The following is a 72089-nucleotide window of genomic DNA, read 5'->3' on the forward strand; positions in this document are numbered from 1 at the left end:
AATACATTTGAATCAGTTCTAATGAGGTGGATGAAACTGGAGCCAACTATGCAGAGTGAAGTAAGCCAGAAAGAAAAACACCAATACAGTATACTAACACATATATAAGGAATTTAGAAAGATGGTAATGATAACCCTGTATGTGAGACAGCAAAAGAGACACAGATGTATAGAACAGACTTTTGGACTCTGTGGGAGAGAGAGAGGGTGGGATGATTTGGGAGAATGGCATTGAAACATGTATACTATCATGTAAGAAACGAATCACTAGTCTAGGTTCGATGCAGGATACAGGATGCTTGGGGCTGGTGCACTGGGATGACCCAGAGAGATGGTATGGTGAGGGAGGTGGGAGGGGGGTTCAGGATTGGGAACTCATGTACACCCGTGGCGGATTCATGCTGATGTATGGCAAAACTAGTACAGTATTGTAAAGTAAAATAAAGTAAAATTTAAAAAATAAATTAATTTAAAAAAACATAATTGCTATTTTTACATTATTTTGAAATATTGCACATATCAAGAAAAATTTAAGTATAACATGGCAAACATTTGTGTACTCTCTATTTTCAGAAATAAAGCCTTACCGAGTACTGTTCAGCTCCACCATCTGTCCTTCTTTGACTGTATTTGTCTATACACACTCCCAAGAGTAACCACTATGTTGAATTTTATCATTATCTTGGCTTTTTAATATAAGTGCACTTATTGTTAAGCAATTATAGTTTAATTTTGCAAGCTTTTGAAAGCTAATTAAATTGTATTATCCCATATTCTTTCTTTTGCAACATATATTTTTTACTCCGTGTTGTTTTCTAACATTCCTTCGGGTTGACGAACTTGGCTGCTGTTTATTCACTAGTCACTGTATTGCTCTACAATATTTTACGAACATATTGCAGTTTACTTTTTCATTCTTTCTTCCACGAATATTTGGGTTGTTAGTTTTTTGTTGTTACCAAAAACATGTTTCTATGAACACTCTTGTACATAAGGCCATATTTACATGTTTAAGAGTTTCTCCAGAACAGTGGTTCTCACAGTGTGATCCTGTACCAGAAGCCTCAGTGTCACCTGCCATCTTGTTAGCAAGACAAATATTTGGATCCCATCACGAGTTACTGGGTCAGAAACTCTGGGCATGGGGACAGCAATCTGTGTTTTAATGAGCTCTCCAGGAGATTCTGATGCACAATTTTGAGATCCACTGCCCCAAAACTGGTCTTAGGAGGGTACATGCACCTTGGTTGAATAACATCAAACGTGTCTAAAGTGACTATATCCTTACACTCCCACCCATCAATAACTAAGTTTCTACTTTTTAACATCATTAACAACATTTTATAGTCTCAAAATTTTTAACTTTTTAGCCACTACAGTTGGTACAAAGTGGTATATCCTGTGATCGTAAGTCTTCTTTGAATCTAATAAGGTTGATGCTTTTTATTCATTTATTAGACATTCATATTTTCTTTCCCATAAAATATCTGTGCCTGTCTTATGCCCATTTTTCTGTTAGATTGCTTTTTTCTCTCATTGAGTTGTATACTCATCCTTGTTAAAATGTTTTGCAAATGTCTCTCCCAGTCTGTGGATTTTCTTTGCACTCTTAAATGGTAGTTTTGATAAGCAGAAGTTTTTCATTTCAATGTAGTCAGATTGATTCCATGTGGCTTGTGGGTTTTGTATCTTATTTAAGAAATGCTTCCCTACCATGAAATAATAAAGACTTTCTCTTTTTTTCTTCTAAAAAAACTTAATATTTTGCTTTCACATTTAGGTTTTGAACCCATACTGATGGTATTTTGTATGATGTAAAGTAGCAATCCATTTTTTCACATATGGATAGACAATTGTCCCAGTTGCCCTGAATGTATAACTTTTGATGAGGAAATTGACGTCTTTATAATACTGAGTCTTCCCATTCATGAGTTACAATATACTTCTCCATTTATTTAGTTCTTCTTTAATGTATGCCCATGAAATTTCATAATTTTTGGTAAATTTATTCCTAGATATTTTATAAGTTTAGTTGTTTTGTGAATAGTACATATATTTTTAAAATTGTGTTTTTCTAAATGTTGGCTGCTGGAGTAGGAAAACACAGTTGATTTTTATATGATGGTCTTTTAGCAGGCAACTTTGCTTAATTTCAGACTGGAAAAACCAGACTATCTTCATATATCTCTACTCTAGCAGTTATTGTAAGAAACTGGAGTAACATCTATATTCCCCTTAAGACCCGAGAGTATATTTCTTAGTCATATTGTCACTCATGTAGAAAAGCAAAGAAAGGTTACTCTAAGATCTACAATGTTTCAGACTTTCTTTTTTGGCAACTTGCTGGAGGCCACACTCTAGGGTGTTAAGATATGAACTAGAACAAAAAAATACTGAGTGGAGATGCTAGGCTAAGATGAACCACCAGTCATTACAGAAATAAGCAAAGCAGAGCTCAGACTAGAAAGCTCTGCCACTGTCTGTTTAGTCACTAAGTCATGTCTAACTCTCTTGCGACCCCATGGACGGTAGCCTGCCAGACTTCTCTGTCCATGGGATTTCCCAGGCAAGAATATGGCAGTGGGTTGCCATTTCCTTCTCCAATTGTCTGGTTTAAAAATATAAGCACTGTATAAGTATTACATATCTTTACATAAAAGATATATATATATATATATAGATAGATAGATAGATAGATAGATAATAGTAACACAAAGTAGGTAAACTTTCTGATATAAAATAGGGAAGGACAGGGGTTTTAGAACCTCAGATTTAAGAATGAATGATCGGAGGCTTCCCTGTTGGTCCAGTGGTTAAGAATCTGCCTTGCAATGCAAGGGACACAGGTGCAGTCCCTGGTCTGGGAAGACTTCATCTGCCGTGGGGCACCTAAGCCCGTGCACCGCAACTACCAAAGCCCGCGCACCTGGAGCCTAAGCTCCACAAGAGAAACCACGACGGTAAGAAGCCCGTGCATCGCAACAAAGAGTAGCCCCCGTCTGCTGCAGCTAGAGAAAGCTTGCATGCAGCAACAAAGACCCCCACACAGTCAAAAGTAAATAAATAAATCTAAAACAACCAACCAAACAGAAAAGAACTGATGGGAAAGGTAGAATCCAATACACAAAATCTCTTGTCTTTCATGTAAAGAAGTAACAAGCCTGTTGTTTTTAATCATACATTTATAGTTTTAGAAACTATAAATACTGTTATATTTGACCAATTGATTAAAAGATATATATGTTTATATTGCAGATTGTTTTAAAGTATCAAAAAAAGACAGTATTATAAATGTGATGAAAGGTATATGGAGAAGAACAACAAAGTAGAAAAAAAGGAGGAAATAATTATATGTTTATTATATGATTACAATGAATAGAATTACATAAATTCCCCATAGGATCCTATTGAATTACATAAAGTTTTTTTAACCAAAGCACTAAAAACATTGGAATAGAATGATGGCTGTTTTATATACAGAAATTCTGCTGAAGAAAACACTTTTATTTGGGAAAATGTTTCTGACGATTTTGCATTGTATGACAGGATGCAGAAAGATATGTTTAAATCAACGACAAAAAAGTTTCTAAATCTCATTTATTTCTTGTATCTATCGAATACTTATACAGTGCTTATCCTGGGCCAGCTATTATTCTAAGTGCTTTACAAAGCAGAACTCATTCTATTAGTCAGGATGCTGGCAGGAAACAGATGGCACACTCAAATTGGATAAATTGAAGTGAAGAGAATAAAAAGAATATTTACAAAGGTGTGAGTGGGATTTAAGAAAATGCAATAAAAGATTGCACAACTCTATGGCTGACAGCAGTAGGGAGCCTTTACCTCCCCTTGGCCTGCCTGAAGGGGTGAGGAAAGAGAGTAGTTATATGTACCCAGAAAGAGTGGGTTGCAGACAACCATGGCAACCTGGCAGAGAGGAACAAGGAGAATAAACATCTGGCCCTTGCTCTTCCTCTTGCCTCCAGCTCTCTCTCATCATTTTTTTTTAAGATTTTTATTTTTTTGGCCATGCTGCACTGCATGTGGGATCTTAGTTCCCTGACCAGGGATCAAATCTGCACCCCCTTGCACTGGAAGCTCAGAATCTTAACCACTAGACCACCAGGGAGTACCCCTGCCTCAAGCTCTCTTAACTGTCCCTCCCATCAGCCAAACAGGATAGAAAGCTGCAGGGTGAAGAGCTCATTGTTGCCACTTTTCTGGGCCAGCCTCTAGGGTCCAGAAGCAGAATGGACACAGCTTGGAGATGACTTTGGGGAGGAAAAGATCCTCAGAATATTTATAACAATCCTGGTTAGTAGATGACATTGGTGCATGAGTTTTTATAGCATGCACTAACACAGAGAGAGCTTAAATAACTTGCCCAAGATTGCACAGAGGCTAAGTGGGGGATCCAGGACTCTAACCCAGGCAGTTTGGCTCCACTGCACTAGGCCTATCTCTTGTATCATATTATTTCCCGATAAGCTTATATATCTTATTATACCCATGCTCTAGGATTTTTTTGTTTTGTTTTTCTTCTAATGCTGTCTGATATGCTGGGATTTATATGAAGTAAAAAAAGACCATTGTAAGAGTCATCCGACTTCTTTCTACCACCTGTTGAAGGGCTGGGAGGCATTTTTATGTTATTGTAGACACTTAACTACTGAGACTCCCATTATGATTCATAGATCATTTTGAAAATTGAGCAATTTTCATGATAGGCATACTTCCCAGGAGCTTCTTGGTATAGTTGGGAAGATTATAGCCAGAGGAAACACAGGAGGTGACAATTTGGTCTCATTTCTAAGTATTCAGTTGTAAACGTGGATTGTGGTCACATTAAATTCATATACTTGAAGTCTTTTAATTTTCCAACAGAATCATAGGAATCTGGCCGTTCTTAATATTCGAGGCATACATCCTTTCTAGTTTTTTTGTTAATATTTTAAAATATTGCAATAACAACCATGAGTTCAACATAAAATGTGTGTTCCAGCAATATATCTAAAAAAAAAGAAACAAAGCTTTCTTGTTGATTTCTGCCATTAGCTTAGTTTTCTCTTGAATAAACTACTTACTAGAAGATTCAGAGGTCTTCCCAGGTGGCACTAGTGGTAAAAGCACCCGCTTGCCATACAGGAGACATAAAAGACAGAGGTTCAACCGCTGGGTTGGGAAGATCCCCAGGAGCAGGAAATGACAGCACATTCTAGTACTCTTGCCTGGAGAATCCCATGGATAGAGGAGACTGGCAGGCTACAGTCCATGGAGTCGCAAAGAGTCAAACATGACTGAAGCAACTTCAGTTCAGTTCAGTTCAGTTGCTCAGTCGTGTCCAACTCTTTGTGACCCCCTGGACTGCAGCACAGCAGGCCTCTCTTCCATCACGAATTCCCGGAGTTTACTCAAACTCACGTCCATTGAGTCAGTGATGCCATCCAACCATCTCATCCTCTTTTGTCACCTTCTCCTCCTGCCTTCAAATCTTTCCCAGCATCAGGGTCTTTTCCAATGAGTCAGGTCTTCGCATCAGGTGGCGAAAGTATTGGAATTTCAGCTTCAGCATAAGTCCTTCTAATGAATATTCGGGACTGATTTCCTTTAGGATGGACTGGTTGGATCTCTTTGCAGTCCAATGGACTCTCAAGAGTCTTCTCCAACACCACAGTTCAAAAGCATCAGTTCCTCAGTGCTCAGCTTTCTTTATGGTCCAACTCTCACATCTGTACATGACTACTGGTAAAACCATAACTTTGACTACATAGATAGTTGTTGGCAAAGTAATGTCTCTGCTTTTTAATGTGCTGTCTAGGTTGGTCATAACTTTTCTTCCAAGGAGCAAGTATCTTTTAATTTCATGGCTGCAGTCACCATCTGCAGTGATTTTGGAGCCCCAAAAATAAAGTATGTCACTATTTCCACTGTTTCCCCATCTATTTCCCATGAAGTGATGGGACCAGATGCCATGATCTTCGTTTTCTGAATGTTGAGTTTTAAGCCAACTTTTGCCCTCTCCTCTTTCATAAAGAGGCTTTTTAGTTCTTCTTTGCTTTCTGCCATAAGTGTGGTGTCATCTGCATATCTGAGGTTATTGACATTTCCCCCGGCAATCTTGATTCCCGCTTGGGCTTCATCCAGCCCAGCATTTCTTATGATGTACTCTGCATATAAGTTAAATAACCAGGGTGACAATATACAGCCTTGATGTACTCCTTTCCCTATTTGGAACCAGTCTGTTTTTCCATGTCCAGTTCTAACTGTTGCTTCCTAACCTGCATACAGAGGGTCTGGTATTCCCATCTCTTTCAGAATTTTCCACAATTTATAGTGACCCACACAGTCAAAGGCTTTGGCATAGTCAATAAAGCAGAAATAGATGTTTTTCTGGAACTCTCTTGCTTTTCTGATGATCCAGCAGACGTTGGCAATTTGATCTCTGGTTCCTCTGTCTTTTCTAAATCCAGCTTGAACATCTGGAAGTTCACAGTTCACATACTATTGAAGCCTAGCTTGAAGAATTTTGAGCATTACTTTGCTAGCATGTGAGATGAGTGCAATTGTGCAGTAGTTTGAGCATTCTTTGGCACTGCCTTTCTTTGGGATTGGAATGAAAATTGACCTTTTCCAGTCCTGTGGACACTGCCGAATTTTCCACATTTGCTGGCATATTGAGTGCAGCACTTTCACAGCATCATCTTTCAGGATTGGAAATAGCTCAACTGGAATTCCATCACCTCCACTAGCTTTGCTCATAGTGGTGCTTCCTGAGGCCCACTTGACTTCACATTCCAGGATGTCTGGCTCTAGGTGAGTGATCACACCATCATGGTTATCTGGGTCATGAAGATCTTTTTCATACAGTTCTTCTGTGTATTCTTGCCACCTCTTCTTAACATCTTCTGCTTCTGTTAGGTCCAGACCATTTCTGTCCTTTATCGAGCCCATCTTTGCATGAAATGTTCCCTTGGTATCTCTAATTTTCTTGAAGAGAACTCTAGTCTTTCCCATTCTGTTGTTTTCCTCTATTTCTTTACATTGTTCGCTGAGGAAGGCTTTCTTATCTGTCCTTGTTAGTCTTTGAAACTCTGCATTCAAATGGGTATATCTTTCCTTTTCTCCCTTGTTTTCACTTCTTTTCTTTTCACAGCTATTTGTAAGGCCTCCTCAGACAACCATTTTGCCTTTTTGCATTTCTTTTCCTTTGTGATGGTCTTGATCACTGCCTCCTTGACAATGTCACAAACCTCCATAGTTCAGGCACTCTGTCTATCAGATTTAACCCCTTGAATCTATTTGTCACTTCTATTGTATACTCATAAGGGATTTGATTTATTTCATACCTGAATGGTCTAGTGGTTTTCCCTATTCTTCAATTTAAGTCTGAATTTGGCAATAAGTAGTTGATGATATGAGCCACAGTCAGTTCCCGGTCTTGTTTTTGCTGACTGTATAGAGCTTTTCCATCTTTGGCTGCAAAGAATATAATCAATTCAATTTCGGTATTGACCATCTGGTGATGTCCATGTGTAGAGTCTTCTCTTGTGTTGGTAGAAGAGGGTGTTTGCTATGACCAGTGCATTCTCTTAGCAAAACTCTATTAGCCTTTGCCCTGTTTCATTCTGTACTCCAAGGCCAAATTTGCCTGTACTCCAGGTATTTCTTGACTTCCTACTTCTGCATTCCAGTCCCTTATAGGGAAAAGGATATCTCTTTTGGGTGTTAGTTCTAGAAGGTCTTGTAGGTCTTCATAGAACCACTCAACTTCAGCTTCTTTAGCATTACTAGTCAGGGCATAGACTTGGATTACCGTGATATTGTATGGTTTGCCTTGGAAACATACAGAGGTCATTCTGTCATTTTTGAGATTGCATCCAAGTACTGCATTTCAGACTCTTTTGTTGACTATGATGGCTATTCCACTTCTTCTAAGGGATTCTTGCCCACAGTAGTAGATAAAATGGCAACTTAGCCTTCATGCAAACAAAACATTCAGAATTGGGTATGAGTTGGAGATTGCTAAATCCAATACTGTTTTCCTGGAGATTTTTATATCGTGAGTGCTTTTTCATTTTTTTTCTCCTGGAAACTTCCCCAGAACTTCCCACATCTCCCCTCTTGCCAACTTGTAGTATAGCTTCCCTTTCCATTTTGTTCTTAGTGTCTTCCTGTTCACCACAGACTACACCTCAGGCACATAACCCATCCCCTTCCTCCCTGAAGCATGCCTTAAAAAAAAAAAAAAGTGGTATTTGTTTTATTTATTTATTTTTGGTTGTGCTAGATCTTTGTTACTGCACACAGGCTTTCCTTAGTTATGGCAAGCAGCATGTAGAATCTTCCCAGACCAAGGATCAAACCCACATCCCCTTCATGGGCAGGTGGGTTCTTAGCCAGTGGATCACCAGGAAAGTCCAAGCATGCTTTTTTGTATCTTCTTGACTTTTCATTATCTCCTCTCTCGGCCTTGAATGTCCTTCTTTTATACTTGATAGCTTCTGCGTTTCATCTGGGAACCCAGATGCTATTTTCTGTGAGAAGCCTTTCCCACCTCCCCTAGAAAGAAATTTTCATTCCCTATTATGAACTTCTAGAATTTTTTAGAACATACCTCTTCTGCAGCTCTTACTATAATGTATTATTATTTGACTCTATGTCTTATGCCACTGAACTGAGACTTCTTGAAGGCCAGGACCTTAGCCTGCTAAGAGTTTTTGAAAAGTTGTTGAGTTAGCAACTGTTACTAAACCAACTAAGAAGAACTAGTTCTATGATTCTTAACCTTCATACAAGGACCAGAAACCTCTTCAAAGTCTATTTATACTTTCAGCCACCTGCAGGAAGAGAATCAAAGGATAACTTAGAAGCATGAAAAATCATAACCATCATGCTTTGCATTTCAATATTGGGGATGATGAGTTAAATGTAGTCTGATGTAACTCTTTCAGTTCAGTTCAGTTCAGTCACTCAGTCGTGTCCAACTCTTTGTGACCCCATGAATCGCAGCAGGCCAGGCCTCCCTGTCCATCACCATCTCCCGGAGTTCACTCAGACTCACGTCCATCGAGTCCGTGATGCCATCCAGCCATCTCATCCTGGGTCGTCCCCTTCTCCTCCTGTCCCCAATCTCTCCCAGCATCAGAGTCTTTTCCAATGAGTCAACTCTTCACATGAGGTGTCCAAAGTATTGGAGCTTCAGCTTTAGCATCATTCCTTCCAAAGAAATCCCAGGGCTGATCTTCAGAATGGACTGGTTGGATCTCCTTGCAGTCCAAGGGACTCTCAAGAGTCTTCTCCAACACCACGGTTCAAAGGCATCAATTCTTCAGCGCTCAGTCTTCTTCACAGTCCAACTCTCACATCCATACATGACCACTGGAAAAACCATACCCTTGACTAGGTGGACCTTAGTTGGCAAAGTAATGTCTCTGCTCTTGAATATACTATCTAGGTTGGTCATAACTTTTCTTCCAAGGAGCAAGCGTCTTTATATTTCATGGCTGCAGTCACCATCTGCAGTGATTTTGGAGCCCCCCAAAAATAAAGTCTGACACTGTTTGCACTGTTTCCCCATCTATTTCCCATGAAGTGATGGGACCAGATGCCATGATCTTCGTTTTCTGAATGTTGAGCTCTAAGCCAACTTTTTCACTCTCCTCTTTCACTTTCATCAAGAGGCTTTTTAGTTTCTCTTCACTTTCTGCCATAAGGGTGGTGTCATCTGCATATCTGAGGTTATTGATATTTCTCCTGGCAATCTTGATTCCAGCTTGTGTTTCTTCCAGTCCAGCGTTTCTCATGATGTACTCTGCATAGAAGTTAAATAAGCAGGGTGACAATATACATCCTTGACATACTCCTTTTCCTATTTGGAACCAGTCTGTTGTTGCATGTCCAGTTCTAACTGTTGCTTCCTGACCTGCATACAGATTTCTCAAGAAGCAGCTCGGGTGGTCTGGTATTCCCATCTCTTTCAGAATTTTCCACAGTTTATTGTGATCCACACTGTCAAAGGCTTTGGCATAGTCAATATAGCAGAAATAGATGTTTTTCTGGAACTCTGTTGCTTTTTTGATGATCCAGCAGATGTTGGCAATTTGATCTCTGGTTCCTCTGCCTTTTCTAAAACCAGCTTGAACATCAGGGAGTTCACAGTTCACGTATTGCTGAAGTCTGGCTTGGAGAATTTTGAGCATTACTTTACTAGCATGTGAGATGAGTGCAATTGCGCGGTAGTTAATATTTCCTATGTGAACCAGAATTTTCAAATGATTAATAGCTTCTTCACCATTTTGCTTCTTATAATGACATCCTCAGCATATTCATCCAATTGAAGATATACTAAAAATTATATTCATGCTTGAAACACTAAAACTGTGAAGGTATTATTTCCAATTACTTTCCTCTGAATAAGCATTAAAATCAGATTATGAGATAGATCATATTATCACAAATGGGGTGACCTTGGGTTTTACAATTTTGGGGAAGAATGGATATTTGTAAACGTATGGCTGAGTCCCTTTGCTGTCCACCTGAAACTATCACAACATAGTTAATCAGCTCTCAGTTCAGTTCAGTTCAGTTCAGTCGCTCAGTCCTGTCCAACTCTTTGCAACCCCATGAACTGCAGCACACCAGGCCTCCCTGACCATCACCAACTCCTGGAGTTCACTCAAACTCACATCCATCCAGTCAGTGATGCCATCCAGCCATCTCATCCTCTGTTGTCCCCTTCTCTTCCTGCCCCCAATCCCTGCCAGCATCAGAGTCTTTTCCAATGAGTCAACTCTTCACATGAGGTGGCCAAAGTGCTGGAGTTTCAGCTTTAGCACCATTCCTTCCAAAGAACATCCAGGATTGATCGCCTTTAGGATGGACTGGTTGGATCTCCTTGCAGTCCAAGGGACTCTCAAGAGTCTTCTCCAACACCCCATTTCAAAAGCACCAATTCTTCGGCACTCAGCTTTCTTCATAGTCCAACTCTCACATCCATACATGACCACTGGAAAAACCATACCCTTGACTAGACGGATCTTTGTTGGCAAACTAATGTCTCTGCTTTTGAATATGCCATCTAGGTTGGTCATAACTTTCCTTCCAAGGAGTAGGCGTCTTTTAATTTCATGGCTGCACTCACCATCTGCAGTGATTTTGGAGCCCCCCAAAAATAAAGTCTGACACTGTTTGCACTGTTTCCCCATCTATTTCCCATGAAGTGATGGGACCAGATGCCATGATCTTCGTTTTCTGAATGTTGAGCTCTAAGCCAACTTTTTCACTCTCCTCTTTCACTTTCATCAAGAGGCTTTTTAGTTTCTCTTCACTTTCTGCCATAAGGGTGGTGTCATCTGCATATCTGAGGTTATTGATATTTCTCCTGGCAATCTTGATTCCAGCTTTTGCTTCTTCCAGCCCAGCATTTCTCATGATGTACTCTGCATATAAGTTAAATAATCAGGGTGACAATATACAGCCTTGACGTACTCCTTTTCCTATTTGGAACCAGTCTGTTGTTGCATGTCCAGTTCTAACTGTTGCTTCCTGACCTGCATACAGATTTCTCAAGAGGCAGCTCAGGTGGTCTAGTATGCCCATCTCTTTCAGAATTTTCCACAGTTTATTGTGATCCACACTGTCAAAGGCTTTGGCATAGTCAATAAAGTAGAAATAAATGTTTTTCTGGAACTCTGTTGCTTTTTTGATGATCCAGCAGATGTTGGCAATTTGATCTCTGGTTCCTCTGCCTTTTCTAAAACCAGCTTGAACATCTGGAAATTCATGGCTCACATATTGCTGAAGCCTGGCTTGGAGAATTTTGAGCATTACTTTACTAGCATGTGAGATGAGTGCAACTGTGCAGTAGTTTGAGCATTCTTTGGCATTCCTTTCTCTGGGATTGGAATAAAAACTGACCTTTTCCAGTCCTGTGGCCACTGCTGAGTTTTCCAAATTTGCTGACATATTGAGTGCAGCACTTTCACAGCATCATCTTTCAGGATTTGAAATAGCTCAACTGGAATGCCATCACCTCCACTAGCTTTGTTCATAGTGATGCTTTCTAAGGTCCACTTGACTTCACATTCCAGGATATCTGGCTCTAGGTGAGTGATCACACCATCGTGATTATCTTGGTCATGAAGATCTTTTTTGTACAGTTAATCAGCTCTACTCCGATATAAAATTAAAAGTTAAAAAGACGAAAAACACTCTTCAGTACGCTGAGTGTTACAATAAGCACATCTTTGTTTTTCTTTGTAAAAGCTGTTTTTTTAAAAGGGTGAGTTAACCTGTACCTGTACCTATATGGAGAAGGAAATGGCAACCCACTCCAGTACTCTTGCCTGAAGAATCCCACTGACGGAGCAGCCTGGTAGGCTACAGTCCATGGGGTGGCAAAGAGTCAGACATGACTGAGCGACTTCACTTTCACTTTCAACCTGTACCTGGATCTCCTCCTGTATCTCAGATGCCTTCATCAGAAGGTTTTATTTTAAAGTTCCCCAGATCTGAGCTTTCCAGCTTCTACCCATGTGGTCAGCTGCCTGCTCACCCAGTTTCCTCAAGAGATCACTACCCACACTGCTTACTTTAAATTAAATTTGTGTTGAATCAATCATTTTCTATTATTCCCATCTACCACCGATTCCTAACTGTCCCTCCCCTTTATTTATTAGAGAGCTGGAGAGAGTGGCTTCCCTGGTATCTCAGCTGGTAAAGAATCTGCCTGCAATGCAGGAGACCCTGGTTCGATTCGTGGGTTGGGAAGATCCCCTGGAGAAGGGATAAGCTACCCACTCGAGTATTCTGGCCTGGAGAATTCCATGGACTGTATAGTCCATGGGGTCGCAAAGAATCAGACACAACTTAGCAACTTTTACTTTCTTTCACTAGAGAGAGTGGGGTCAAGTTCACGCAGCATTTAGCTTCCACCTGTGGCACTGGAGCTGGAAAAGTAAAAGCAAAAGAGTTCCCTTCACTCTTCCCACTTCATCCCAAGTGCATCATGAAGAATATTAAGCTTTCAGTGGTGAAAGTGTTAGTTGCTCAGTTGTGTCCAACTCTTTGCGACTCCATCTATAGCCTGCCAGGCTCCTCTGATCATGGAATTTTCCAGGCAAGAATACTGGAGTGGATTGCCATTTCCTTCTCCAGGGAATCTTCCCAACCCAGGGATTAAACCCAGGTTTCAACATTGCAGGCAGATTCCTTACCATCTGAGCTACCAGGGAAGCCCTTTCAGTGATGAAGTATAACCTTATTTCACTTGAGGTTGCATTTAGTGAAGATCTTTCACTGAGATAGCCCTTTTGTATTCTCTTTTCCTGTGGCCATACGGGTCACCAGCATTTCCTATTAGCCCAAGATACTGTATATGGAAGCGTATTATAAACCATTAAACAGTATATAGGAGTAAAACATTGTCCTTACCTAAACTGTGAGAGAGCAGGGATGTCTGTAAAGGTTTTTGAAACTAGGATTAGTTCATGGTAAAGAAATGTGTTTCATCAAGAGACCTCGAATACGCAGTTTAAGGACTTAAAACTGAGTGCTGTTTTTCTTGGTTCGTAGAACTACATTCCTATTTGCTGAGAATTTGTGGCTTCAAAAGTGTTATCTAAATCCTCACTTAAGTTGGCTAATGAGTTGGAAGCTTTTTCTAGGTTATTAGTTTGACTTTCTAGTATTTTCTTTCCCCTGGTCTGCCATATGGTATACATTTATTTTTAATACTAATGTGAATTAAAATTACTTTTGTTTAGGCAATTTGGAGGAATTTCATAACATCCCTTGAGATAGTTGGAAATGCCCCAGAGTGAAATAAACTAGGGTTGGGAGACACTAATCTAGATGAATGTTAATAGATAGCAGATCAGGATTAATCATGTGTTTTCGTGCTTTCTATCATGAAATAGAGTGCTACCAGTGGTTGGGTTGCAAATAATAGTTAATCCCAAGGTACTGAAAATAATATTTAGTTTTTACTATTTCTCTGAAGTTAATTCTTATGATGCAACCATGACTCATTTCTTCTTATGGTTTATAGCTCTTATTTTTATGTTAATAGTGAATGAATTATAGCTCATTGGGGAGCATTTTAAATTACACCAGAAATCTACCTCATGGTTTACTCAAATGAACAGTCATGAGATTTTAAACAAGTAATTTACAACTAATAATTTATAACAAGATAGGTTTTGCTGTTAAAGAAAAGCACAATGGATTAAAAAGCATAAGATGAATGATAAGTGCTTGGAGCGTTCCTTTGTTCTTAGCATGTTGGCAATTCCTGTCATTAATAACAATACTCAGCTTTCATGTGGCAAATTTCATTTTGGACATTTAAAGTACTTTAGAAGCATTTGTTTGTTATTCTTCACGGCATTCCAGGGCTACGGTGCTCTACCTCAGAAGAAGAAAATTTGTTTCATTAGGAGTTAAGAGTAGGTTTTAGGACCTAAGTAAGTGAGCCTCTGAGGGGAAATGAGGATTAGATCAGATTCCAATGGACTCTTCTCCACTAGTTCTTGGAGAAATGCCTCTCCCTAAACCTAGAGGTGGAAGAAGCAAAGCTGACTCTTTCCTTACCACATAAGAATGGGGTGAATTACTCCCTCATATGCAAATCCTCAAAATCCTTTTGACCACGGGTCTAGGCTAGGTCAACCTGAACTGTAAGCTGGAAATTGTTACTCAATGAGTCATATCCTCAAAGTGAGCTTCCCCTCCCTCACCCCCTGCTGATAAATTGTGTTATTTAAGCTGTAATTTTATGTTGAGAAAACTATGGGGCATTATCTCTGCTTGGGTGAGAGCTTCATGAATTGAACGCTGAGGCTTTACTTTTTTCTTCTTTGTATAGTCAAGATCTAGAACCAGGCACGGTAGACAAGAATAGAAGCCTGCATGTGCACGCGCACACACACACACACACACACACACACACACCAGTGGTCAACTGATTGACCAACTCAGTGAATGTCAATAAAGCATAGAGAAATATAACCCCTTAAACCCTGTAAATAGCATTAGTATGCAAAGTAAACAATACATAAAATCAGGAGTAATGGTTAAGAAATTGCTTGTCATCTCAAACAGCTTAGCTCTTACTATTTGGAAGCTACCCCAATTTTCTCCTACAGCTATCTGAACCTAAGCAAGAAAGTGGTCCCTGTAATTCAAGCCAGCATCCCAAAGAGCATGTCCTATAGCATCTTTAGGTTGAGTTCAGCAAACAAAGGTTACTGATACTTTCTTAGTCCTGTTGAATATGCAATAGGCCTAGCAATTCTGTAGCTTTCCAACAGCCCGACAATGACAAAATTGTCATGACAAAAATGCTATAGAAAGGCCTAGTCTTATTTTCCCTTTTATGGCTGGCGATGACCTTTTCATCGCTAGTAACAGCTTTTGAAAAATCAGCAACATCAAAGACAAAGGATACATGTGGGAGTGAAATGGAAGATAGGATGGATTCTACGGTTTTGCAAATGGATTAAATCCTAAAGTCGGATGTTCCCAGATTATATTGTACTTTGTAGGCATTCAGTTAGGCAAACAAAATAAAAGAACCCTGTATCTGCTCTTGCCTATGTAATTTATTCCTGTTTTGTTAACAGAAACACTGCTCTTTCAAATTTTCAGGTTAATCTTCAGTTTTGTAATTACATTAGTAATTAGTGTAATTACAAAATAATCAATTGAGAATTAATTAACATGCTTAATTGGGAATTATTTATTCAAAATTTTTATATATAAGTGTTCTACATTACCCAAAGATATTGATTGAACCTGAAATGTCACAAACTTTAGAAACCATTCACCTTAGACATATTAAAACTTTTATTATTTTGAGGAGAGATGAAAGAGAGATTATTTCCAAACATTCTGTCATTCTCAATTGACATTTCTTCCCTAGATTACATGATAACAATTAAAGATTAGAATCATAGCTTAAAAATATACATAGAAATAGTAAATATTCTCTTAACTACCTCAAGGAAATAAGATTAAAGATGGCTGTTCCTTTCTATGGCATACTTCTGTGTCATCATTCTATTTCTGGGGCATAAAACATAAGTTTAGGTTCAAAGTGGAAATAAGGATGTAGTGTATGAAACAATGACAACACATGGATGGTCTCATTTATTCAGGCTCTCAACATGCCCCATGTCAAATAAAATTTATTTTGTCTTTCTGAATAGACTTTTTTCAGTTTGGCTATCAAATGATTCCTACCTAAAGACATATCTTCACGTGTCACCTCACCACACCCTGGAATTGCATTTAGCCACAATGGAACCTACACTAAAGATGCATTCCCTTCCTTCCTTCTTTTCTTTTTCCCTTTCTTCCACCCTTTATTTATTTTTGAGTGCATTCCCTTTCTTGGTCCACTTGAAAAAAATCAAAGGGGATAAATAGTAGAAAGGCAAATGCTGAGACTGATTTTTTTCTGACTAAAGAAATGAGGCAATCCTTCCCTGATTTATCCAGGAAAAATATGCTTGCATCCTAGGAAATGATGTTGGAAACGGGAACCATGCAGGGAGAATTATAGAGGAAAAGTCCAGAGCAGTGAGAGCTTTGTCATTCACCACAAAAGACCAATCAGGTGGGCTAGGAGAACAAGGATGTGGGGGAAATGCTTGCTGGGTCCTCCTTTAAATAAGCAAATAAGCTGGGAAGCACTGAAGCCAGGATAAGTTGAAGGACATGATGTTGGGATACTCAGGCCAAGCTCCGACATGTTGCAGATCCACACAAAAGCCATGCAAGTCCCAAGAACCAGAAGCATTAGATCTTGTTTTCCAAGATGCCCACCGGAATGGAGAGTTAAAGGGGAAAGTCAAACAAGATGACCGTGGTTCAGGGTTGTTACAGTTTTTCTGATGAGGCCAATGGTTTGAGTTTGGAGCCTGGGTTTATATGCTAGTTTTACCATGACCTGTGTTGTGTGTGGTCAGTTGGCAAGTCATGTCCCCCTCTCTGCCACCTCATGGACTGCAGCCTGCCAGGCTCCTCTGTCCATGGGATTTCCCAGGCAAGCATACTGGAGTGGTTTGCCATTTCCTTCTCCAAGGGATCTTCCCAACCCAAGGATCAAACCCTCATCTCCTGCATCTCCTGCATTGCAGGCAGATCCTTTACCATCGTAGCCACCAGGGTAGCCGCTATCTCCCAGAAAGTGAAACTTTAAGTCGCTCAGTCGTGTCTGACTCTTTGCGACCCATGGATCTCAGCCTGCTACGCTCCTCTGTCCATGGAGTTCTCCAGGCCAGAATACTGGAGTGGATTGCCATTCCCTTCTCCAGGGAATCTTCCCAACCCAGGGATCAAATCCAGATCTCTCACATTGCGGGCAGGTTCTTTACCATCTGAGCCACCAGAGAAGGCTTACTATCTCCTGGAGTTTGTTCAGGTTCATGTCCATTGAGTTAGTGACACTATCTAACCATCTCATCCTCTCCTGCCCTCTTCTCATTTTGCCTTCAATCTTTTCTAGCATTAGGATTTTTTCCAATGACTCCACTCTTCGAAAAAAGTGGCCAAAGTATTGGAGCTTCAGCTTCAGCATCAGTCCTTCCAATGAATCAGTCCTTCAGGGTTGATGGTTGACTTCCTTTAGGATTGACTGGTGTGATCTCCTTGCTATCCAAGGGACTCTCAAGAGTTTTTTCCAGCCCTACAATTCAAAAGCATCAATTCTTCAGCACTCAGTCTTTTTTTTTTTTTTAAACCACATCCTAGCTACCATGATTTAACTTCTTTGAGTTTTACCATCTATAAAATGAGGATAATGATGGTATCTAAAATCACAGAGCTGCTCTCAAAATAAAAATAACAATAGTTAAGATTTACTAAGCATTTACTACTATATGTCTGGCATTGTGCTAATTTCCTGACATTTGCTGTCTTAATCCTATTATTACTCTCTTTTTATAGATGAGGAAACTAAATCTTAGAAAGATTAATTACCTCCCCTTAGGACATTCATCTGGGCTTCCCTCATAGCTCAGCTGGTAAAGAATCCACTTGTAATGCAGGAGACCTCAGTTCAATCCCTGGGTCAGGAAGATCCCCTGGAGAAGGGGTAGGTTACACACTCCAGTATTCTTGGACTTTCCTTGTGGCTCAGCTGGTAAAGAATCCGCCTGCAATTTGGGAGACCCGGGTTCAATCCTTGGGTTGGGAAGATCCCCTGGAGGAGGGCATGGCAACCCACTCCAGTATTCTGGGATTCTCTGGTTACTCAGATGGTTAAGAATCTGCCTGCAATGCAGGAGACTCAGGAGAGGAGGGTTTGATTCCTGGGTCAGGAAGATCCCAAGGAGAAGGAAACAACAACCACTCCAATATGCTTGCCTGGGAAATCCCATGGACAGAGGAGCCTTGCAGGCTACAGTCCATGGGATGGCAAAGAGTCAGACACAGCTGAGCAACTAACACTTTCACAGGACATTCATCTAAGAGGCAGCGAGTCCTTGATGCAGCGTAGTGTGTGATACACTGCAAGTGTCACTAAACACTCAAGAAATGGCCACTCTGATCTTTCCCCTGTGTCTCTCTCTCAGTGTTCTAATACCAAACAGGATGGCAGGAACAGAGGGAAACACACCCCTGCCATTTTCACTCTCCAGGTGAGACAGCTGTCAAACCCAGCTGTGGAGAAGGGGACATTAGCATTTTGTACCAGGCCATGGAGAATTGTCTATTTCCCCTTTTTAACTCAAATCTCAGGTTTCCTCCTTCTGTTCTGAGAAATAAAGCACTGGACTGCAGTTGAGGAAAATTGTATTCTAGCCCCACGGTAGCGTACACTTTGATGGTACACTCAAGCAAATGTTAGCCATTTGACATCCTAGGAAATCAACAGTCAGGGCATGTTGGTACCTGATCAATTTTCTCTCGTGGGTAGGTATTGCTGGAGATTACACAATCTGTGCTGGGGACACCCATAGGACACAGCAGAAGTGTTCTGATTCTCCCCTCAGCTAAGAAATAATTGAAACTGGTGCAGAGACAAAACTAATAATATGGATCTTATTTTTAAGTTCATTTCTCTTTTTTCTTTTTAAAAGACTTTATTGAAGTATAGTTGATTTATAATGTTATGTTAATTTCTGTTATACAGCAAAGTGATTTAATTATATGTATATATATGTATGTATATACACACACACATACTCTTTTCATATTCTTTCCCATTATGGTTTATCAAGAGTATTGAATATAGTTCCTTATGCTATCTATAGGACTTTGTTGTTTATCCATCCTATATATAATAGTTTGCATCTGCTAATCCCAATCTCCCTTCATTTCTTAACTAGGCTATCTTGAATAATCAATTTATTAGAAATGCCTGGTAGGGGGGAAAAAGTTTTATAGATTGTAATTGCTGAGTTGGCCAAAAATTTCATTCAAGTTGGCTTAATGGAAAAATCTGAACAAATCTTTTGGCCAACCCAACATTTTTCAACAAATAAACTGTAGAATGCTACATTTCTTGGCATATTATTTTGCCATCATATTTGCTTCAATGGCTCCCCCAGAAGTTAGAATAGACAAAATATTTTCCCAAAGATGACTCGTCTCTTGTTTTAAACAAAATTGCTGTAACCATGCTCTGAATGATTCCATAGGTGAACTCTCCATCGATGACAAAGGAAATTCAGGACACCAAGATGATATTTTCTTATAGAACCTAGCCAGATGATGTGTAAGGATTTCGGATGTGTGGGTCCTATTAAAGTTGACAAGAGCTGAGCTACTACAATCCCCTTGTGACACCTTGTATTACATCCCAGGAAGTTTGAAGAAGGTGGCGAAGGATCATCCAAACACCAGCATCACTTTGATAAACTTGTCACCAGGTAAAATAAAATACACGGATGTTTGCTTCTTTTCCTCTGAAATATATAGTAATTATGACTATATAAAAACCTTTTACCATAACTAATTAACTAGGAGCTCCTCATAAACTGTGTGTCGACAGCACCGTATGTCTAATTATCTTTTTTTCGCTTCAGAATTGTGATGTTGAATAATGAAGAAAATGTTACCTGATGAAGTCTTTTATTTTATGATGATATCTCTGGAGACAGAGGAGACACAAAGGCTTAAATGCCATCTTCAATTACATCTTGGTCTTGGCAAGCTTTCAGCTGGTTTTGATTTGCATGGAAACCACATTATTTTTAAAACCTTACAGAAAGAAGGAAGGAAGGAAAGAGGAAGGGAAGGAAGGAAGGAAGGAAAGGAAAGACTGTAATAAATTATTAAAGGGTCCCTATAGCTGTTTAAGCACTCCATTAATCCTAGGCATGAGAAACCCTTTTCATATGTAGAAAGCCAGGGCTTAGCTGTTTACTTCCAGCCCTATTCTGTTGGGCATTGTGGCTTGGGTTTTGCCAATTCCATTAAAATGTCTCTTCTCTCCTTGCTCCATAATGAAGCACTCTAACTAATTCAAACCAGGCAAGCATGAACTTATACGACAGAAACAGGAAGCTAGGTTTTGGGGGTATTTCTTTTTTTTGGCATGTGTATAAGTTTTTCAACCATTGAAGGTAATGGCTCAAATCAATACCTTCAGGCACTTACGCATAAGACCAGACATGCTAGAGAGGGCATTTCAGTCCTTGCCTATTTCCAAGCCTGTGCCCACCGTCCAAATATTTCAACATTTCTGTCAGAGCTCAGGAGTATATTTCAACAGGGTTGGCTATTAAGTGACTCTTTCCTTGCACATGAGGCCAATCCTGTCTTTGGATGCTCATGCAAGATCCATTAAAGTTTAGGCGATCTGCCAGGAGGGGGGATTCTGGGGAGTACTCAGCTAAGTGGGGCACCCCCAGCAGGCCTCTTTCTTTTCCCAGGTGTGTCTATCTGATGTTTTCATTCTTGCAGTTGAGTTGGCATCTTCTAACACAGTCCTTCCGGGGATGAAAGTATAAATCACCTGGGGTCTTTTTAAAATCCAGATTTTGATTCAATGTCTCCAAGATGGGGCCTGAGATTCTGCATTTTTATGATGCTTTCAAATGATGCTGGTGTGGCTGGTCCATGGACCCTACTTTAAGTAGCAAGGCATCCGTTCCTCAGAGTCAACTCCAGGACTTTCTCCCCCCAAACAAATCCTCTCTCTTCCTCTTCGGTCTTTCTCTGAAATCTGGGAGCACAGAGCAACCGTATTTGATATTGATCTTGGTATTTACCTGGCCTCTGTTTCGTCTGATGGGTAAATGTCTCCCCTGAGTATATCTTCACAACCACAGTCTACACTCTGCTTCCTCTTTCTTTGGCTCATCACAGCAGCAACAGCGATGACACCAGAAGCACAAAGGCCCTGGTAACTACTTGTTGAATAGGATTGAGCTGGATTGGATTGAATTGACTCTGATTTCTTATGATATCTTGAGAATATGGTTCTTTCCAAACAGGATCCATAGACTTTGTGAGAGCTTTGGTGGAGATTTCATAGTTTAAAATGTTTGGAACAGTGATTCTCAAATAAGTAATCAAGTTCTAGCATTAGATCTCAGAACCTGCCCTCCCCTATCCCAACCCCACCACCCCAGTCCTCAAAGAAACAAATCAAAACAGGAAGTAAAACACCATCACCAACAGAACTTTTCATTGCCTTTCTCTGGAAAACTCTACTGACCTCCCCCATTGTGGTCTCCTGCATTTCTCTGACCCCAGCTGATGGTCTTGACACTCTAAGAAAAAAACTTATCTCTTCAGGAAAAGAAACTCCTATTTTGATAAATGTATCACAAAACACTATCTATTATATATTTTTTCTGAATCATCTTCCAGCCAAATGGGTCGAATTTAAAACCCTTCCTCCCACTTGAAAGGAAAATGTCATTGGGTTTTCTTCCTACTTTCATTCCATCTTTGTTTCAACCCTACAGCCTCCTCACCTCTTCTTTGCCTGCCCTATTCCCTCACACTTACCTGGATCCACTGCAAATCCAACGTCTCGGTCAGATTTCCCTCCACTGCTCCAGCCTCAGGAACGGCACTCTGCTCAGAAATTGTGCAGCTGGGATTATATGCAGAATATATTGGGTTGGCCGAAAAGTTCATTCAAGTTTTTCCCTAAGATGGTACAGAAAACTCCGAACAAACTTTTTGGCCAACCCTATATTTGGCCCTTAATTGTGTAGTGACCTGAGTCATGTTTTTCTCTGTTGTCACCTGATATTTAAATATTTTATTGTTAGTTAACTTTAGATGTATTTATACTGATCGAAAGATGCTAGATTAAAATTTGCTGAAGAAACCCATGACCTATACTTCGGTCCCCCTGTGTGTCTAGCGTATATAAGTCCATTCAACAATTAATTTCTGAGCACCCTAACAGTGGAGTGATTGATTAGGTACCAAAATAAGGTGAAATATATGTACATAATTGGATATAAGACCTGATATTTCACAATCCAAGTAGTACTTTCACATCTCATTGTCCTTGTGACATGCTTCTGAAGCAGATGGGGAAAGGTAATATATCATGCAAAGCACTTAATTAGTAAATTCACTTTGACAGTGTTTCAAGTCAGGATGTGAAAAAAAAAAGATATTAAGTGGAATAATATAAAATTTAAATGTGACATGTCAAACAAACTCTTGGAGCAGATACATAAAAATACCAAAGAACAGTGATTTAAAAACTAAACAACAGTAGGTCGATTTATGGCTTATTTAGCCAAATCAGCAATCTGGAAAAGGTGCCTCTTAAATTTGGACTGAAAGCTTGACAGAGAGTAAGACAGCCTGACCTCCATGGTTAATAAATTCCATAAGTAGAGAGCAAACATTAAAAATGCCCTGTAGCTTGATGTCTTCAGCCAAAAAGAACTAATCCAATTGACTGAGACCAAGGAAAATGACTGGGAATGTATGGTTGCAGGATGTCTCTGAGGTATTCAAAACCAAGTCAGTTTAAGAACTTGTAAGTTAATAACTAGGACTTTACACATAATCCTGTACTTTACAGGTAGCCAGTGAAGGTTTTTTACAACCAGGGTAATGTGATTTTCATGCTTGGTGTCAGTCAGAATGTCAGTTACTGAGTTCCAGACCAAGAGAAGTTCCTTGATCAATCCATTAGCAGAGTCCCTTGCAACATTAGCATGTGGGTGCAGCTCAGCGTTCTGGGCAGCCTAGAGGTCAGAAACACAGGTGGGGAGGTGAGCACGGTGGACAGCTGCCGTGGAGAAGTCTGGTTTCTAGGGCTTTTAAATGTGTATTTAGTAAATAATTAAATAGGAAGCCTAAAAGATATGTCAGGATCAAAGATTAAGTGCCAACTCATAATAGAAATCTTGAGAGCTAACAACCTTCAAAGCTATAGTTCTGGGCAATTTATGGATTTGCAGTAATGGTGAGAACCCAGAAGCAATAAGAGTTTCTTCTTAGTGTGATTCATCATCAGCTTTTAATAGTCAGGCAGCGAATATCCGGAGGTTAGGTAGTCACAGAGTGAATTTAAGTTTCAAAGAGGTGAAGATGACTTTTTTTAATGCTACATAATGTTAGATGAATATTTTCAATGCCTTGATTAGATTCCTTTTCTAAAAATGGTCCAAGAGTTGTGTGCATGTGTTTTAATTTTTCAGTAGAAATATTGTATATTGTATATGATAAGACCTTTACAGATTTAATATCAACTAATATTTGAAAACTAAAATAGGAAAAGCAACAAAACCATTAGTTGAACACCTAACATGTTCCAACCACAGTACCAAGTACTTCTCACACATTCTTTTATTCATATGAAGATTATAAAGTAGATAGTATCAGCTGCAAAAACAAGCTAGGAAATGAAAGCTTGGACAGTAGATTATGCTGACCTTGCTTCTGACCCTTCCAAAGCTGTCTGCAGGCCAGCAACATCAGCATCACTTGGGAAGTGGTTAGAAATGCAGGCTCTCAGGCTTCAGATACAGAATCAGAATCTGCTTCCACTGGTAGCTGCAGAGTTCTGAAAGATCTCTTCCAAGCGTCACTTGAGTGAGTTCTCATCAAGGTCATGGGAAAGGAGGCAGACAAGTGATGTGACCAAGCTCAGGCTTGCCAACCAGCCCTGCCATGCAAATAAGCAGCAGCCCAAGGGGTTCCTCATCCAGGAAGCGCATCCATGGAAGGTTCTGGGAGAAGGGTCATGTGGTGAAAAACAAAGAAAGGAGACATCTTTGGTTGGCTCTGGCAGGGAGCACGGGAGTTCCTGGGCTCTCAAGAAGGGCCATTTCCCCCAAAATTCACTAAGCAAAAACCTTTCACAAAACAGAGATTTAGACAGAAGTTTCTGGAGCCAGACTGCCTGGATTTGATTTCAGATCTTAACAACTTAATCTCTTTATCCTACAGTTTCCTCATTTGTAAAATAGGGATACCAGTGGAGCTGTGGTGAGGCATACAGAAAGAGCTCAATGTATGCTGGTTATCATTATTTCCATGTTGCCCTGGAAGCCATGTACAGTGGAATGAAACTATTAATAACATGGCCTCTCCCCTCCTATTAAGGAACTTAGCTAATGGAAGGGGATGTAGACTATAAGGTACAATTGGAATAAGTACTATTTATGTAAGAAGAGTACCGTGGGAACCATAGAAGTGTATGTTAAGAGAGCAGCCCGACTTTATCAAGGAATCAGGACCATATTTCTTATACAATTTACCTTTCATTGTGGTTGAAAGTTTAAGTAAGGAGAGACTTCCTGGTGGAAAGGATAGCCCTAGAAATCTTAATGAGGAAATAAACAGTGGAAAACAGAAAGATGTGTGGGGTGAGTGCAGAGAGCAAGGTGTTTTGACCCATGGAACAGTAGGCAACCTAAAAATGTTCCTGCTAAAACATCTGGGATGCTGCACACAGAATCAAACGTACTCTCTTTACTGCAGAGTAGATCTTATAAGAAGGGGAAACTCTCAGTTGCTGGAAGGGATTAAGAAACTAGATAGACCAGTGAGGGGCACCATGGTTGCCCTTCTAGGAGTTACTGATCTCGGTAACACAAAGCTTTGGCTAAGAGAAGATGAGGCTTTGGCTGAGGGAGGGAGGAAGTTGGAGTCGAAATCCCCTTTGTGAAACTGAGACATGCAAAGGATGGACTAGGAAAACTCACTCACCAGCACAGAATGAGGGGGTGGTCTGCTTCTTGGGGTGGAGAGAGACAAAGAGATCATTGGATTCTTATTTCAAAAATATCACTCAAACTGCAGATTGGAAGAGGGCAAAAGACATATAGGCTTGTGAGTTAAGACACTCAACATTCCAGTGAAGCATTCTGGTGATTTTGACCAAGGCAATGGCAGTGGAGCCAGTTCACATGACCAGTAGCATGATTAATTTTAGGTCCAAAATTGTCACCATAAATGAATCATGGAACTGAACAAGGAGCTTATGAAATGACTCAGGAAAACGAAACAGATCAATGACAAGGGTCTGGCTTCCAGAGGCTGAAACAGTAGAAGCTGGCAGGATCTAGGTTCTAAGAGATACTGGCAAAATTTATGCAGGAAAATCCAAGTCAAAAGAAGAATTTGTGGAGTTAGATAGGAAGAATTCTTTGCATTTTGGAGAATAGCAGTCTTTGTCATCACTCCAGGCGAAGGAGCTGCAGAGTAGTCCAGGGCAAGGAGGGTGGTTTGGAGGCCCACCTCCGGAGCTAAGACTTGGAAGAAAATTCTGGAGGAACTGAGAATTCCATCAGAAGTTCAGAGTCACTGACTCAAAACTGTTTCAGGCTAAAAGACCAAGTAGTTTAATTTAGCATTTTATGCGTCTTGTATATATACCTGAGGACTTCCCGTGTGGTGCTAGTGGTAAAGCACCCACCTGCCAATGCAGGAGACCAAGAGACATGGGTTCGATCCCTGAGTTGGAAAGATCCCCTGGAGGAGGGCATGGCAACCCACTCCAGTATTCTTGCCTGGAGAAGCCCATGGACAAAGGAGCCTGGCGGGGTACAGTCCTTGGGGTCGTAGAATCAAACACGACTGAAGCAACATAGCACGCACGCACGCACGTCTTGTAGAGATACAAGCAATGAGTTACATACAATCAAGTCTGTTACTGTACATGTGGTCCATGGACAAGCAGCCTCAGCCTCACCTGGAGGCTCCACTCCAAGCTCCCTGACTGAGAATCTGCATTTTTAATATGTTCCCCAGAGATGCCTATATACATGATGGTTTGAGATGCACCTCTCTGGGTGACAGTGTCATCTGAGCGATCTGTGATCACAGATAGGGGATGAGTACAGGGTACATGTTCTGAAATGGAGTATGTGAGGGTAGCTTTGAACTATTCCTTCACACAAACCAAGAATAGAAGAGATCTAGCCACATCTAGGCCAAGAGACCTAAGGGTATTGGCATCCTCCTGCAGGTTAGATTGAGTAGGTACAAGAAAACAGATTCCCCCCAAAAGTGGAGGAGGAGGAGGTGGCAGAGGTGGCCGCCTTGGGAAACAGCTGAGAGTCGTAAGTTCCAATTTCTTTCCACTCCCAGTTAAATGAGTAGCTAACTGACCTCAACCTCCAACTTAAGAAGCAACCTCAAAATGTCTACAAGTTCACTTTAGATTAAGTTCATAGATGCAATGCCTCTGTGCCAAAGCAGCATTTTTCTTCATCAATGCGTTAATTGCTTAGTCACTCAGTCGTGTCCAACTCTTTGCGACCCCGTGGTTGCAAAGCTCCTCTGTCCCTAGGGATTCTCCAGGCAAGAATACTGGAGTGGGTAGCCTATCCTTTCTCCAGTCTATGAGTCAGGAATTCCTGAGTCAGGAATCGAACCATGGTCTTCTGCATTGCAGGGGGATTATTTACCAGCTGAGCTACCAGGGAAACCAATGTGGTAAAATCCTTCTATATTACTCTGATGTCACCATGGAGAGCATCTTTTACCCACAATACAATTAGAAAGACTATATGACATCACTCAAATCAACTAGTGGTACCACCATCTCTCCATTCAGTGAATACACATTGAGCCCTATTCTGTGCTCACGTGGGCCCCAGCAGTGAATGCAGTTGATGAGGTCGCTGTTCTCAAGGTGCTTCAAGTCTGTGAGATCAAATACAATCATCACATTTCTAGCTGCTTTCCTAAGTGTTATTAACATTTAAACTCTGATTCATTTTTGTAACCCACACTCTATGTGATAGACCAATAGTCTATCTATTTGCATGTCTGTTGTCATTTTGCTACATAAAAACACAATGAATTGATCAGAAACCTCTTCTGTGCTGTATTTTTAGGAATAGTTTCTTTCAGCTTCAATATACTCCTTCCTGTGAAAAGCCTGGAGAGTCCTAAGAGATGGCAATCGAGCACATAAATATGTAAAATTCTCCTTGAATTAATAGATCTGCTTTGAGTTTTTTTTTTTTCCTCTTTGGCTTATTAGAATATAAATATCTGGCAGGTTCTCTAAAACTCTATCACTTAGGTCTCTTGAGGGAGAATGTGAGAACGGAGTACTACAGCATAAGTATCAGTAGTCTTTGTGTCTCTAGATAGCTCTGCTGGGTCTCCAAGGGCTGCAAAAGATGTTTTGTCAACTTAACATCAGCTGCAGCAGTTATGGAAGAAGATGGGCTTTTCTTCTAGCCGTAGATGTGCAGAGGAGCATGTGAAGCTGGAGAACAGAGGCGCAGGTGGAAGGAAGAGGACGGAATTTGACATTCCTCCACACCCTCCTTTCACTCCATTCCTTCCACAGCCCCTCCTTGGCCTGGCTTTGCATTGCTTCTTTCTCCACTGCTAATCACATATCCTGATGGGCATTTAGGTATACTTATGTTGTTGTCCATGGTCTGCCCAGGTGGCTCACTGGATAAAGAATCTGCCTGCAATGCAGGAGATGTGGGTTTGATCCTCGGGTTGGGAACATTCCCCTAGAGGAGAGCATGGCAACCCACTCCAGTATTCTTGCCTGGGAATTCCATGGACAAAGGAGCCTGATGGGCTACAGTCCACAGAGTTGCAAAGAGTCGAACACAAGCAACTGAGCATGCAGGCAAGCATGTTGTTCATATGTAAAAGCAACAACAAAACCTGGCCATTGAGCTGAACAGCAGGTAGAACTTTGACCTTTGTATTTAAAGAGATAAAACAATAAAACTAGGTGCTAATTATCACTGGATTAGGTTGGGTAGAAGATAGACAAAACATATCCTTTGTATCTTATGTTTGTCTTCTCTTCTCCATAGGTCCCCGTTGTGTGTGTATATGTTAACTTAATCCTGCCTCCATGGAAGGGGGAGAGTCCATAGAGGGGTCTGTGTTCCCAGCAGTTAGTCTCCTATTACCCACATTAACAAGCTCAATTTTGTTGGGGACTCCAGGGTTCGTGTGCTTGGGAGATGAGAACACATTCCGGAGCATATTTAAAGTGAGGGGTCTTCTTCAATTATCTTATTTCTGCCAGCAGCTGCCCACCACTCTCCTCTTCCCAAGGTTGACTTTGTGGATCCTTCATCGTCTCTTTCCAGGCATCATCAAGTATATATCGTCGTTGCTTCCCTTCAGCTTTGTTTCCTCTCCACTCTCATAACCACATCCCTGGTCCAGACTCTAGTTCTCTCTCCACTGTGTTACAACACTAGCCTTCTAGCTGATCACCTGGCACCCACTCTTTCTTCAAACCTGCGCATCCCTTGAGGCTGATGGTCTATAAAGACCACCTTTCTTTTATTACTAACAGCTCAAAAATTCTGAGTGAAAGATGGCAGTACACAGTTTAATCCATTGCTATGTATCTAGGAACATAAAGACCCAGAATTCAGATGGATCTGGGTTCAAATCCAATCTCTACCAGTTACTGATTTACAAGCTCTCCAACCTCTCTAATCTTTAGTACTTTTTAAATTCTTTGCTTTTTTTAGTATGGTAAAATACATGTAACATAAAATTTGCCATTTAAACTATTTGAAGTGTACCATTCAGTGCATTTAATTACATTCATATTGTTGTACAACCATCCTTCTTCAATGTATTCACTGACATACAAGTTCTCTGAATCTCTTCATTCAAGAGTTTTCATAAAGCTCAGTCTCCAGCTACTCTTCCCTGCCCAGAGATACAGGAGGAAGGGTGAAGAGTGGGGTTGAAAGTTCCAACCTTCTGGTCTTAGCTCAGTCTTTCTGGGGACCAGTCTGCATCCTGAAACATCTAGGAGCCCCACCCTAAGTCAATTAGCATAAACTCAGATGTGATCGAAAGGGGCTTTTTCTGAAAAACAAAAGGCTTTCCTATCACTCAGGAGAGTACAAGGGTTTTATCTGCTTTGTGACCAGAACAGGGACAAAGACCAAGTATTTATTATACCATAGCTACCATAACCACTATCTTTTTCCAAAGCTTTTTTCATCATCCCAAACAGAAACCTTGTACTCATCAAGCAATAATTCCTCTTTCCACCTTCCCCCTCTTTTCTTATCTACTTCCTGTCTCTATAAATTTACCCATTCTAGGTATTTCACAAAAGTTGGATCATATATTAATATTTGACAATATTTGTCCTTTTGTGTTTGGCTTATTTTACTCAGCATGTTTTCAAGATTCATCCATGTTGAACATTTTGTCATAACTTCCTTTATTTTAAGGCTAAAGAATATTCCATTGTATGTATATGCCACATTTTAAAATTCATTCATCTATTGATGGGCACTTGGATTGTTTTCATCTTTTAGCTATTAGGCTGCAATGAATACTGGCACACAAGTATCTGTTTGAGTCCCTGTTTGCAATTCTTTTGGATATATACCTAGGAGCAAAATTGCTGGATCAGATAGTAATTTCATGTTTAGTTTTTTAAGGAACTACCAAACTGTTTTCTGTGGCTGTACCATTTTACATTCCTCTCAAGTAAATGTATGGGTTTTCCAGGTGGCTCTGGTGTTAAAGAATCTGCCTGCCAATGCAGGAGACGAAAGAGACACAGGTTCAATCCCTGGGTCAGGAAGATCCCCTGGATTAGGAGGTGGCAACCCACTCCAGTATTTTTGCCCGGGAAATCCCATGGACAGAGAAGGCTGGAAGTCTAGCCGGCTACAGTCCATGGAGTTACAAAGAGCCAGACACAGCTGAGCAACGGAGCCCAAGTAATGCATAAGGGTTCCAACGTCTCTACATCCTGCCCACACTTGCTGTTTTCTTTCTTACTTTTTTTGAAAAATTATAACCATCGTAGTAGGTGTGGAGCAGTATCTCGTGGTTTGATTTACATTGGCCCAGTGACTAATAAGTATCTTTTCAGTGCTTTTCTGGCATTTATATATTTTGTTTGGAGACATGTCTAATCAAGTCCCTTGCTTATTCTTAAAATTGGATTGTTCCCTTTTGTTTGTCTATTTTCTGTCATTGTTGGCTTTCAATTCTTTATATATTCTATATACTAAATCCTTGTAAGTGATTTGCATGTGCTTTCTCCTATTCTGTAGTTTCTTGTTTTTTTTTTTTTACTTTACAATACTGAATTGGTTTTGCCATACATCAACATGCATCTGCCACGGGTATAGTTTGTCTTTATTTTTTTGATAGTATCCTTTGATGCACAAATTTTTAAAATTTTGATGAAGTCCAGTTTAGCTATTTTTTTCTTTTGTTATTTGTGCTTTTAGGTCATATGTAAGAATCCATTGCCAAATTCAAGATCATGATAACTGACACATGTTTTTTCTATGAATTTATGGATTTAGTTAGTTCTTCTATTTAGGTTAGTGATTCATTTTGAGTTAAATTTTTTGCATCAAAAATGGGCAGAAGACCTAAATAGACATCTCTTGAAAAAAGACATATAGATGGCCAACAGGAACATGAAAAGATGCTCAACGTTGCTAATTATTAAAGAAATGAAAATAAAAACTGCAATGAGATATCACTTCACACAGTCAGAATGAGCATTATCAAAAGGTCTACAACTAATAAATGCTGGAGAGGATGTAGAGAAAAGGGAACCCTCCTATTACCTTGGTGCAAATGTAAATTGGTTCAGCAACTATGAGAACAGTATACTGCTGCTGCTAAGTCACGTCAGTCGTGTCCGACTCTGTGCGACCCCATAGTGGCAGCCCACCAGGCTCCTCCATCCCTGGGATTCTCCAGGCAAGAACACTGGAGTGGGTTGCCATTTTGGAAGTTCCTTAAAAAACTGAAAATAAGAGTTGCCTGCCGTATGATCTAATAATCCCACTCCTGAACTTATATCCAGAAAAGATGAAAATTCCAATTTGAAAAGGTACACGCACCCCAATGTTTAAAGCAGCACTATTTATAGTGGCCAAGACATGGAAGTAACCTAAGTGTCCATCAACAGATGATGGATAAAGAAGATGCAGTATGTACATACAGAAATATTTAGAGGTATATGTATATACACATAATATGGGCTTCCCTGGTGGCTCAGCTGGTAAAGAATCCACTTGCAATGCAGGAGACGTGGGTTTGATCCCTGGATTGGCATGATCCCCTCAAGAAGGGAATGGCTACCCACTCCAGTATTTTGGCCTGGAGAATTCCATGGACTGTATAGTCCATGGGGTCACAAAGAGTCTGACATGACTGAGTAAAATATACACACACACGTATCTATTTTAACTCTGGCAGCTGAGAGGTGCTAGAAGCAATGACTCCCCAGTAGCAATCCATTAACCTAGTGCCCAGATATTGGTTTTACTCTCTTATGAAAAGAACAAGCATTCCTAAGAGAAATGATCAATTCTACAAAATGACCCTGCATAGTATGCCAAGGGTCAGCTGTTTTCTCCAGGATAAAGCCAGAGGGAACCTTGTTCCCTACTGCCGAGAGAAAGAACTAGACTCCACACACAACCAATAAATCCACGATCTTTTTCTTGCTTTCTACAATGACTCTTTGGCAAGAGTTTTGTCTTTACTTCTTTCCTAGCAGTGTGACCTAATTTTCCACCCTTCTTTGGCTCCACTTAGAAGCTCTCACCAAAACATCTGTTGAGGTCAGCCCACTGAATGTGTTTCAGATTTTACAATTGAGCACATGGATATCATACTCTCATTCCTGGCTGTATCCACAAGGGATGTGAGGAGCCGGCCTCTCTGTCTTAAATGCAAGATGAAAATAAAGTATGTTGGGCAGAGACTGTGAAAGGCCATAATAATGAGCTTCCTTGAATGAATTATGAATAAGTAAATGCTGATTAGTGTTTTGTACATCATGTCCTTATACAAAAAAATAATCTTAATGCAAGGAAGAGAAGATTTCAGTTCTGAGCCCCAAAGCTGACTGCCAAGTGTGCACACACAAACTTTCTTTGTACCACTTTCCTTACCTGCTAGAAATAGTTTATAATCAAATAGTACAACATTTTAAGCTTTTTGTTTTGCTAATGAGGAAACTGAGGTAGAGAGTTGCCTCGCCACTGCATAAACATTATATGAAGATTTTATACAAAATCTTGTTTATGCAAGATGAAAAAGCTTTTTGGGTCTTAGAAGAATTATTTAGTCTTTTAAAGTTATAATAAACATTGGCTTTTAATAAAACTTTATTATAAAGGCTTTGGATTACAGCCATCTGCAGTTTTTCTCTACACAGTTAGATGAGAAAAAAGATCTTTTTCTTTTCCCCTCATTCCTGGTTAACTATGGATTATGAAGCACAGGGAGTTGAAAATTGAAGCTATGTGATACATTGAGGTCATTCTAGGGAAAAATGATACACAGAAGTCCAAACTTCCAAAACAGGTACATTAAGGGATGACTTTACAACTGCAGATAAATAATCTGTCTTATAAAATTAATCATATAACAACCTATATGGAATATAAAAATCTAATTTATAAAAATTATTTGCATCAAAAAATTCTATGTAGGCTCACTTAACTAAGAAGGGGAAGTGCACTAGTACTTGGTTATAAATACAAAGATTGAAAAACTCATACAGAGTGAAGTAAGCCAGAAAGAAAACACCAATACAGTATACTAACACATATATATGGAATTTAGAAAGATGGTAAGGATAACCCTGTATGCGAGACAGCAAAAGAGACACACATGTATAGAATGGACTTTTGGACTCTGAGGGAGAGGGAGAGGGTGGGATGATTTGGGAGAATGGCATTGAAACACCTATACTATCATGTAAGAAACAAATCACCAGTCTATGTTCGATACAGGATGCAGGATGCTTGGGGCTGGTGCACGGGGATGATCCAGAAGGATGATATGCGGTGGAAAGTGGGAGGGGGGTTCAGGATTGGGAAAAAAAAAAAAACTCATTAGCCCTGATATGATGCAAATTCTCTTCTAATTTGTTTCTTTAAAGTTCAATTATTTAAAAACATTTCTTGAAATATTTGCTGTGCAAGTCATACTGTAATCTTATTTGGTGTTATAAAAGAAAGACATAAAACCATGGTTTCAACAAAGTATATTTCCAAGCCATAGAATAATCTGAAATCTGTATTTTACTGTCAACAGAGTTAAGTAGACACATGATCTTACTGCACAGAAACTCTTTCCTCATATCCTTGTTATCAAACTGTCGGAGAACTGTTTCATGCCATCCTGGGTCAAGACAGTCATTGTATGTTTTTTTGAACTTTGAAGAACTAACCATCTTATAAACCTATCACATTACATATATATTGTGAGGAGTATTTTTCAAACATTTTGTAGTTAGAAGAAACTCCTAGAAATCCATTGGTTGATAGCAGAAAGTCAGTGCTCTCCTAGACATCTCATTTCCCTTCCCTCTCTCATTACAGACTTCAAATGGAGCCCCACTCACCAATGATTATGGATGGACAAAATGATGGGCAACCAAACCCATCTCAGATGAAGGCATGTTCTTGAGACTGCAGTGCTGAAATGATAAATGGGTAGACCATTTGGCCTTCAAGAAATGACAAAGAAAAAATACAACTGATTAGAGAGTATTTTCAGTTTTGTTATATGTGTGTCCACTCTTGACCCTCTGGATATATGGAGAAAGAAAATGTATATTACTTCTAATATTTCAAGATTAAAGTTTTGAGGACACTTCCTGTACTGGACTTCCTGCTCTTGGCAGTAGCCTGATAGGATGCTTGCATGGCATGAACTCGTCACCCTTGTTCTATATTATCAACACTATATACAATCAGATTCTCCTTAAGTCACTTTACTTTGCCAGTGATTTCTCATGCCTTCTTAGCAGATTATCAATACTATTACTTCTGTTTTGTTATCGCTCACTTGAGTTTGGAGCAGGAAAGAGGACATTTTAAACACATTTAACCTGGTCTTGGTTTAGGGGTCAGAAATGTGCTTCAAGTCGCATAACAGCCTGCAAACATCTGGTGTCCCAGATGGGAGTAATAACAGCTCTGCTCTTATTTTCATAACTGTATTATGGAAGATGTTCGCTGGTTTCCTCCTCGGTGAGTTTAATTCACACCAATATTTTAAGGAAGATTAGAAAAAAAATGGAATGAAAGAAAACATTTCTGACAGCAAAGAGCTGGGTTTTCATGTTCCCATCATATAAAAAAATTCCGAGATAATTATAGTGTATAACAGATCTTTAATGCTTATTTTGTGAATCAAATCAACTCTGTATTATTTTCTTTGCTGCAGCTCAACACACACTACAGAAATGCCATATTTTTAGCCCAGCTATAGGTTTTATGTTTTTCCTCTAAAATGATTATCCCCGGTGAAATAGTTTTTGTAAAACCAACTGAAAATCAAACAACATCACAGAGCTGCCTTTTTGTTCCATGTCATCATTCAGGCTCACTTGAAAGATTGTCATTAAGAGCTGCCCCGGCTGTTGCATCACCAGCCCTTTCAACAGCTGCACTAAGGACGAATCGTGTTATTTTATTTCTTGCTTCTTCTCTAAGAGGATTTTCAATAGTGTTGCCCAGATTTGCTATTGGGAAGAAGTCAGGGACTCACAGGCAGACTGTCAGCTCCTAACTGATAGGGCTTCTCGGGGGGAGTCATAGAATCACAGATGCAAAGCCTAGCAACACCAGTATAGTTGTCTCCATCTGCGAGCTGAAGCTAGGGGCAGAGTCAGATCTGAACCAGCACTCCTAAGGAATAGACCACCAAGTGCAAAGTGCCATGAGCACTAGGGGTTTTGTCCGTTTTGTCAACTAACATGTGCTAACCCTCCAGAAGGGTGCCTGGCACATGGTGAGCACTCAAGAAATATTTACTGAATCAGTGAATATCAGCTTCTTGATCAAAGTTATAAGCCACTTAGGAATCATATTGGACTTTCTCATGTGGCCCTACATTACCAGGGTTGGCAACAAGAGTTAGTGAAAAGTGTGCCCAGAGGTGGTAGCACTTACTTGCGCTTTCTCAGCCAAGTACTTTTTTTCTTGGATGCGTTTCCAAAAGCAAATAACTCAGAAGCTTAAGCTGCCTAATCTGTACACTGAAATAATATTGGACCTACCTATTTCATAGGATTTAATGCCTATCAATTTAGATAGTATATGACAAAGTCTTAAGTGTTGGAGGGTATTGTTACTATCAGCAAATGGACCCTGAAATGTAGTCATTTTATGACTGCAGAAAAGTTTAGGCAGGAGCTCTGTGGCAGAAGCAAGCTCTCCAATGTGATAAAAGGCCCTCATCCAGAACATGCTGGGAGCCATGACCTGGTCCACTCCTGAGCTGAAACCAGTACAGTAAGAGCCAAGGAAACTAATACAACCCTTAATGAGATCTAGAGTGTGGTGGAGGAGCTGGGCAAGAGAAGCAGTCAAGAAAAGGTCAGGACTTGGCAGAAGTTCGTTAGTTATCCCAAATATGGGATGTTGAGGATACATTTATAGCCCGTCCAGATAGTAGATTAAAATGTAGTGCTGAGAATTCTGGGTGGATATGGTCATCATTAGGGCTTTCCAGGTGGTGCTAGTAGTAAAGAACCCGCCTGCCAATGGAGGAGACTGGAGTTTGATCCCTGGGTTGGGAAGATCCCCTGGAGAAGGAAATGGCTACCCACCCCAGTGTTTTTGCCTGGAGAATCCCATGGATGGAGGAGACTGGTAAGCTATGGCCCATATGGTTACAAAGAGTCGGACACAACTGAAGTGACTTAGCATATAGTACACGGTCATCAGTCTCCAGAGAAATCTAGGTCTTTGGTAGACAAATCAATTCCTCGACCTATGTTCATGCATTTGGAAACCAGGGCTGGATCTAGGAGAGGGGAGCTGGAAGATCCTATAAGAGGGGACAGAAACTAGGATTCTGTTGATGCCAGAATACAAAGGTAGCAGAAACTGGCATAGAAGGACTAGATGGGCAGAGTTATCTTATGCTGGCATAGAAGGAGACTACAACACAGTCCTTGTGGGATATCCAGAAGTTTGTCTACTCTAGATGCCTAGACATCACATGTTCTTAATGTACCAGCAGACCTGGGTGGGGCTAGGCTCACAGGGGCCAAACAGCCTTGTTGGTGGTTCAGGTGGGAAGATCAGAATTCTCTGATAGTTAGCACTAGGACTAACAGTAAGAAAGCTATTTTTTAAAAAAAGCTCTAAAGACTGTTGCTTTTGGTATGAAGAGACAGGAGACCACAGTTATGGACTAAGCACAGATGTACTTTGTGACATCTTAAGACAAAATTCTGAAGGCATATCCACAATTTTCAAACTAAAAGACATCGAGCAGTAGGGCACGGCCGTGGACCAAGGAGCAATGCTTGTCTGCACACATTGTTTCCCCAGCCCTGCCCCTTTTGAGTCACCTTGTCCATAACCACCTTGCGGATGGCCAGAGAGGGAGACAAGGGACAATCAAATGTGGTTCGTGGCTGTTCCCCATGACTCCTTCATGGGGCTCTTCTCCATGACTCCTTCATGGGGCTCTTCTCCATGACTCCTTCATGGGGCTCTTCTCCATGACTCCTTCTTGTCGCCCTCTCCATTCCAGTTCTACCAGGAGCCTCACACTTGACTTTATTTCCCATTCCAGCTCTCTTAGTCATCAATGTTGACACTGACTGTTTTCCTAGCTAGACCTCAGCACACTCCAAGGATTCCAGCCTTCTCAGCCTCTGGCTCAATTCACCCCCTGGATGTCTCAGGTGGAAAACTTTGCTCAAGATCTGACTCTATGACTAAACTGGCCTCCATTGACTTGACCAACACCTAGATGGACCCCCTCCAGCCACCCAAAGAGGGATAACTTTGCCATCAGCCTGCTCTATACCAAAGCCTCTCCACTGGGTCGTGCAGCCGCTGCTGTGAGAGACCTTAAGGAAAACCCAGAGCTTGTAGGAGAGCTGTTTGTTCAGAAATGGAAGAAAATACCAAGCCTAGAGGAGGCATGGAGCCAGAAACAGCCCACCAGCTGAGACGCCCCTATGTTACCTGCAGTGTTTCACTGCCATTTTTAATTTTCTTTTCACAATCATCCCTTTGAAATCTGCAAGTGACTCATGGAAAGTTATGAAATGTTCAGTCATTCACATTCTATGGTAAAATAGCTTGACACAGTTTCTTTCCTCCCAATATCTAGCACAGGGCACTTGTAAGAGTAAATACGTGGTGTGTCAGAGTGTGAAAGTCAAAGTGTTAGTCGCTCAGTCGTGTCCAACTCTTTTCGATCCCATGCACTCTAGCCTGCCAGGCTCCTCTATCCATAGGATTCTCTAGGCATGAATACTGGAGTGGGTTTCTGTTAGCTTCTCCAGAGGAGCTTCCTGACCCAGGGATTGAACCCTGGGTCTCCTGCATTGCAGGCAGATTCTTTACTAATGGAGCCACCAGGGAATCCCTTGTCAAGCTACGGGAAGAAGGTAAAATAACTGAAGATCTTTGAAGGCCAGGAGAAACTCTCTTGAAATAGATGGTGACACTGTGGAGAGGGAGCGAGGTCAGAGGAGCGCTAAGGACACCTGGGTCTAGGGCTCAGGTAGAGCAGGAGGCAGAGGAGAGGTATAAAAAAGAGGATACCAAGGTTTCTTTTTGTTGTCACTGCTCCCCCAAATTTTGCTTTGGACCAGCTATGAATCAGGAAGGAGATTCGTGTTCCTGAGATCAGGGTCCAGACTGATATAATTATTATCATCTGTAAGTGGGCTTCCATTAATTTTTTTAATTATCAAATTTGGACTAGATAACATTTCCAGTGGTTCAAAATTCAAAGAGTACCAAAGTCACCTCCACGAAGCCACTTCCACGTGATGGAGGATCCTTCTAGGCTGAAAAAAATCCTTACACAAATAAGTAAACACACTCACTCTCTCTTTATTTTAGGCTGTTATTTTAAAAGTAATAGTTTGGGAACAGTAAGCTAATAGTGGCTCTGGGGCCTGCCAGAAAACCTGACTATCAACTCTAACATTTTTTTTTCCCCCAAGAGAAAGTATATTCTCAGAACCACATAATCAACCTAAAGGTACATTTCTAGAACCAAGCACATTCATACTCTGTAGGCTTCCTGTTTAGATGTATAAGAAGCAGAGCTGAATAAGCAGAGATATGAAGAATGCGGCAGTAGAAAGTGAAAAGCGCCTGTATATTCCAGATTAAAGTTTTCTGTGATTTTTTTTCCTCCCAAAAAAAGTACCTTCAAGATGGGCTTTTGAGAAGACAACATTTATTGGGCTTAAGGGCTGACAAGAAGTGAGAGTGGCGAGAAACCTTATGTTATCAACAGTCTCTTCTGGCTAAATAGCAGAGATCTCAATGCAAGGAGTTCGAAGACTATTCTCACAGACCCGTTCCAACTGGCTCACAGCTGTAGCTGGTTTCTGCATCCACGGATGGAAACCCATTAATTCCAGGCTCTCATATGGGCCGTACCTTAACTGAATAAGGGGCCAAATGTATGCATTTTGTTAATATCACTAGCTGGTGTTCTTCTGGCACAAAGTTTGTGTGAGTTATGTTTACATGACAAAGTGAAGCAAGTGTGAGTGTGTGATGATCACTCCCAGAAACATCAAGGACCACCTAGCGTTTGCATACGATCCACCACGCCTAGGTTGAAAGCATCTTCTCTTGGGAGATATTGTGATAACTTAACCAAACTTTGCCGCACCAAAAAAATCACAAATTCGTTATGAAGCCTGCGTATGGATTTCAGTAAACATCTTTGAAAGGATAAGCATTTAGATTTCAAACCAATGAAAGGAAGAAGTTCAATAATAAAGTGGAAATGATTAAATCCCCTCCTTGAATTTGATTGAACCTAAGAGGAAATCGGGGCTTCCCTGGTGGCTCAGCTGGTAAAGGATCCGCCTGCAATGTGGGAGACCTGGGCTTGATCCCTGGGTTGGGAAGATCCCCTGGAGAAGGGAACAGCTACTCACTCTAGTATTCTGGCCTGGAGAATTCCATGGACTGTGTACAGTCCATGGGGTCGAAAAGAGCTGGACACAACTGAATGACTTTCACTTTGACTTTCAAGAAGAAATCAACTCTTCCCTCCTTGACCAGAACCTACTGTTCAATCAATTTTTGCTACAAATACAAAACCTTGGTATCACAGAATGATAGTTGTGTGCATGTTTTTCTATCTCAGTATTTCTAAGCTTCTTGAAGGCAAGGCTGCTATATCTTTCCAAGAAAGAGAGACAGAGAGACAGAAAAAGAGATACAAGACCCTCAGACTTGAATTTCATACCATGTCATTATTTTATGCTTCACAATGCTTAGAAAGCAGAATTGCACTTGGTCATTTTTGCTAAGTCACTTAAATTGAATTAGAGAACATTTCAACATATCAGTGTATTAATTTAGCAAACACATACATACCACTAATCAGGTGCTAAGCCTTCATCCAAGGGCTTTATGAATAGGGACTTATTGAATAGGCAGCCACATTGTGAATATAGAGAATTCTCAAATAATAGTCTCTCTTTAGAATTTAAGATCATTGTGGTATCTTTGTTTTTTGGCCGTCCCTTGTGACATGTGGAACTTGCCTGACATGCCCCCTAAAGTGGAAGCTCTGAGTCTTAACCACTGGGCCACCAGGAAATTCTCATTATGATATCTCTATTCACAAGGTGAATACAATTTTGCTATCAGAGTAACATTTTGTATATACATTTTTTCTTTGACTATGAAAGGGGTACATTTTTAAGTAAAAAAATTAGGAAAACACAGAAAATATTTAAAAAAAAAGACAATAAAATCACCCTTCACAGAAATAAGTCCCATACAGGATTTTTCATTAGACATATATTTTGAATATCTCTGAAAAATCGATCTGTAATTTTTTTTTTTTTTCGCAGCTTGCAAGATCTTAATTCCCCAAGCAGGAATTGAATCTATGCCTTAGGCAGTGAAAGAACAGAGTCCTAACCACAGGACCTTCAGAGGATCCCCATTATCTGTAATTTCTGTTCATTCTATCAAAATAGAACCCCCCTCCCCAGCCGCAAGTCATTCCCTTTCCTGTCATTCTATTTTATTGCTAGCTTTGCACTCATCACTATCTAAAATAATCTCATTGATTCCGTTTTCATTTTTTTCTCTGTCTCCTGCTACTAGAATTGAACCTCACTGAATGTCCCCAGGGCCAGGTACATAGCTGATGCTCAATAAATGTTTCTTAAAGGAATTAATATTCTTTTTCTGTTAGGTATAGAATCGGTGTGATCAATTCAGCAGGATACCTTAGAGCATGGTGTTTTTGGTGTAGGTGAAATTATTTTACTCAACACTGAAAAAACTGGAGCTAAAATTTAATGACCACTGTATCTGAAAAAAGTTCTGTACCAATTAAATTAGTTCTGATAATGTTGCAAAAATGCTTTCAAAATGCCAGTGAGGTCTTGTTCAGTTAGGATTTTAATGGACTAATCCTTTCCCTCCTGAGAATATCATGGGCAGAGAATTGACAGTGCAAAATCTTAAGTGAGAACATATTTAACGGGGTCAAGAGAAAGTGTCATCTTCATAAGTCCTATGAAGCCAGTTTTGATATTTCCCCAAATGCTCATTTCACAAAACAGCGTTGCTAGGTATAAAAAATCAACAAGCCAAAGGAATTCAGAGTTCTAAGAGAAAATATAAATAGGGGCATCCATTTAACAGTAATTGGTTTCTAAAAAGATTCCTTATCATGACTTTAGGACATATTGAACCATAAAGAAAAGGGCCTGGTTTGGTTTGTGGATTTTTTTAAGGCAGTTCAACTGCTTCACATACAATTTTTGCAACATACCCATGAAGAGATAAATAAGACACTATTATTGTTGTTCCCATACTACAGAACTGGAAGCTAACAACTCAGTAAGTATTTGCTGAGCATCTACTGTTTGCCCAGTTCAGTGTTAAGTAAACTGTGCCTAAGAAAGAGTTTGGTTCAAAGAAGCTTTAGATACAGTTGGGGAAGTAAAATGAGAATTAGATTCAAGCAATTAGAAGAAAGAGAGCAAAATCAAGTGACACTCATTTATTAGAGATGCCGGAGCTCAAGGACGGGGGTGGTGGTGGTATGGGCAACATGAAGAAATGTCATTTCCAAAGATGGAGGGAAGCAGGGTTGATAACAGTTGCAATGACAATTACACCACCTCACGGGGACTGAATGCTTACCATCATCAGTTACTGATCTAAGGGCTTTGCATAAACTCAGTCCTCACAACAAGCCTATGAAATTGATCCCACTGTAATCCCTATTCTGCATGTGAGGAAACTGTGACCTACAGGATTAAAAAGAAAAGCTGCCAAGTCATGCGACTTAAGATTAGGTAAAGAATGAACAGGTAAGTCATGAACCTGACCTCAAAGTCAATCAACTAGTATGGAGAGAGATCCCGGCCCAGCTGGAGAACTAGATTCCAACTGAGAATAGATAAAGCCCAAATGATAAGAACATCCCAGCTATGTAGAACTTCAAGTATCCATTTGGGTGACTCTTATAAGCCAACTCTTCTCTGAGTTTCTTGGTTTAGGACCCCTTTATACTCTTAACAATTATTGAGAATCCCAAAGAGCTTTTGTTTGTATGGGTTGTATTTCTCAGTATTTACCACATAGAAATCAACACAGAGGAATTTTTAAAATATTAATATTTTATATTTAAAATGATAACAATAAGCCCATTACAATCCCTGATGCTGGGAAAGATTGAGGGCAAAAGGAGAAGAGGGTGACAGAGGATGGGATGATTGGATGACATCACTGACTCAATGGACCTGAGTTTGAGCAAACTCTGGGAGATGGTGAAGGACAGGGAAGCCTGGTGTGCTGCAGTTCATGGGGTCGAAAAGAGTCGGACATGACTGAGCGACTGAACAGCAATACAGCATAAAGAACACCTTTATTGAGAATAATAGAACAGAAAATATTTAGTGGAAGAATAATTTTCAGTTCAGTTCAGTTCAGTCGCTCAGTCGTGTCCAACTCTTTGCAACCCCATGAATCGCAGCATGCCAGGCCTCCCTGTCCATCACCAACTCCTGGAGTTCACTCAGACTCACGTCCATCGAGTCAGTGATGCCATCCAGCCATCTCATCCTCTGTTGTCCCCTTCTCCTCCTGCATTCAATCTTTCCCAGCATCAAAGTCTTTTCCAATGAGTCAACTCTTCGCATGAGGTGGCCAAAGTACTGGAGTTTCAGCTTTAGCATCATTCCTTCCAAAGAAATCCCAGGGCTGATCTCCTTCAGAATGGACTGGTTGGATCTCCTTGCAGTCCAAGGGACTCTCAAGAGTCTTCTCCAACACCACGGTTCAAAAGCATCAATTCTTCGGCACTCAGCCTTCTTCACAGTCCAACTCTCACATCCATACATGACTTCTGGAAAAACCATAGCCTTGACTAGACGGACCTTAGTCGGCAAAGTAATGTCTTTGCTTTTGAATATGCTATCTAGGTTGGTCATAACTTTCCTTCTAAGGAGTAAGCGTCTTTTAATTTCATGGCTGCAATCACCATCTGCAGTGATTTTGGAGCCCAGAAAAATAAAGTCTGACACTGTTTCCACTGTTTCCCCATCTATTTCCCATGAAGTGATGGGACCGGATGCCATGATCTCCGTTTTCTGAATGTCTAGTTTTAAGCCAACTTTTTCACTCTCCTCTTTTACTTTCATCAAGAGGCTTTTTAGTTCCTCTTCACTTTCTGCCATAAGGGTGGTGTCATCTGCATATCTGAGGTTATTGATATTTCTCCCAGCAATCTTGATTCCAGCTTGTGTTTCTTCCAGTCCAGCGTTTCTCATGATGTACTCTGCATAGACGTTAAATAAGCATGGTGACAATATACAGCCTTGATGTACTCCTTTTCCTATTTGGAACCAGTCTGTTGTTCCATGTCCAGTTCTAACTGTTGCTTCCTGGCCTGCATACAGATTTCTCAAGAGGCAGGTCAGATGGTCTGGTATTCCCATCTCTCTCAGAATTTTCCAGTTTATTGTGATCCACACAGTCAAAGGCTTTGGCATAGTCAATAAAACAGAAATAGAATAATTTTACATATATTCAAATTTCTTTTATATCTGGCTTCATTAAATTAACTTTATAAGGTAGTAACATACTGTTATTCAAAGTGGCTGCCCCGTTTAACATTCTAATCCACCATATATGGGACTTCCAATAGCTCCACAGACTTTGCCAGTACTTGGTATTATCAATCTTTATTACTTTCTGTTCCAATAGGTTGGTTTCTCATTCGCATTGTGGTTTTAATTTGCCTTTCTTTTATGACTAATGATGTTGAACATATTCACATATGCTTATTGACTATATTCTTTTGTGAAGTTTCTTTTCCACTCTTTTGCCCATGTTTTAATTGGGTTGTTTTTTTATTACTGAGTTGTAGAGCTTTTGAGGGTCTTCCCTGGTGGCTCAGTGGTAAAGAATCCACCTGCCAAGCGGGAGACCCATGTTTGATCCCTGGTTCATAAAGATCGCTTGGAGAAGGAAATGGCAACCCATTCCAGTGTTCTTGCCTGGAAAATCCTTGGAGGGCTGCAGTCAATTGGGGCACAAAGAGTCAGACACGACTTAGCAATAAATTTTCACATTTTTTTTTTCAGAGCTTTTTCACATGCTCTGAATACAAAACAGCTGTTGGATATTTTGTAAACATTTTTCTCCAGCCTGTAACTTTCCTTTTTGTTTTCCTGAAATTATGTCTTCAAAGAAGAAAAATTTTTCATCTTGATAAAACATTTTTTATCATTTTTTTCTTTTATGTGTTTTGGTATCCAGTGGGTAGCTCAAACAGTAAAGAATCTACCTACAGTGCATGAGACATGGGTTCGATCCCTGGGTTGGGAAGATCCCCTGGAGGAGGGCATGGCAGCCCACTCCAATATTCTTGCCTGGAGAATCCTGTGGATAGAGGAGCCTGGCAAGCTACAGCCCATGGGGTCGCAAAGAGTCAGACATGACTGAGCGACAAATACTTTTCACTTTAAGAAATCTTGGTCTGTGCCGATATCACAGATACCCTCTATATTTTTTTCTAGAAGTTTAATCAGTTTAGCTCGTACTTTTAGATCTATGACCTATTTTGAGTTCATGTTTATATATGGTATGAGATAATGGTTGAGGTTTCTTCATTTTCATACAAATATCCATTTGTTCCAGCACTATTTGTTGAAAAGACTAACTTATTTCCATTGAATTACCTTGATATCTTTGATGAAAATCAATTGACCACGTAACTGTGGGTCTATTTCTGGACAGATCAAGTCTCTTTCTTGATCTATTTTTATGTTAACGCCTCATTGTCTTGATTATTATAGCTTTAGAATAAGTCACAGGGTCAGATAGGATGAGTCCTCCAATTCTGATCTTCTTTTTCTAAATTGTTTTAGCTATTCTAGGTTCTTTCCTTTTCCATATAAATTTTAAAATAATGTCATTTATTTCTTTAAAAAAAGCCTAGTAGGATTATCTTGGGATTGCATCGAATCTTGAGATCAATTTGGGGAGGACTGCCAACTTAATAATATTGAATCTTCCAAGCCAGGATACAGTAAACTATGGTCTGCAGCCTAAATCTAGCCCGTTCTTGTATACCCTCAAGCTAAAAGTGGTTTTACATTTGGAAGGGTTGTAAAACAAAACAAAGAAAAATACTCCAGAGAGACCTATGTGGCCTGAAAAGCCACCAATATTTACTCTCTGGCCATTTACAGAAAAAGCTTGTCAACCTTTGCTCAAACCTTTGAATGTGGCTCATCTGTCCATTTATTTACCTCTTTAATTTCCCTTTAAAATGTCTTATAGTTTTCAATGCACCCGTCTTATACACCTTTCACTAAATGTATGCTTAACATGCTTAAGCATTTATTCTTGTGGTCCATCACGCTTTAAGAACCATTGCTATAAGTAGTGGAGGCAGAAACAGGGGCAGGGGACACAAATAATTAACTTCTTTTTTTAAGAAGTCAGATTACATAGTGAAAACACTAAAATAGTTTTAATAATACAGTGGAAGGGCCCACAGAGGCTAGAAGAAAACAAGAAAAATCTACACCATTTAAAACGAGAGGTTCTGGAGACATGGGTTAGAGTAGCAGGAGAGAAAAGGGAGTAAATTCAAAAAAACATTTCAAAGGAAGGAAAAGCAGGATTGGTAATGGATTGGATAAAGAGGATGAAAGAGAGAGAAGAGTCAAAGACAACTTCAAGGTTTCGAGCCTGTGATGTTAAATGGCTCGTCCATGGTGATTTTTATTTGGTTTACTTTTATCATCTGAATGCACAAATGGGATTTTCCTACATCGAGCTATTGTAGCTCCCAACGTGCAGACTTACCATTGAAATTACCTGCTATCTCTTCACACCCTGTTAGTGAACAGGTAGTATTTTGATGGATGTTACACGATCAGAGAAATCCTGGGTCTTGGTGGCATGCGGAACATAGCTCTCTCTAAATCCTTGTTTTAATTAATTATTCCTTAATATTCGAAATCTTTTGAGCTCTTAAGTTAACATTCTTCAACCTAAGAGAATGTTAGGTGGTTATTTTTACCACCTTGTTTCTTCAGAAATCATTAGCTCTTGGAGACGTTTATATTATTTGTGATGTTGAAATTTGTTTTTTCCTTTTGCCATCTCTTGACTTTCTTTTGAAGTCACACTATTAAACCTCCTTAAAAATATTTATGTGTGTTTAGTTAACAAAAGCTCCTGTAAGTTGAATCCATGCTGGGAAAAGGTTCAGGTAAGCTCTCTATATAAGCTTACAGACAATTGTGTAAATCTTTAGCCATTAAAGAGAAAGGAGAAAAAAAGCCACCCTCATTACACTGCTGTCATTTACTCTTCATCTCCTGTCCTCTTTAGCAGCATTAAGATGGGATGTAAATTTGCCAGTTAATGCTGTTAGAAAATGGATGGTTCAAGAAGGGCAGGAATTAGAGATCAGTATTAGGCGCAGATAAGCTCCTTTCCCTCTGCAGTGGCGGCTGTTTAACATTCATGGGAAAATCATCATCAAACAGCGTTATCACAGCTCTGTTGATGGCTGAGGAACTTCATCACTATGATAATTTTTTTTTATAGCTGTGAGCCAAAAAGCTCCCTTTTATTTCTGCTGTCTAGAGCTGTGATAGAAGCTTGTTGGTATGGGTAGGATACAGCCAACCCTGGGCTTCTTGGCTGGGTTGGATTTCTCCTTCCCCCTCCTCTGTTCCCTCCTTGTGCGTGTTGCACTAAACAGTCCTACTGATAAAATATATATATATATATTTATATAAAGTGGAAGTCCTCCAACAATCCTTCAAAGCATAACAGATATTTTTATGATCAGTAATTCAAAGTTTGACAAGTGATGCCATTCTGTAATGAAACTGTCATCCATTTTATTGTGAGCAAAATGCCAACTTGATAAATGGCACATAGAGAGGAGGGGAGCAGTTGGGTGGGAGCAGGCCAGTGACGGGTCAGGGGGCTGTGGGGTGGGGAGGGCGGGAGAAATAAATGCATGCCTCCAAATACCTGGAAAGCAAGCCATTCAAAAGACTCAGTGTATCCCTCCCTAGTCTATTTCTCATCAATAGGGTGAGTTGTCAAAGCACTTTGCCTGTAATCATTCCTTTCTGAGTCCCAAGCAAAGTAAACCAGAGATCAGGTCTCTGGAAGTCCCTTTTTGGCTCAATTCTATTTTATTTTTAGAGTGTTTGGGGGACAACATGGGTTGTGTTATTCTAAACTTACTGAATCTGCTTTCGAACATAACATCTTCGCACACAATATTTCCTTGACATGTTTAGACATCTTCAAGTCTATGAAAGATAAAAGTCACAGTTGTTGCTTGCAGCACACATACAGGGCAAAGATGTGAAGTATTCTTCTGAGCTTGATAAGGAAACCAGAATTCAAAGGAAATGTAAATTTATTAAAGGGCTCAAACTTCTCCCTCTGTGCAGCTTTGCCCTCATTTTTGGAGGCTTAGCAACAGTAAGTGACTTCCTCCTTTCAGAGTGCAGCTCGGAAAGCATGGTGTGAAAAGCAGTTTTGTAGTCTGAACAGAAAGGTACTACGACTTAAACGGTTGGGATTTGAATTCAGGATTGATTTAACTCCTTCAATAATTTAGTTTTCACCCCAGCTCATTCTCTTTCTTTTCCCAAGAGCAGACTTCCAGTCCTACCATGATGGACTGAATTATGCTTGGAGTATGGAGATAAGGACTTTTGTCTATGAGGCTCAGCTTAGATGACCGAACTCATTTCCCAGAAGCCTAGAGTTTTGTTTTGTTTTTTTTTCTAGAGTTTGAATCCAGTTAGGATCCTGGCGGTGAAAAGCTAGCGCCTTATCATTTAAGTATAGCTATTTAAACATTAAGTTTAAAAGAGATACTGCAGGATAGAGGACGACGTTGTTCCTATAAGGTTAATCTTAGGAAAAGCGGGCTGGCTGTTCCCCAAAGATCAGATAGCCCTCTTCATCCCTAAATAGCTTTGGCTACCTCTGACTTCTCAAGATCAAGAGCCGAAGGTTGCTTCCTCTTTCCAAGATTTTTCTGTTCCATGTTTGTTTTAAAAAGGAGAAGAAATATATAAGGCAGCATTTAATTTTCTTGAGCACATGTCTTCTTTTTTTATGTTAGAATATAGTCAATTAACAATGTTTTAATAGTTTCAGCTGTACTGCAAAGTGATTCAGTTCTAAGGATACATGTGTCTATTCTTTTTTCAAATTCTCCTCCCATTTAAGTTGTTACATAACATTGAGCAGAGTTCCCTGTGCTATACAGTAGGTCCTGGTTGGTTATCTATTTTAAACAGAGCAGTGTGTGCGTGTCCATCCCAAACTCCCTGTCGAGCACACTATTTCTTGAACTGACCACAGGTTTATGTCTTCACTTTGTGAGCTTCTCCTTGTTGGTGAAAAACATCACAGGTCTTCCCCCATATTATTCATGTCTGATATTCGTGTTTTTTTTCGTTGGACCTCTGAAGTGCAGAAGCCACAAATATCCCTGTCTTATTTCGAAGAGGGGGAGGTGCCTCAGTGTTCCATACACTAACTCACTCCCTCTCTCCACAGAAGTTACCACATTCAAAAAGAATTCCCTATCTTTCTTCTCTTAGTTAACAGAAGCTCCATGACACTGAACACAATTTTTAACTTGTTTAGTGCCCATCTCTCTCCACTATAATGTAAGCTCCATGAAGGCAGATATTTATGTCCTTTCTTTTGTTTTCTTTCTGCTATATCTCCAGTGCCTAGAAAAGAGCCTGACATATAGTAAGTGCTTAAGAAAAGTTTGAGGAGTGAATGCATTCTTGTCTGTGCAGACAAAGCTAGAAGGGCTTCCTGGTATTGTAGTTCACAGCTCAAGGGCCTCAGCCTGTCTGGTAAAGAAATCCCAAGGGGAGCAGGGACTTTCCAAGAGACCAGAAGTCACTGAAAAAGCACCTTTGCTTCCCAGGTCCATGACAGAAAGATGGAAATTTGTTCAACTCTGAAGTTGGGCCTAAAGAAGAAGATTCAGAGACAGAGATATTTTTTTAGTCCCCTGAGTTGGTGATGGACAGGGAGGCCTGGCGTGCTGTGATTCATGGGGTCGCAAAGAGTCGGACACGACTGAGTGACTGAACTGACCTGAATGACACACATGGGGAGAGAGGACCATAGTGGGGCAGTCAGGGGTCTTATTATCGGCAATTTCAGGAAATAATGTTTTTTGCCAGTGGCCCATTCTAACCCCTACTTTATATGGAAATACAGATTGGTGGTTCTCCATATGAGTTATAAAGACTGTGTAACTATAAGCCATTGGTCTAAGGGAACTTTATTCAGAGTAAATGCAGAAAGGGGCCCCAGGGAGAACCAGCAGGAGGAAGCAGGAGGCCCCAGTTTCCAGAAGCGTTGGGGCCATTATTGTGTCAACCTACAACATCCTGAGTGCAGAACTTATGACCCACATAAAGGGGGCTGGCTACATTTAGCAGCCACTAAAATCACATGTTCTCTAATTTAGCTCATTTTACACTAACAACTATGAGAAATGTCTTTGAGTTCACAAGAACAAAAGACAACGATGATAATTTCCTTTGGCTCTTTTGCCAAGCCATCAGCAATTTTCTAGCTTTTTTCCTCCACTTAAATCCACCCATCTATCTCATTATATTGAATTAGCCTTATTTTTTTCCCTAGAAATAAAAAAATCAATTAACCTTTTAGTAACTAGAACCTACTACAGAGATATCTTGTATTCAGTTTGGAGGTTGTGACTCAGTTTTTACCTAATTTTGGCTTTGGAGCTAAGAAGAGTTAATCTCATAAGAATTTCATTTTAACTTTCCTAGCATTTCTCTGTGTGTGTGTGTGTGTGTGCGTGTGTGCGCGCGTGCGTGCGTGCGTGTGTGTGTGTGTGCGTGCGCGTATTTTGCACATGCATTTGGCAGAACTATAGCATGGATTGGTTTTGATGCAAACCCAAGTTTATATAAATTTTATATTCTCAAATTTCCTGTGGATATTGGACTTCCTCTGGAAAATGTAAAGACTATTTTAGTACATCTGAGTTTATGTCAGTTAAAAATGAAAATGATGAGCTAGTTGTTTTCAATCTGATAATGGCATGAGGGTTCCCATCTGAATCTATTTATCAACCCTTTGAATCAGATCAAAATCAAAATAGACTTTGTAACACAGAAACCATTTCACTATCTCAGGGGCATTGGGGAAACATTTGATTCTGATAGAAGTATCTACTTGCCAGGAATGGTTGGTAGCCTTCTGGACCGAAGCTTCCTTTCCCATATACCATTCTTCTTGACCTTTGCCATCACTGGGTTACTTTACTATGCAACCTTTATAAGAGTATTCACTTGAAGGAATCACGAATTTATGCTTGGGCCTTCACCATAGGGTCTTGAGCCAACCATTTGTTTTGTTAATCAATCTATGGGGTATAAACAAAACAACCCCTGGCCTTGTGTAAGCATAATGGACCTCCACCCCTTCACCAATACACACACGCACACACTCACACACACGCACACACACAGATGACTAAGCTAACTGCTGAATACCTCATAGGCATCTGATTTCTTAGTAGAAGGGATCGATTTGTTCTGGTCTATATACGCTCTCACCTCTATTGACCCAACACACAAATATAAGCTGGATGATCAGTTCACAGAGGTGACCAGAGGCCATGGCACAGTGATAAGCCAGTCGGCCCGTTTAGGGTTTGCTCCTGAACGTTGGTGCTAAGTGAGCCAGCCGCAGGAGCCACGCATGGGAAATGTGAGAAAACGCACAGGTTCTGCTGCACCACAGCGCTGCGGGCTCCCACACCTGTTACCCGCTGCAGCCGGGATGCGGTGCTCGGCCGGAGCTCTGCCCTCCACCCGGCGCATTAGTCGTAGACACACCGGGCTATGAGAAAACATCAGAACTTCTCTGTCACCTCTAACAATGCACGGAACAGATTTCCCATTCCTTTGTTATGCTATGAATATTCTGCAGCATCTCCGGTTTTATTAAGAAGACTTTCCCTTGGTTTCTCTTTGTTCTTCTCATCTAATCTCTTAATGGAAGTTGCTAATTAAATTCCTATAGCCATTTTTTTAACAGTGTTTTGAATAGCAAAGTCTGTCAACTGCAGAAAGTGTATATTCTTATCAACACGCCTGTTGCCTGGAGGAGTGAAGGCCTCGCTGACAGATGGCTGCTGAGGAGGGCCCAGCAGGGCTTACAGCTGCAGCACCTGTCAGCAGGAGCGCACGCGGGCGGTGCGGGGAGGCAGAGGAGGGCCTGGTTTGGGTTCAATAAATAGAATCCAGGTTGCTAGAGTGTTTCTGTGAATCTCAAGTGGAACTTGGAAAATTTAAGCCAAGTATTCTGGGCAGGTACTCGCTTTCAAGTGTCCTTTGACATTCTCCTACTAATGGTCATGCATCCCTTTACATTTCAGTGGTATTACATCTTTAAAGGAAATTTAAAAATCAGCTGAGTGCCTGACATGTATGCCAACATATCCTTTAATCAGACACAAGTCATCCAATTGAGCTCCCTTAAACTGATTTGCTGTTGGGTGGTGAGAATCTTCACAACCGTCGTGAACAACCCGGAATCATCATCTGTATGGTAAATTTACGTGAAATTAAAGACGCAAATTTTTCCCACAAATCAACCGCACCTTTTCTCCCACATAGGAAGGTAGTCAGCTGCACAATAACTTATAGAGTTGTGTGTGATTAACTGAAGGGTAATCCACCAGCACAGCCAAATCAGCCCCTGGAAGGAGGCATGTGTCCTTGGTCAAATGTTAGTACCTGCCTAAAGCAAAAACTCATTTATTCTCTCAACACAGGCTCTGCCTTGGAGATGTCAAGGCAGACATCGAGGTCAAGTACAGACAACACAGCCTCTATGTCAAGTACCAGGTAGGGGACTTAGGGTAGTTTTCAACCTGGCTCAAGACAGCAGCCTAAGCACATGGGTCTGTCACCTCTGTAAGTCATCAGAAGAGGAGTGATGTGTGTGTATGTGTGTTTTGTAACAGCGGCAAAAAGAGAGAGACATCTTAAGGAATTACTGAAAAGTAGAAAGAAGAGATCAAACCTATAAAGAAATAAACCTAGAATCTAGCAGAAACTAAAGCTCAAAAAAGGGGAAAATTGCCCCAGAGATAAGATCAATCTGGGAAAGCTCCAAGTGCACAGGCCAAGGATAAAGGGAGGGAGAGGCCTTACAGGAATCACCAGAGTGTTTAAAATTGGAACTCAGCAATTGTATCTATTTAAAAGAACTACTTGCATTTGTGCAATGGTACACGTGAATGAGAATGGTATGAATGAGGCTGGGCCTTGCTGCCTGGCTCACGACAGAGAGAGGAAGTTGATTGTCTAGCTGTGCGTGAGCAGGTTACTATGAAATTCTGTTGATCGCTATGTACAGACAAGAAAAGATCTCCAAAACATGGCCTTAAAGGAAAAAAGCGAGTGACAGGAAAACAGAGTAAAATGAAAGATTAAATGATAGATGATAGATAGGTTAGATGGATGGATGGATAGCTAGCTAGCTAGCCGGATGGACACGTTTGTGAATGCCAAGATAAAAGTCTGGCTGGAGACTTGCCAAATGGTGATCAGAATTTACCTTGAGGACAGAGAGTGGGGGCACAGTTAGGGTGAGGGAGATGTCCACTTTTTACTATTATGTAATGCCTGAAACTCTTATGATGCCTTATTAATGTGTTACATACGTGACCATAGACACATAAAGAAAAAAAAAAAAAAGACAAAAGCAGATGCACTGCCCTCCTTGAGAAGCTTCTGGGGCAGATACATGCAGGTAGGGAAACTCTGATTGGCATTTGAGGTGCTCTGGTAGAATCATTTCGAGGTGGCTTAGCATCCTCCAGAAAGGCACATAAACCAGTTTAGATCATGGAGGGCCTGCCTCCCTAAAGCTGTGATAACTAAGCTGAGCTCTGGACGGAGGGTAGCATTGGTCAGATGCATGGAAAGCAGGGGACCCGATGGACTGTGAAGGTCCCTGTAAGCTGTGTAGAGGTGGCTCCCCTCCCTTCAGCCTCCTCCTTCTGGAAGTGAGTGTCGGAGCTTCAGTTCCCAAGGTGAGAGCTAGGGGGAGGGGTGGTGGGAGCATGGCCTCCACTTAATCTTTTCATTTCTCACAGTCCCCTTTCTTCCGATTAAACACTGGGAGCTAGGAGAATTGGTAATGTTGCGTGAGAGTAGCTAAGAAAAAACGTCTCTGAAGGCTAGGTCACCAGTTGAAATTGTTCCCTCACAGACCTGCCTATTGGCCGTCCCAATAGGTGGGAAAGGACATGTTCATTCTTTCCCACCTGGTCAGATGCCCGGATGCTCTCTGCAGGTGGGCTGAGAAGATGCAGGTAAGGACAAGAGAGCTGACACTGTTTTTCCTTCACCCTTTTTCTCGACCTTCCACAGAGATCAGCCAGTGACTATTGTTAACTCCTGCCCAGAAAAACTCTACCTCCTTGAAGCCTAAAACCTCTCTGATAATTTATAAATGGACCAATCATTCCTGCAAATCCACGGACTTGAAGTCAAGTGCATGGAGGCACCGTGCTCTGGTCGGAAGGGAAACATAGTCAAGTCCCTGAAATAGCACCTCATCCAGCCCAGCAGCCTTGCCACTGTCCTATACACCCTTCAGTTGCACTTTCTTGAGTCAAAGCTGTCATCCGAAAAGAAGAGATGTGGTACCATGTGCCTGGCATGGCCCCATGCAGCCTGCAGACAGCCTGGGGCTATGGCCCTCAAGGAACAATGTGGAGCAGCCAGGCTGGTGCTGCGTTAGCATCCCAGGACTCCATAACATATTACAATAAGCTTAAAATGACGGAAAGTTATTCTCGGACAGTTCCGGAGGTCTGCAGTCCCAAATCAAGATGTCTACTTGTAGTACTTTCTTGCTTGAGTCTCAGTTGGTCCTGGTTCTGGGCAGAATGTTTTCCTGCGTCCTCCAGCTTCTGCTGGCTCCGGATGCTCTGTGGCTTGTAGCAGCGTCACTGTACTCTCTGCCTGTGCCTTCACCCGCCTTCTCCTTGGTGTCTGTGTGTTCTCCTGTCTCCTACGAGGACATCCGTCATTGGATTAGAGCCCACCTAGATCATCCAGGATGGCCTCATCCCAACGTTCATAACTTAACTGCATCTGCCAAGAACCTTGTCCTAAAGGTCACAGTCCTAGTTTCTGGGGGTTAGGATGTGAACGTATACTGGGAGCAGGTCAGAACTCAACCTGATGCTTCATCAGCTCCCCTGGGGTTCCCAAGGCCTTTGTTTCCCAATTGTCTCCACTAGCTTTGAAGGCAGTCTTAGATGTCACACTTGGCCTGCCAGCCAGCCTTCATTGTTGTGCATGGGCTTTCTCTAATTGTGGTGCGAGGGCGTCTCACTGTGGCGGCTTTGCTTGTTGCGGAGCTTGGACTCCAGGCCACATGGGCTCAGCAGTTGTGGTGCCATAAGCTTAGTTGCTCTGCAGCATGTGGGATCTTCCACATTGGATCAAACCCATGTCCTCTGTATTGGCAGGCAGATTCTTAACCACTAAACCACCAGGAAAGTCCCAGCTGGAATCTTGTTTGGGCAGAAGGAGAATAGTGGAGATAATAAGACGATGTGGTTTTAGAGATGAGATTCAGTATCCTCATATGTAGATGGGAAAACTGACCAGAAGAATCCAGTTGTTTGTCCAAGGTCACAGTTAAAGGCACAGTTAGGACTCAAACCCAGGTGCTCTTTCCAACACCCCATGCTCCAAGGTATACAGTGCTATGTATTTATGTTTGACTGAGCTTTCCTGAGAGCTCAGTTGGTAAAGAATCTGCCCACAATGCAGGAGACCCCAATTCGATTTCTGGGTTGGGAAGATCCACTGGAGAAGGGATAGGCTACCCACTCCCGTATTTTTGGGCTTCCGTTGAGGCTCAGCTGGTAAAGGCTACCCACTCCAGTATTCCAGCCTGGAGAATTCCATGGACTATATAGTCCATGTGGTTGCAAAGAGTCGGACACAACTGAGTGACTTTCACTGCACTTCACTTCACTTCTGTTAAAGGTTGTGTCTTAAGCAGAGGGCAGCTACTTTGAGATGGAAATAGTAAAAATGAGTATCATTCATCCTGCAACTCCTTATCCAGTAGCAGAACCTTGAATATTGCACTCCTGTTGGGCAGAGTGTAACAGACTTCCTCCCTCCCTGCATCCCTTCCTTTCATCCTTCCTTCCAGGGTTATTTGGATCACTTAGTACTCTTGCTGAGGACTCAGATTGTCCCAGTAAAATGAAACTATCTCATTTCAGAAATTTTTGCTGCATTCAGATGTGCTTTGGTCCAGTGAGAGGAAAAAAACTAGCCCCAATAGATGAAAACAATACATTTTCGTTGAGTTAATACCACTTGAAGAAGGGTTATCGAGGCCTTTAGCTCAGTCTGGTAAACCAAGGAGTAGGATAGCACACTTCAAAGCCTGGGCAGTGTTTTTCTTCGGACCTGAATTAGAAAAGAACGGGGCAGGGCTCAGGGGTGGTGGGGATGCTTTGGACTCACTTACAAGGTTTGGCTTGATAGGAGTGCTGGGTGCCTGTGAATATCTGTTATGTAATACATACCCCAAGCGGTTGTAAAGTCATTCAGACAATGGTCAAACTTGGGACATTCCCAACTCATGAATATTGCAGATAGCCCATTTTCTTCACCTTCAGCTGAATCTGATACTTTTGAATAGGCTGTGAGGTGTTCGGGACTTTATCTGAGCCAGTGCCGCTAAGCTGAAAGGAGCCTTGAATGGATGAGGGAGTCATTCAAAAAATGCTTTTATTTGGTTTCAGAAACACTTTCTTTGTTTTGATGTGCTCAGAACATCATCTATTTGAAGTCTGGCTCCACTAGAGTTTTTATCTCCAAAGCAAGAGAAATATGGTAATTTAAAATAAATAAGCCACCACAAAAATATGCATTTAAAAAAAATGTTTCCAAGAGATTTGTGCATTTTAAACATGGGTAATGCCTCTATAAAAGTCTAAACGGATGAATCTAAGCTAGAGTCCATCTTTCTCTTTGTTCTTTATGAAAATATTCACATCCATCCAACTAAATTAACATATATTATCACAAACGTGTCATTCTCAAATTCCCTGAGTTTGGCTTATCACTCACCACTCTTTTTTCTTGCTCATGACTGTCTTTCTGAAAACAAAACAACATTATTCACACCAATAAGTGTAACCAGCACAATGGGAGAAAGCACTGGGAGCAACTTCTTTGTACTTATCGAGGCTGACCTCGTACTCCTGGCTTCTCCTTTCTTCGCCTCGCTGGAGTCGCCTCTGAGAAGGAACTGTGGAACTCTGTGTCCATTAGTGCACCCCACACTCATTTGTCCCCCGAGTCCCTTTGTGCAGGAGAATTCAGACTCCAGGCACAATCTGACTCCTGGCTTTATTCTTCTCCAGTTGCAAACAGTATATCTTGTTTAAAGAGAAATACTAAATTCCTTTCGGTATCTCAATTCATATGCGGTTTAAGTGGCTAGGGAAAAAGCCTCCATAGATGATTTCCCCATATTTAACTTAAAAATAAAATAAACTATTTATTTAAAACTCCTTTTGCTGCCAGAGACCCTTCAGAGGATTTGGCCAGACCTGAAGAGCCGTTTGTACGATTGGAGATACTGTATTCCCATGCATTCCCACACCTGGGAGTGAACGTATATAATAAACATCCTGAAATAGACCAGGGAGCAATATAAACTTGGGGGTGTGTAAAAGGATGGGGAAAAATATCTCAGCCCACTCTGAATTCTAATTCAGGCCAGGACAATAGAGTCTCCTCGAAAGTTTTCTATGTGCAAACTGAGGACTCAGAACCAACAACAGGGAGCGATATTTCAGTATGCTCTAATGCCAGTGTGGTACTATAAGTATCACTTCTAGATTCACCATTTAAAGCAACTCATTGCTAAAAATATCTTCTGATTTAAATGGACCGGAGTCTACCAAGACATCAGGAAATTTACAGGAACGGGATACAGTGTTCTGACTAATTAAGACACCTTTCTTTGTGTTACTGGAGTGGCGACTATCATTTTCATAGGTTGCTAAATACTTATGGATTATGATATAACATGAAACAGCTTAAGCTTTGCCATTTTCGCAACATAAAAATTTAGGAATAAAGCCACAATATTCATCTTTGCCTGCTGTTTATATTTCTCACAAACTCTTCGATACATTCATTTTTTAAATCAATATAGTACCAAATTCTGGGCTTCCCTGGTGGTGCAGTGGTAAAGACTCTGCCTGCAATGCAGGAGACCTGTGTTCGATTCCTAGATTGGGAAGATTCCCTGGAGAGGGCATGGCAACCCACTCCAGTATTCTTGCCTGGAGAATTCCATGGACAGAGGAAACTAGTGGGCTACAGTCCATAGGGTCTCACAGAGTTGGACACAACTGAAGCGAGTAAACAGCAGTAACAGCAGTATCGAACCCTAGAGGTTATATAGGTGAAAAATATATTTTAATCGTGACTACCTATCACAGACTCCTGAATGACCAAAAATCCATTTACCAACAGCTACGAGAAACCTGAGCTTTGTCAAAATGACTAGAACAGACTTGGACTTTGATGTGCTCTGGATTTTTATTATGCTTGTGGTTTAAGCAAACCCTACCTCTTTCTTCAGTACCTTAGCAGATCACTTACTACTATCCTTGCATATTCATCTCTTTCTGAGAGAAATTCAAGGTGTCATCAACCATTTTTACTGGGATATTCTGGTTCCATTCCTATCTTTGCCAGAGTTGGCTTATAATTCATCTCCGATAGGCAGAAGGTACATACAAACTCCCTAAAAAGAGAGCAGGTGAATTATCTTTTAATTCTGCTCAGTCACCACGGATCAACATTTATTCCTCTCGCTCAAAACTACAAAGTTGGTTCATGCCTGGATGCTTGTTAAGCCCGTGGTGACTCAAGATCTCTAAACCCTACTGGGCACTGGCAGGCAGAATGTCTGTAAAATTACTCTGAAAACATTAAATCTTCATGGCTTAGAGATTAAGACTCTTTCCCTTAGTGGAGGCATTTTCGAGTACAGAGTGTTAAATCGACTCATTTTTGTTAAAGCATCAGTGTTCTCACATTTTCCACCAAAGCTATTAAGAGGACAAACAGGCATGGGGATATGGTTGGTTGTTGTTTTTTTTTTTTTTTTGGTTCTGGACCACGGTAGAGACTGTACCCATAGCAGGGGCAAACACGGAGCCTCCTTTGAAAAAGACTTTTGGTGTAAAACTTCATCTGAAATAATGCTTTGGGAAAAACAAGAGGAAGAAAAAAAAATCTATCTACTCCGATTAAGCTCACAAAGAGACTACAGTGTTTCACATTATCTTAAGAAAAACAAAAGCCCCAAAGCACAAACCCACAGTCTTTCCAGTCAAGCAGACAGACATTAAAGTACATTAGCACTATCATTTGTATGTCTCTAAATATCAATAAAGTATGTGATTTGGCTTCACTTTCGCACAAAGAAGGAGGACTATCCTTTTCAGGAAATTTCACAGAGACACTCACCAACAAAAGTTGGGTAATTTAATCTTTGGAAAGCTCAGTAATGCTAAGTTCAAAATTGCAGGTTTTAAACTAATGTACCTGATAAGTGATGATGGCAGGACTAAAGCGACCCATTATTAGGTAATCCAATCGCCCCAATCCCCAGGATCTGTAACAGAGAAGAGTCTCCCTAAAACAGACCTAATGTGTCCACATCTACGTTCATCTCTGAAGTCAGAAAGAGGCATTCTTCGTGGACTTTATCTGTTTCCAGATGTCTGCCTCCATCAGAAGTGCCTTCACACTCCCGGGCAGCTATGCAAATGATTCCAGTTTCTTTGTCCTAGAGGTGCCATTTCGTACGGATCCACGGGTTATACTGTCCCGTGACCACATTTCCACAGCTGTCTGACTTCTGTTTCCAAGCACTTAGAGACTCTAAGGGCTTCCCTGGTGGCTCAGTGGTAGAGAACCCACCTGCCAATGCAGGAGACATGGGTTTGATCCCTGGGTCAGGAAGATCCCCTGGAAAAGGAAATGGTAACTCCAGTACTCTTGCCTAGGAAATCCCATGGGCAGAGGAGCCTGGAGGGCTACAGTCCAGGGGCTCACAAAAGAGCTGGACATGACTTAGTGACTAAATGATAGCAAAGTGCTTCTTTGCTTCTAGATCATGAAGGACCTATGTGTGTGTATGTGTAAGAGAGAGAGAGAGACAGAGAGAGGCAGGGGCAGTCGGTTAGGGTTTTCTCCTCTTAAGTATAACCTGCTTTCAACTTTTTTCTCCAGTACAAGTTTTCTCTTGTAAGGTGTCATGATGTTAATGAGAGGATTTGTGGAGCCTCCTTCTTTCAACTTTATTCATGCAGGGCCACTTATCATTGCTAGTGATTGGAAACCTATCTTTTTTCTCCTTCTGAGTTGCAGACCTTATTTCCAGAGCTGAAATAAACATGGTCCACAAACCATTCATTATTCAGTAATGCATTAAGAGGGAACATGAAAAAGGTACAACTTATTCAAGGTGACACATTTTTCCTGCCTCCCTCCTATGGCAACATTAACAGCAACCTTGGTAAATATATTTTTTATATTCACAGTCTCTCATGTTCTAAACTGGGCTGAAATAATCTTCTTTTTTGAATAATATTTTAAAATCCTCAATTAAGATCATCTCAGTTGAAACCAGTAAGAAGGATGGCAGATGGATAGCTTAGAACAGGGCTCCCACTTTTCTTGGCAACCTTGACTGGTTCTTGCCCGGAAATACACATTTCCATGAATGAGTGTGTTGACATACATGAATTTGCATGTTGGATCTTACAAATCCAATAGAATTAAGTTAATAAGTATGATCTTTGGCAAATACATTCAAGGCAAGTGTTTAATGTCCCTGCAGAGAGAGTGCCAGCAGCCTGCTGAGAACATTAGTTTTCTTCACCAGCCCCCCAACCAGGGATAGTTCCCAAGAGACATCTTAGGAGGGAAGAATAGGATCAAAATGAGGACTCTCTGTTGAAAACAGGAGCTATAATAATTTTTATGAGCCACTTATGGCCCTACAATTTATTGAATTTAGAAGCTGTGTCTATGAAACAGGAGTTCTCCAACATTCAGCCAGTTTTTCCTTCTTATAATGACCACTCAAAGAAGGTACTTTGTTTTCTATTAAAAATTTGGCTAGCTCCAGAGTGAAAAAAATAAGTAAACAGCGAGCTCCCATTTACTCAGAATAGTTTAAGAATATTTAACTATTTCACAGAGACGCAGACATGGAGAACAGACTTGTGGCCACAGGCTGGAAAGGAGAGGGTGAGACAAATTGGAAGGGTAGCACTGGCATGGATACACTGCCATGTAGAAGCAGAGAGCTAGTGGGAAGCTGCTGTGCCCCACAGGGGCTCAGCTCGGTGCTCTGTGACGGCCTAGAGTGGCGGGATGGTGGTAGGTTCTAGAGGGAGGAGATGTATGTACACTCATAGTTGATTCGTGTTGTACATCTGAAATGAACAGAACATTGTAAAGCAACTATACTTTCTAAATAATTAATTATAAATTAACTTATTTATTTATAAATAATTAATTATTAAAATTTAAATGATTAGAACCAAGAAAGAAATATTTAACCATCCTATATGAAGAATTATGTATATCAAACATGGATCGCCGATTTTCAAAAGAACTTTTGTAAACTAAACCACATCAAATTCTAACACTATTCAGTATAAAATTTATCTGAATTCAGGAATCTGCAATACTGTCAACTTAATACTGAGTCAATTAGTTAACAGCCCATAATTCTATCGCTGTATATGAGATTGCACTGACCACGCGTTGAGTGTACTAGGATGCAGCTGAGGGCCTGTTCAGTCACTTAGTTGTGTCTGACTCTTGTAACCCTCATGGACTATAGCCGGACAGGCTCCTCTGTCCAGGTGATTCTCCAGGCAAGAACACTGGAGTGGGTTGCCATTTCCTTCTCCAATGCATGAAGGCGAAAAGTGAAAGTGAAGTCGCTCAGTTGTGTCCTACTCTTAGCAACCTCATGGACTGCAGCCTACCAGTCTCCTCTGTCCATGGGATTTTCCAGGCAAGACTACTGGAGTGGGCTACCATTCCCTTCTCCAGGGGATACCTGAGGGATTGGCATTTTAAACAAGCTTAAGATTTTAGCTTATTGCTTCAACTGTTTGCTTTTTTCCCAGTAAAAATGGAGCATAGAATGTGAAAAAATCCAATGAAAGTCCTGGAGACGCAGGAGTGTGAATGGGCACATGTAGGTAACAGAGGTTATACCCAGAGCTGCTGCTGCTGCTGAGTCGCGTCAGTCGTGTCTGACTCTGTGCGACCCCATAGACAGCAGCCCACCAGGCTCTTCTGTCCCTGGGATTCTCCAGGCAAGAACACTGGAGTGGGTTGCCATTTCCTTCTCCAATGCATGAAAGTGCAAAGTGAAAGTGAAGTCGCTCAGTCGTGTCCGACTCTTAGCGACCCCATGGACTGCAGCCCACCAGGTTCCTCCGTCCATGGGATTTTCCAGGCAAGAGTACTGGAGTGGGGCACCATCGCCTTCTCCGATACCCAGAGTGGAGGGTCTCAAACAGGCACCACAGAGAAGAAGAGAGGCCTTCTTGAAAGAGTGTGGCTCTACCCTCAGGGATTCTGATTCAGCAGGTTTGGCGGGGGTGGGGGTAGGTATCCAGAATTTGCATTCTAACAAATTCCTAACTGCTGCTGCTGCCCTATGGTCACATTTTGAAAACTATTGCTCTAGAGTCATTTGACTGGATCAACTTAATGTCCATCCAAATAATTCTGTCCATAGATACCCTTTTTGTACCCTCAGAAACATAGGTGAGCCAGACTGATCAGATTAACAGATTTTTATTTTATTTTAAACCACCTTAATATGGAGTCATAAAAATTTCACCCCCTGACAAGGAGCATTTGCACTGACATATGTATCCATGAAGCATTCAAGCCAGAATAGATTTAGGTTTGTATATAGAGGACTTAATTTTCTAATTAGCAGAAGATTTTCAAAATGTCTTTCCTCCAGCCTGGCTAAAATTCCTGTTAACTCTTCTGCCTTATGAAACACTGGTTATCTTCAAATAATCTTTCCTTGTTGAATTAAAGTCCTAGAACCCTTTAGAATCATCATGTACATCAAATTGCCGTTGCAGTCGAAGAAGAACTGGAGCGTATACTCAGTGAGTTGTGATTCTAGAATATAATCTGGATTTTAAAATATATATATAATTCCTATTTCAAATTAGACTTCTTGTGGGTGCCTTCCTCACCACACACACACATGCACACACACACGCACAAATTTATAACTCAAAAAAAAATTCTAGTAATTAAGTGATTTAGCTAGGGCTTAGTAAATTGTACCCTTGCCTGGAAAATCCCACGGATGGAGGAGCCTGGTGGGCTGCAGTCCATGGGGTCGCTAAGAGTCGGACACGACTGAGCGACTTCACTTTCACTTTGCACTTTCATGCATTGGAGAAGGAAATGGCAAGCCACTCCAGTGTTCTTGCCTGGAGAATCACAGGGATGGGGGAGCCTGGTGGGCTGCCGTCTATGGGGTCGCACAGAGTCGGACACGACTGAAGTGACTTAGCAGCAGCCGTAAATTGATAATGAGTAGTATTTCACAGCACACTGGAGGAGCACAAAGGTGCAGTTTAACTAGGATTCTGGGTTGTCAGACAAAACTGTAATTCAAAAAGATACATCAACCCCTATGTTCATAGAAGCAGTATTCACAATAGCCAAAATATGGAAGCAATCTAAATGTCCGCTGACAAATGAATGGATGAGGAAGCTGTGGTACATGTAGACAATGGAACACTACTCAGCCATAAAAGAGAACAAAATAAGGCCATCTGCAGCAACACGAGTGCAACCAGAGACTGTCATATTGAGTGACATAAGTCAGAGAGAGAAAGACAAATACCATACGACATCACTCACATGTGGAATCTAAAGTATGGCACCAATTAATCTGTCTACAAAACAGAAACACTCACAGACATAGAGGTCAAACTTGCGGTTGCCAAGTGAGGGTGCAGGGAGAGAGAGGGGACTGGGAGTCTGGGATAAGTAGGTGCAAACTATTACATTTAGAATGGGTAAACACCAAGGTCCTAGTGAACAGCACAAGGAACTTTATCCAACTCTGGGATAAACCATAATAGAACAATATTTTTTTAATGTATATATGTATATAACTGAGTTATTATGCTGTACAGCAGCAATTGGCGCAACATCATAAATCAACTATACTACAATTTAAAAAATATATTTCAAGAAAAGATACATGGGTTGTTTCAGCAATTGATGGTCACGCTGTTCTTGAGGGAAGTGGTGTTTTGGTGTACCTTGTCCTCCAAATCTGTTGTCTCAACATCCTTCAAAGACAGACACTGTTTGATGCAGCTCTCCATGCTGAAGTTCAGTCTCTTTATCTCTTCATAGTTGGGACTGTTTGGTCTCCACTATCTATGATCCAAATGTCAAGGTAGAAGCCCTAGATCCCCATCTACACTTTGCAGGCTGCATTTAAAAAAAAAAAAAGGATACTCTATTGACATTTGGGGCCAGATGATCTCTTGCTGCAGGGGACAGTCCTGTGCATTGAAGGAGGTTAGCACCATCCCTAGCTTCCCCCTTCTCAAGTTGAGATGGTCAAAAATGTCTCTAGACATTGCTAAGGGTCTTCTGGATGGGGAGGGGCAAAATTAAACTCCCCAATTGAGAAATAGGGCCTTAGGCCTTAAAGGCCAACCCTGGGTTTGAATCACAATGGGACATTTTCTCCTTGCTGTTCCCTCTGTTGTTAACTGCTGTGGAAATGACCAGACAGATTCCTCTGGGAGTCTGGCCCTTCCTGTCTTCCTACCAGTTCTTTTGACTGGACAAGCAAAGCAGAGAGCTTACTTCAGTCTCACGGTCTTCTAGAATGGACAGATGCCTATTAGTCAGGTACCAACATGTTCACGGTAGAACTTGTAAAGCTAGTCTCTTAGGAAATAAGTATCTTTTCAATATTTTTTGACAATAGATTTCTGAAAGGCTCACATTTCCACTGAGCACAGTGCAGGCTATAGTCTCACCTGGTTAGATGCTCAAGTGAATGGCTGCACAGGAGCTGTTCTCAGCTGCAGAGAAGCCTGGACTTGGAGGGTAGAGAAGTGGCAGGGCAGCTGGATACAGAAGTCAGTGCATTTATGATCATGACAAAAGGGGTCTTGGGGTATTTATATACAGCTAAGGACTGCAGGGTAGTAAAAGTATTAAAATATGCCATGGTCTGATTCATTATCATGTCCTTGTAATAGCAAAATTAGAAAGGAATCAAGGCATTGTAATAATGACAGAATCAGAAATAACCTGAAGTTTGTTATTTGTTTCAGTAATACCGCTGCTTGTGATAGCAAAAGGAAAAGGAATTGGAGAAGGGAACGGCAACCCACTCCAGCGTTCTTGCCTACAGAATACCATGGATAGAGGAGCCTGGCAGGCTACGGTCCATGGGGTCGCAAGAGTCGGACACGACTTGAGCAACTAAACCACCACAAATACCGCTGCTATAAGGTAAGTGAGATGTATTGATGAACCTATGTGCCTTTCCTATCCCTCTGGTGGGCTATGTGTCTTCTCATCTGTTTGATCTGGTGATTGGACCTGGATTCACCGGTTAGTCACCAAACATCCCAGGAGTGTTTACCACGTGCCAGCCCTAGATCTATCATACCTGCTATTCCAGGAGCCAAAGATGTTCTCCAGGGCCTTGCTTTTCTTGTGCAGACAGGCTGATAATTAAACAGCACAGTCAGAAGGTGATTCTAGAGGATGACGTGTCCAGTGGAGAAAATGAAAAGTACCATGTGTTAGAGCCAGAACCTGCCAATTGTGACCTACAGGCAAAACCAGCCATTGCCTGTGGTTATTAAGCCTGTGAGCTAAGAATGGTTTTCCCATTGGAACCCTAGTCAAGTGAAATGTTATTTTACCCCCAAAGAAGTTCATGCTTCTCCTTAGTAGACCTGTATTACAAAATATTGTACTAAGTGCTATATTCTAATTTGCTTTTTCATCCACAAACACTTATACAAATGTCTGCCCCCTCTGGTCATTTAAATACCTACATACTTGGCTTTGCCTCTTGGCCTACTGTGTGTCTCTCTACAAAATTTTTAGTCTCAAAATAGAAGGAAATTCTACCATTTGCTACAATGTGGATGAGCCAGAGGACATCAGCTATGTGAAATAAACTGGTCACTAAAAGACAAATACTGCATATCCACATATATGGATATGCACATATATGCAGTATCTAAAATAGTTAAATTCAGGAATTCCCTGGTGGTCCAGTAGGTAGGACTCATTGCTCTCAAAGCTGTGGGCCCAGGGTGCAATCCCTGGTTAGGGAACTAAGATCCTTCAAGTCACGCAGCCAAAAAATATAAATAAAATAAAACAGTTAAACTCACAGAAGCAGAAAATAGAATGGTGGTTGCCAGGGGCTGAGGTGGGGAACGTAGGGAGATGTTGTTCAATGGGTATAAAGTTTGAATCAAGCAAAATTCTAGAATAAGTTCTAGAAATCTGCTGTGCCAATGTCTATAGCATTAACCACATGAAGTCATACACTTTGTTAGGAGGGTAGTTCTCAATTTAAATTTTCTTACCAAAAAGCAAACTCTCCACCCACAAACAAAAGAACACAAGGACATTTTGGATCTGTTTAGTGCCTCAATTGTGATGACGGTTTCACTGGCACGTGCACATGTCCGAATTCATTAAAATGTGAACGTTAAAAAGGTGCGGGCTTCCCTGGAGGTCCAGTGGTTAAGAAGCCATGCAATGCAAGGTTAGATCCCTGATCCGGGAAGATGCCACATGGCCCAGGGCCGCTGAGCTCATGTGCCGTACCTACTGATCCTGTGCTCTGGAACCCGCAAGATGCAACTACTGAAACCTGCATGCCTCGAGCTCATGCAATGCAACAAGAGAAGCCGCCTCAATAAGAAGACCTCACAATGCAACTAGAGAGCAGCCCCCACTCACAGCAACCAGAAAAAGCCCGCGAGCAGCAGTGAAGACCCAGCACAGCCAAAAAATAAAGACATAAAATAAATAAATATTTTAAAAATACAGGTTTTAAAAATTTGCAATTCTTTTCTGTATTCATCACACCACAATAAAGCTTTAAAAAGTTTGCTGACCAATGTGTTAGAAATCAACAGTGTGGGCAGGGGAGGAGGGGACCGTGGTGGCTAAACAATGAGGGAAGGCCTGTCTGATGACTTAGCATAAGCACCAAGACCGACTACTTCTGCCGCCACCTGCTGTGGGACCTCTGGATCACCGCTTCCTAGATTGGAAGACCGCTGGGTTGAACTACACCATCTTCCTTCCCCAAACCACTGCACTTCTGCGTCTCTATTGACTGAACCCAATCTATCTCCCCTCGGTCCTCACCTGTCAGCCCTCATCCAGGCCCACTTTGTGTGTGTGAAGATGAAACAGACCCAGCAGGAGTCACTTCAATTCTCCACCTTAGGGCCCATCCCACCCTCTGGCCAAACCCACAAAAGTCGCATGAAGATGAGTTCTACAATAAATTTCCGATGCCTCGACAAGACATTCAGGAAGCGTGTGCAAGTTTATTAGAGCACAAGGCCAAATGCCTTCCAATCTTCAAAACATTGCTGAAAAACAGCCCACACTTGATGTGAATTCTTGTGGTCTTTCACAGTCTATACAAAGTAATATGCAAGGAGACAAAGCTATTTTACCAGGCGGACAGATATTCCAAATTACTAGTTCTTAACAAGCATGGTAATACATCAGTCAAAAGCAATAAATTTAAACTTAATGAAATCTCAATTTGCCTACAGTGCATTTCACTTTGACATTTTCTATATTGCCACGGTGCTTTGATAAAGTTTTTTAAAATGCAAAGAAAGTGTCTGTAAGGCTAAAGACCAGAGTTGGTGGCATTGTGGCCAAGGCAACATTACAGTACTTAAGTTTCATCACTCCATGCCCCGTGGCGGGCAAAGCCCCAGCCGTTAACACAGGTTCAGTTTTCATTATCATCGTCTGATTATGCATTTTACTGCATTTAACTGATAATACAACTACCAGCTCACCTTAAAAGAATTAGCTTGGAGGTTTCATTGCTTTCCAAATGGAATTCATTTGACAAACAAATGACAATTAGCCCGGTCTCCCTGTTCTGCGTCAGGATGCTTTTTGATTGAACCTAGACCAATTTACAATTTTTAAATGAGTTTAGACATTTACATTTAAAATGTCTAGAGGAAATTAGCCCTGGGACATCCAACAGCCAAAATGCTTTTTGAAGTTGATTATTATTTGATCTAGTACCCTCTACCTGTACATTTTGTTCCGACTTCAAAGTTTGGGAATGTAAATGCCACCTCACCTCAAAGCACAGGGAAAAACTTAAAAGCGGTTTTGCTCATTACGTTATGCAAAGGAGCCCATATTTTAATATTCGTTTAATATGGTTAGTTAGTTTTAATGACACCAGTGTGACAGTGTCATAGTTTTGGAATCTGAAAACACTGATTGAAGTTCCTGGCCACTGCTTCTATTTTTCTGCACAGAATGGAAGCAAGCCCTTTGAAGGACAGATTGGCCCCTGGGTGCGTCCATTCTGGTGAGGACTCAACGTGATAACCTACAGATGAAGAGTTTACCTGCCTGGGAGAAGAAAGCAGAAATCATGACATCAGGGACCAGAGACACTTGATTGTCACATCCCAGTTCTGTGTGTTTTTTAAAGGCAGCCACTGCTGCTGAGGAAACTGCCGGAAATTGCTTGATAAACACTAACTGCAGATGACCCAGCCATAGAAACTGACGTTGCTCCAAATCTAAGTCCACCAATTTCTAGGAGAGAGCATATTTTATTTATTTATTATTGTTACTCTTAACCATGTTATTGTCAGAATGAGAAAAACGACAGCCCTTTGCCCACTCCACAGTGTTCAAAGGCAAAATAAAATATAGTTTCATCCATCATCCTGTCCTGGCTGTAACTTCTGAAAGAATGAAGCTCTGTATTACCCACAACACACTCAAAGGGACACGGAAGGAGAATGGCCAGGTAATGGGGCTCTGTGGGGTCAACCTGCCCACGTCGGTGCGTACTTATCCTGGCTCCGTGCCTCATCCCTGTGAGTTCCCTAGAACACTTTGAATTTCTAGTTTTGTCTCCTACTGTAGGACACACACCCCATGTTTTCAAAATAACCTGGAGTTCAAAAGAAATGATAACTCTCCACACTCCCAGCACAGAATGCACAGTTCTGAAGACTGTTTTCTGTGAATATAGTCGACGCTGAATTAAGATTATTGAATTAAGCATCAAGAGGCAAGAACATCAAGAAAGAGTGAATTAACCTAGAGCCCAAATGTAAAAGGGCTTCCCACGTGGGGCTAGTGGTAAAGAACCTGCCTGCCAATGCAGGTTCAACATAAGACACACCGGTTCGATCCATGGGTTAGGAAGATCCCCTGGAGAAGGGAATGGCAATTCACTCCAGTCTTCTTGCCTGGAGAATCCCATGGACAGAGGAGCCTGGCGGGCGATAGTTCATAGGGTTGCACAGAGTCAGACACGACTGAAGCAACTTAGCACAAAACACCATATGTAAAAAATAGCAGAGAAAGTCAGAAACCCAGTCTCCAAAATCTGAGTCCCCTGGGCTTCCCACCATGTATTGTGAAATGGCAGAAAAGGTGATAAATAAACAAACTGACAGACACATTTTTTAAAAAATCTAGGATGGCTGAAGTTTGTTGCCAAAGAATTGAAACTTCCTCCGGGTCCCTTCACCTGTAAACTCTGTGATTTCCTGTCAGCTTCTCCCTCCCATCCTGCTCTCATTTTCCTTAATGAAAATGGAATCAGAGTAAACTCTGTTTTGATTCCAGATTTAACTCGGGAGTGGGGAGGGGGAAATAGATGCATGCGTGGGCACACAGTCATGTCTGACTCTTTGCGACTTCATGGACTATAGCCTGCCAGGCCCTCTGTCCACTAGCACCAAATTCTCTTACATGCACAATGTCCAGACCACACTAGAAACATGCCAAGTCCCTCTTTCAAAGGTTTTCCTTTTTTTTTCTGTACACATAAGAATTTTCATTCCGGTACTAAGGGCTTAGCAACAACCGTCACCCGGAGCATCCTTGGACTGTGGCTTTAAGTGCACTGCTGCTGCTGCTGCTGCTGCTGCTAAGTCGCTTCAGTCGTGTCCGACTCTGTGCGACCCCATAGACGGCAGCCCACCAGGCTCCCCCGTCCCTGGGATTCTCCAGGCAAGAACACTGGAGTGGGTTGCCATTTCCTTCTCCAATGCACGAAGGTGAAAAGTGAAAGTGAAGTTGCTCAGTCGTGTCCGACTCGTAGCGACCCTATGGACTGCAGCCTACCAGGCTCCTCTGCCCATGGGGTTTTCCAGGCAAGAGTACTGGAGTGGGGTGCCATTGCCTTCTCCGTTAAGCGCACTAGAGCTGCCCAAAGCCCAGGCAGCACAACTGGAAAGCGGCAGAGTTTTGTTACCTTGTCGCCCTCTGCTGGACGGATCTGCCGCTGCTCACACAGGCGCCTGGAACAACCCACGGGAAGGTTTCCTGTTAGGGTAGGTGGGTTGTCATTAAGCCACCGGGAAACAACTCAGTGTTTTAAGCAATAAAATGGTCTTTTCTGCTGGGCTTTCCTGGTGGTTCAGATAGTAAAGAATCTGCCTAACAATGCAGGAGACCAGGGTTCAATCCCTGGTTCGGGGAACATCCCCTGGAGAAGGGAATGGCAACCCACTCCAGTATTCTTGCCTGGAAAATCCCAAGGACAAAGGAGTCTGGAGGGCTACAGTCCATGGGGTCACAAAGAGTTGGACACAACTGAGCGACTAACTTCTGCTATAGCATCTTAGGAATTCACTTTTTTCCTATCTACTTGTACTGGTTTGCTTGCTTGCTAGATAAGTAGCTTCAGTTATGTCTGACTCTTTGTGACCCCATGGACTGTAGCCTGCCAGGCTCCTCTGTCCATGGGATTCTCCAGGCAAGAATACTGGAATGACAGAATGCCTTAAGGGTTCACTCTAATGATCTCCACTTAAAAAAAAAAATGTAGCTATGCTCCAAAGTGAAAGAGGCAACTAAACTAATATAATGTACAATCTCTGACATGTTAGTGATCTATGAGACCCCACTCGGGCACCAACGACCTAGCAATGAGGGGCGGAAAAACCAAAACAAGAGGTGTTTTCAAAGTATTCTCGCAGCATTAAGAAGTGGAATAACACGAGTGTTTTAAGGCCATGGGACATACTGCAAAACCTCTGACACTTACTACCTGATGACACTGGCCAAGTTGACCTCTCCAAGCTTCCATGTCCTCCTCTGTAATATGAAGTTATAACAATATTTGTCTTCCATGGTAGTATTAGGAGCTGATGCATATCAATAACTTACGCTAGTGCTTGGCACATCGAAAGCACTACGTAAGTGCTGGATAGTCACATGTATGGCGCAGCATCAGAGTTCTAAGTTCAATGCTCATAGTAGGATAGACAGGAGTAGAAGTTTTCCAGATCTTTGTTTTAAGGGGCTTTTTGGCAATGGCACCCCACTCCAGTACTCTTGCCTGGAAAATCCCATGGACGGAGGAGCCTGGTAGGCTGCAGTCCATGGGGTCGCTAAGAGTCGGGCACGACTGAACAACTTCACTCTCACTTTTCACTTGCATGCATTGGAGAAGGAAATGGCAGCCCACTCCAGTGTTCTTGCCTGGAGAATCCCAGGGATGAGGAGCCTGATGGGCTGCCATCTATGGGGTCGCACAGAGTCGGACACAACTGAATCGACTTAGCAGCAGCAGCAGCAGCAAGGAGGATGAGTGCCATAGCTCTTAAATTGAAAATAGACACATCCCCAAGGGGAAAAAAAAAAAAAAGAACTCTCAGTGAAACTTTACTCAGATAAGTATCTTCTTTGCCATCTCTGAAAGCAAGAAAGTGATGGATACAGCTGACAATACTCTTTAGACGATAATTCTTGAGAAAAGGGGATAGCTTCTCGGGAATTGCTGATCTCTTTTTGGGACTTTGTGGAAGTGTCAGTGGCTCACTTGTGTCTAACTCTTTGCAACCCTATGGACTGTAGCCTGCCAGGCTCCTCTGTCCATGGAGTTCTCCAGGCAAGAATACAGGAGTGGGTTGTCATTCTCTTCTCCAGGGGATCTTCCCAACACAGGGATCAAATCCAGGTCTCCTGCATTGCAGGCAGATTCTTTACCATCTGAGCCACCAGGAAAGCTTTGAAAAGGGAAGTTAAGAGTTGAAGTGACTTTTATGTATCAAGGTTTTAAGTACACATTAAGGAATAGACTATCCATCCACTCACTTATTCAACAAATATTTATCAGGTGTCTACTATGTGCCTCTAAACCCTGGGCTAAGTAGAGAGGTTATAGATGTAAATAAGACAGGCACAGACCCCAAAGTACAGACGTTACAGACTGATGGGAAATACAGATAGTAAACAAATGATTGAATGTGAATGGTCTAAAAGGAGAAAGACTGAGAGCCGGACACAGTAGGATACAAAACCTCATATGGACATCTACTTTCTAATTTTACATGAGATTTCTTTGCGTGGAGAGATCTCTATGCAGAACAGTATCATAGTATCTGAAAAAATGATAAAAGAGCTACAAATCATCATTATTGGCGGGGGCAGACTTTATATTTAGGAAAGCCAACCACGTCGACATTTGCCCACAAAAATAGCATGGGATTTGCAACACTAATTCAAGAATACACCAGAGCAAAACACTGCAACCTTGTGCTCCAGGTTTCATCTATCTGAATTAGAATTGCATTTTCTGTGTCTGATGAAACTGCATGCCACCGCATTGTGGAATATTCTTGAAGTGTTCTCAGAATTAAAGTGGGCTGGTAGGCTTGTGCAGGTGCTAACACTGCTCAAGTCAAACGCTCTTAAGGGTTGCCACAGGGTAACTGGAGATATGGCA

The sequence above is a fragment of the Oryx dammah genome, unplaced genomic scaffold (genome assembly GCF_014754425.2).
Source record: "Oryx dammah isolate SB20612 unplaced genomic scaffold, SCBI_Odam_1.1 HiC_scaffold_14, whole genome shotgun sequence".
Classification (NCBI taxonomy): domain Eukaryota; kingdom Metazoa; phylum Chordata; class Mammalia; order Artiodactyla; family Bovidae; genus Oryx; species Oryx dammah.